This window comes from Balaenoptera physalus (assembly GCF_965194825.1).
Source record: "Balaenoptera physalus genome assembly, chromosome: 2".
Taxonomy (NCBI): domain Eukaryota; kingdom Metazoa; phylum Chordata; class Mammalia; order Artiodactyla; family Balaenopteridae; genus Balaenoptera; species Balaenoptera physalus.
In genome coordinates, this window is record NC_138883.1 from 178,301,744 (window position 1) to 178,373,832 (window position 72,089).

A 72,089-nucleotide genomic window follows, 5' to 3' on the forward strand; every position below is an offset into this window, starting at 1 on the left:
TGTGTGTGAGTATTTAGTATATATATATACAGTATATTTGTTTGGGACAGTTGTCCTGGCCAATATTCTCAGTCCCAACAGTAGAGATTTCAGGGAGAGTCCTGGCACACCAGCCTCCACTATCCTATTGAATTCCCTTTTAACTGGGTGAAAGAGGCTGCCAGTAAACATAATCCCAAGCTCTACCTCTTTGCCCATCCTAAGTGAAGATGGAGTTTGTATCTGAAAAGATACTTGAGGAGTCTGCAGGAACAATCTGGAATCCTACCTCCTTTGTCTGCCAGCCCTTTCCCCCAGAGATCCTGCCTTCACATTTATCCAAATTCGAATCACTTTCTGTGGACTTATGGGGGTGGGGGGATGCACACCTTTCTTTTAACCCTCTTCTAAGTTAAATCCACTCTGACTTCTTCCCTTTAGTATCTGTTTATTCAGGAGCACTTGCCATGTTCCAACTGTGTCCCAGGCATGAGTCAGACACTGGGGAAGCCCAAATGCTGAGGATGTGGCCTCTGGCCCCAGCACCCTCGCCCAGTGCAGTGTAAACACCATGCAGTTGGTTGGTTAGGACAGAGCCCCTCACCGGGAGATCCAGAGGAGGGATTCCCCTCCCTTATCTTCTTTTGTTGGTTTTCCTTTGTTTCACTCCCCATCTTCCCACATCCCTGGGTTTCAACTTTCTCTGTTTGATTTCACCCTTAGGAAGGGGAGGCGTGCAATTTACCAACAGGCTGCGGTCATGTGCTCCCTTCCTTCTGCAGTAAAGGAAGCAGGCGCCAGAGCGTCCCTCCCTCCCTGGGCTGTCAGAGGAGCAGACCAGATAAGCTGCAGGGGGCCACTTTCTGGAGCGTGTGTAGACCCGTCGTGTTCAAAGTCAATCCCAGGTTTCCACCGTGAAACTCCATCTTGGCGAGTGTGTCACCTCCTGGCAGGAGGCTTCGGGAAATCCCACCAAAGACGCAGGCATCTGCCTTTTGGGAATGTGGGCGTTGGGCCTGGGGAGGCCAAGGGCCTTGGGGAGATGCCCTCTCAGATTCATTTCCTTATTTTGTTTTGGAAAGTTCTAAGTTTCAGAGACTCCCCACAGTGGCCCGAGGTGGTAACTCTGGCACCTCGGTGTGTGGCTACTTTCTGTAACATCCGTATGGGTCACCAGTGAACCCCTCTCGTTCAGCTCCGTGACCCACTGTGTCGTCCTTGCCACCAGATTCCCAATCTGTGGTGCCCTGCTCTCAGTATTGCCTCTAAGATGTGAGCTGGCACCGGCTGACACCACAGAGTCAGAGGGTGTCCGAGTCAGCCCGGCCAGGCCAAACGGACTTCCCAAATGGGGACCCCATGGCTCAGATTAATTAAATGTTCACCCCAGTTGAATTTTGCCTGAATCTGTTTTCTCCAAAAATGATTACGACGTGTAATGGCTCCTATACTACCTTTCCAAGGCTTAGAGCTAATCTCTTTTTGATCAGATGCTAAGCATTTAAAGCATTCGTGTAGTTTTCACATAAACTAGCCTCAGTGGTGTTAAACTTTCCAGGCACTTCGTTTTGCCCAAGTAGGCTCTCCCCACACTGGGAACGGTTGCTATGCAGCGGGTCACTAGAATTCCTCACGCAGCGGTAGTTTAGGGTTTAGCATTTCTCTTTCTCAGAAGGAGTTCAAACCCTGACTCTCAGATCCTGGGATCTTCCGAAGATTGAAGTTAATCCGCAGCTTCACGTAACAGGAGGTCATTTCAGTCTTTTACAGCCACACTCGGAAGCGCTGTGCTACTTGCATTATTAATTCCCAGGAACATTTTTGTACCTGACAGATTAAAGTCTATTTCCCAGTACTGAGAGCAAATCTTGTCCCCCAGTGATTAATGGCCTCTGCTTGGTGGGCATACAAGTCTCTTAATAATCAAATTAAGCTATTTTCACACTCTTCAGGTGAGAAGGAACATGAAATAAATCAGTTGTGCCCGTAGCTTGAGGTCTGCATTTCTGGAACTTGGAAGTATCCTCCTGCCTGACTTTTTTTTTTTAACCAATTAAGTGATATGTTTCTGCTTGGGCACCGGGCTTGGGCACCCTGGACTCGGTGGGGTGTTAGGTCCTGGTTCAGCTATAAAAGTTGCTCAAGAGAACAGTGGATTTTTCTCATGATGACTTTTGACCAGAGATGCCAACTATTTTAAGCATGTGGACCCTTTTAAAAGTAAAAATAAAAATGCGCACACATGCCATATTATAACGTTGTATTCTTAATAGCCTTTGATGGGAAAATTCACGTGTAAATTTATGACCTTGGTCATAAATCTCTTGCTCTCCGGGGATCTCGGTGTTTGCTTAGGAAATCTGGTCTGGGAGAGAAGGAAAGCAAGTTCCTGCTGGTTGAACTCACTCGGGGGGGTCACTAGGAAGGATTTGAAAGGAGGTCTGATCTGACCCCTCCACGGCCTGAAGGATACACACCCTCCAATGAGCGGGTGAACTTGGACGTAATTGGGCTCCTTTCCCTGCCTGCAACTTCCCTCGAAAGCCCCTGGGTCCCACAGCCTGTGGGTGGCATTGTTGGAAGATGAAAGTGATACACAGGCCGGTGATTCATGTCCGTGTGGGTGGCCCCTGAAGGCCGCTTGCAGAGGACGTGCGATTGTTTTAAAGCTTCATAAATGAGCAGCACAGGGCCCTCTGGGGGCCTAGCAGGAGTTTCCTCGTTCAGAACGCTGCAAGCCAAGTCCGGTTACCCAAGGTGAAGGCAAGGTTAGGCTGCTCTGGCCGCTTCTCCGCGACGGGGAAATGATGGGGTTCTCAAATGCAGACCTCCCGGTGGCCTTTTGGAAGGTTCTTTGTAGTCGTTGGAGCCACAGTTACAAAGGGAAGCACTGGTCTCTTCCAGGGTGGGTGACCGCAGAGGTGAGGGAAGGTGGCCTGTACCATTCTCCCTCTTCTCATCCTGATTGTTCACATCTGGGCCCTTTGGATGCTCCCTTCTTCCTTTGGTGGTTTCAGAGGTCACTGAGGCTTCCCTCTGTGGTTGGGCCCACCTACACAGGGCCCGGAGACAAACTGACCCTAGAGGGCCAGCGGAGAGTGGATAAGTGGGGAGAGTATCTGGAAACTTCCCCACGACTCTGTCAATTCTCAGAGCTACAAGTAGATCCTGTGCCAGACACTGGGGCCGGCGCTTCTCCAGGGAAAGGAACTTGGACATCCAGGTCCGGGGTGGCGGTGGGGGGTGGTTTGTCCAAGCTGAACAAAGCCCCCAGGGTGGGAAGGAGCAGACCCCGAAGGGCCCTGCTTTCCAAACTCCAGCCTGGAACAGGCAGGCCCGCGATGGCTGCCCCAGGCATCCCTCATTATGTAAAACCAGCCCTCTGCCATCACTCACCCCAGCTTCCTGTTTTGAAGCGGCAACATAATGGACCCTCTGTAGTTCGTTTGTTTGACTAAGGAATATAATTCTGCTGTGTGGCTGGCTCCCAGAGCGGAAAGATAAAATTCAAACTGTCAGGTTTTTTTCAGGCCACAGGAAGTGGGAATGAAAAAACACACCTCTTTCAAGTTAGGTTTGAGCATAATTGTAAGTACATGATCAGAAAGGCTTTACAAGCGGATGTGGGCCTGGGAAGGAAGGACCCCCTTCCTGCCCTGTCAGGTAAGGGGCATCCTCCCAGGAAAACGTGTCCTGGCTCACCTGCCCTTCAGGGCGGATTTCTCAGAGGCGTCAACTTCTGCAAGGCAGCGCGGAGCCAGCTTTTGCTAAGTGGGAAATGGAGCGTTTGGAGAGAAAAAAATAAATTAGCCTTGGCACTACACCTTGACTTTTTCTACCCGGGCTCTAGAAAAAGTCCCAGCGAATGGGCCAAAGATTACAGAGGAGAATGGAATTGAGGAAAATTAAAGCCTTGGAAATACAAAGATGACAGTTTGGCCTGAGACACTCAACAACTACACAGTCACAACATCCCTATCAATATAGTAACAGAATCATTACCCCATTTATCCTGCGTGCTGGATCTTAATATTATTTGGGGTACGAATTGGCTGGAAAGGAGACTTGGGAAAGTTTAGTGACATCTGCGGTTGGTATTAGAAGCTGGGATACTTCAGGACAGGGCAATTCTAGCCTGAAGACAGAGGGAGGAGAGAGGTGACCACCCGAATCTTTATCACGCTTCAATTCTTGTATGTTCAGAGTCATGGAGCATTCTGGGCTGGCATCGTGAGAGATGCCAAGAATCTTTACAGTCCCAGGTCTCTGGGAAATGGCATGAGCTGAGTCAAGAGGCACTGAAGAAGGTCTCACCAATTTGCTATGTTCTCAGCAGGTCTTCGAGGAGAAGACCTGTCTTTGGGGCACGTGTGGGTGAAATGGCAGCCAGTGAAGGAAAACTCTTGTACCTGGACCACTTCTGTTCCTCTCCTTCCCTTTACTCTCCTACCTTTTGTTATCAGGGCTTAGAGTCTAAGACCACAGAGAAGTTAGATCCGGTCTTCCTTCTCTTTCCTATTCCCCCAATTCCTATATAGATGCTTAGGGTTTCCTCAAAGAATGACGCCACCCTACTTCAAGGGTTAACTCTCATCCCAGGGTCTCCAGCACTTTCTGATGACCAATACTTCATCAATAGTTCATCAGCCTCCATATTTTTCCAAGATCTCAGTGATGCCTTATACACCTCTTCTGGAGTTGAGAAGCAGCAAGGAACCCAGTTGGTCCTCATTTTCCTACCCTAGACACTATAAACCTCAAGAAAAGCTGTGTAGATGTGTCAGCGACGTAAGCCCTAAGAGCCCTCCCCTTACTCAGCTATGTCGGCACATTGAGAAGCCTGTAGACCCGCCTCCTGCCCCTGCAGCCCCCCTCTGCTGTGGTGGGCAGCAGGATACTGTGGGAAATGACCTTGTCTGGAGTCCCAAGCTCAGGTCCAGAACCTGGCCTTGACATTTACTACTTGTGTGATTTGGGGCAAGCCACTTAACACTTACAAACTTTCCGTGTCTTGGTCTCCTCATCTGTAGCAGGGTAATTCTACCTCACTGAGTTTACCGAGGATGGGATGCTTTATAAATATCTGTACGGATGTAAGTTGTTATCCGTGCTCATAAGTTGAATGGTGAAGATCCTTAATGCCTTGACCTTCTAGTATATACCGTCGTCTTCATCAACATTCACAGAATGCCCACAACACACTGGTCTCTGTACTGGGTTATAAGAAAAATTAATTTAATATGTCTCACACCGACCCTTATCACCCTTCCCATCCTCCCATTCTCAAACCTCCTCCCCCTCTTCTGGACCTTGATTAATTGCGTCGCCTGTTAGTTCAATCAGAAACCTTAATGGCATGTGACTCCTTTCCTTCACTTGCCACGTCCAATTGGTTCCGAAGCTGTCCAAGCAATTTTCCCAAAACACAGATTCCTATATGGAAACCTAGATGGCTTCTTGCTCTGACAAACTGATGTTTGGTCCATCGCCGTGTGATTCTAACATAAATTTACTGCTTCCCCTCCCGAACTACACTCAGCTCTTCTTTGCTAATAACATGTGACCCGTCCGAGAAGGACGGGCTCTTTCCAGCCTCCACATCCTTCCAGCTGCAGCCTCCACCCGGGAGTCTCGCACGCCAGCCTCCCTTCTTTGCCACTCTTCATTTATCCTTCAATGCCACAGATTACAAATCATGCCCTCTGAGAAGCCTCTCCTTCCCTTAGAGCTCGTTGCTCTCTCCTCTGTTCTCCCGCATCGTGTGTTGTGTATTACAGCAGGGGTAGAAGTGGGACGGCATTATGGCAACAGTGTCTGCACCAGCCCCTCCTAGCTCGGAAGCTCTTGAGGGCCAAGGACCCAGAGGCCCTCAGCTCCAAGTCTAGCAATTGAATTCCATTGAAGTCCTTGCACTCAAAAAGCTTACAGACTATCTGGGAGTCAGGCATTAACCACAGAAACATAAATGACAATACAATGTGAATAAGCTCCACCAGCTTCCAGAATGAGCGCAGTCCTGCCTGGACCTTGGTGTCTGAGAGCAGGGGTGAAAACCCAGGACTCCCTAGACCCACATGTGTAACAAACTCTGCCGTGCAGTGTGGCTTTCTTATCCTTAGAGTGTAGACCTATCAAGGCCAGCTTCTAGACGCCAGTGCTAGCTTTATACTCAGCCTTTCACTTGTTCATGGGACTTGGCTGAGAGTCTGCTACATTCTAAGGCTCTAGAGACTGAAACAAACCCGGTCCCTAACTTCAAGGAGCTTCCAGTCTCCAAGTAAGGTTGGTGATGACATCACCAAGGCAACCAGTGATTGGAAAGGTCTGAGGATGACGCTGAAACTGACCATTCAGAGCAGACAGGCCCGGATTGAGGGGGTACTTTCTGCTTCTGCCTTGATGATCAAAACCCTCAGGGAACAACCAAGAGACAGAAAGAGGCGGAATAACATTAAGCAACACAGTGGAAACATCGCTTTTGTTGAGATTGTCAACATTGCCTGACAGATGCAGGACTGATCTTTATCTAGAGAACTCCCTGGAACCATTGAAGAGATCCTGGGACAGCCCAGCCCTTGGGCTGCAGTGTTGATGGTGGCATTGCAGTGGTGCCGTGGGTGCAAAGCTAGGAACAACGGAGGAAAATACTTCAATACAAGACCATTTGACAACCAAAAAAAAAATGTTTTTTAATGTTAAAAATCTCAGAGGACAACAAAGGAAAATTTCAAAAAATCTTTTTTTTTCCTGAGTAGAGAGTGACTTTGCTTTTTGATTTTCTCATAAGGACCTGAGGGTCATCTTAATTTAGAGGATTTGGTACAAATAAAATATTTTTTATTAAAAGAAAGCACAAAATTGTAAAACCATAGAGATGATTTAATCAAATTCAGTAGTTTTATAGAAATTTGGGTCCCGAGAAGATTTGTCTTGTCCAGAGTCACACGACTAGTTAGCGGTAAAACCAGGGCTAGAATACAGGCCTCTACACTCTTAGTCCAGTGAGCATACTTTTTCTTAGAAGATATGATTACTTCGTAATTTTAATTGGCAGTATATATAAAGAAAATATTCTAATAACAGTAAAACTTCAATTTCAATTTTGGAAGTCCAGATATGATTGTGCTTCTGGTGTCCATACTCTGTTGCTGTAACTCCTCTTTTAATTCCTGCTATCTTTATTAAGGTGAGTTAGGGAGAACATGTGTGCGTGTGTGTGTGTGTGTGTGTGAGAGAGAGAGAGAGAGAGAGAGAGAGAGAGAGAAAGATGCTTCTATTAGAAACACTCTAGGAGGGCAAGAATCGCCCTGAACCTTTTCTTCATCATTCCCAAGCTTCAGTTATTAATCCCAGTGCAGTTTAAATACTTGCTCTGTGCAGGACCCCGGGCTGAGCATTGCAGGGGCTATAGTGGTAAGCACAATGCTGCTTTCAAGGAATTTACAACCTGCTGGAAATCTGACTCATTTGAAAATAACTTCTCCAAAGCAGACTGTGATTTGTGTCATCATAGAGGTAGAAACTAAATGCTATGAGAGGCTCAAAGAGACAAAAGGATCATATTTGTGAAGATGGGGCTGGAGATGGAATCAAAAGAGGCTTCACAAAGGAGTCTGCCTTTGACCTGACCTTGAAGGATGGGTAGGATTTCAGTAGTTGGCGATGAAGGGAAAGGGTTGCCGTGAAAGGGAACCTGGGCCGGATAACACCTGTCATTCCAGACTTCCAAGGCTTAGGTCTGTCTCAAACTCTCCACGTGCAGTAGGGAGTCAATAGCATGTGTCGATTGGTTGCTACTCTGTACCGGGGTCCCTGTCATTCATCTCTGCCTTTGGCAGGTGAGGTTCACAAGTGCTGGGAATGCCCTATAGATCAGGCCACCGAGCATGAGTGTTATGTTCACGAAGATCTTTGCTGCTGTGCTTGGCCTCTGCAATGTATCTAAATGCCTGACTCAGGTATTTGTCTTTTTCCTGCTCTCAGAACACAACTGACTTCCGGTCCACATCAGTTGTCGGTTTAAAGGATGGTGGCGTCCCAGTTGTCTGGGCAAAATCTAAACCCAAGTCCTAGAGGTTTTAGCTCCATCCTCTCCAAGGCTGGAGCTTCCTACTGCCAGGCTCCTGGATGTGGCCGCAGACCCCTCGGGTTTCATCGAAGCATTCATCGGAGCGGGCTGAGGTTTTGCCTGTTTCCTTTGCAGTAGAACAGCTGGGTCAGTTTTGTTAACCTGGATGTGCTGTGCCTGATGGATTTTCCTCTCCTGGCCTTTGCCCAGGAATCTGCCCCCCGGAACCGATGAATGAGGCCAGAGTCTCCGCAGTGGAGTGTCCAACGCTTTCTAGAACTGATATTCTTTTGTTAAAATGGCTGGGCATCCCAATCTCAGAAGCTGAGAGCAAAGCCATTGTCTAGACCAGAGGTTTACAGCACCACCAGTATGGAAATTCGTCGGTCAGTCCCGTCAGTTGGCACTGTGCTGCAAAAATAAATAAGTAAATAAAAATTTTAAAAAGAGCTGTAAGCAAAAGAGCCCTTTACCTCAAAAATCACTTAGTGAAAAAATGAGAAAGGACCAGTATTTTTCCCACAATGATGTCACACTCATCCCATGGCCTGGGGTGGACGAGAGTGGACTTACAGGACAGCAGGCTGGGGTAACCACACCACCTCCGCCCTGGCCCACCTGGGCCTGATGGGTCAAGTGCAGGTTTGGGGGCCATCTGTGTGGCAAGTCAGTGACTCAGCTGGTGACCTTCCAGAGAAAACTATCCAAACATGGTCAGCTGCATTCTGGCATGCCAGGTTTAGACAGGGTGGCCTCACTCACTTACTCAACCATTATTCTTTAAACCCTGTGCTACGTGCCAGGAATATGGCAGGGAAAGAGATTCAGTTCCTGCCTTTTGGAACTCATAGTGGAATAAGGTCCCCTGTGCTAGCATCAGGGGTCAAAGATTGGGCTGTGTGGGCATACAGGGTGTGGGAGGTGGCATTTCAAGTCACAGATGACTTAAAACCCGCTTGGAGACAATAAGGGTAGATCCTTGAAAATTTTGCTCACTGGGATTTTGTAGCTGATTATGTCTTTCCCACAGTAACTCTATGGCCTTAAATGCTTTCAGGTTCTCTCCCTCTACAATAGGCTGCATTCCACCTTCTAGGGTGGGATGGGGAGACCCGCCCTGGTCACTGACTTACCAGCCCAACAGAGATCACATCTATTTGTCTCACTTTCTGTATCTGTAAGGGCAGATCATGACATTTTGTCCCTTGCCTCAGCTTTGAGTCTCTGTGCTAAGTGAGTCAATATATGGTTTCTTGTGAAGGCAAGTAAGTGTATTAGTTTCCTGGAGCTGCTGTAACAAATGACCATGAACTTGGCAGCTGAAAACAACAGAAATTCATTCTTTCACAGTCCTGGGAGGAAACAGTGTGAAGTCAAGATGTTGGCAAGATTGGTTTCCCCTGGAGTTTCTGAGAGATAATCCATTCCAGGCTTCTCCCTAGTCTCTCGTGGCTGCTGGCCGCCTTTGGTGCCCCCTTGGCTTGAGGCTGTAGCTCTGGTCTCTGCCTCTGTTTTCACATGACCTTCCTCTCTATGTCTCTGTGCCTCCTCCTTTTCTGTCTTTTATAAAGACAGTTGTCATTAGATTTGGAGTTCACCCTAATCCAGCATGATCTCATCTCCAGATCCTTACCTTAATTACATCTGCAAAGACCCTTATTCAAAATAAGGTCAAATTCTGCAGTTCTGGGTAGACATATCTTTGGGGGCCAGAATTCAACTCAACACAGTAATTTATAGTTCTTGGGTGATCTTCAAGCATTTACATGGCAGTAGTCCCATCTGGAACACTAATAGTGAGTATTTTGAAATTGCAAAAATAGTTGCTATGATCTGAGGTCAAATCTTAGGTTTAAAGGAGTCAGGACCCACATCCCCTTCGCTATTTTGTTAGCACCTGAGGACTTGGCCAAAAGTAATGCTCTTTTTTCCTTTCCTCCCTCTTCAAGTCTCCTGCCCAGTGACCAAGAAGAGGAATACATTTGGTTCACATCCATCTTGGCACTCGACTTTCTCTCCCTGCAGAAGAGATTGGTGGCTCTTAGCCAGCAACTTTAGATTTCTTCTTGACTCTCCCTGCTCATATATATATGTATATATAATGACAACATTTCTAAGGCACACTGGCATACAGGAAGGGGGTGGCTCACTGCCAGAGCCGCCGAGGTCAGGAGCAGCCTCTCAGCACACGTGGGGTTCACTTGCTGTGGCCCCTGGTGGATGCTCTGTCATGGGCAGCCATGGACCAGAATGATTGTGGATTTGCCATCAGCTTAGCTGGACCAGATTTGCCGTGTTTTACCTAGTGGTGTGACCTCAAAAAACAGAAATTGCCCCCCTATTTACTAATAAAACTGCATCCCCACCATGTAGGTCCTTTCAAGATTTTTTTAGTTCTCAAATGATGGAGAGGGTGTGGAGAAAAGAGAACCCTCCTGCACTCTTGGTGGGAATGTAAATTGGTGCAGCCACTATGGAGAACAGTACGGAGGTTCCTCAAAAAACTAAATGATCCGGTAATCCCACTCTTGGGCATATATTCGGACAAAACTATAATTGGAAAAAATGCATGAACCCTGATGTTCGTGACAGCACTATTCACAATAGCCAAGACATGGAAACAACCTAAATGTCCATTGACAGATGAATGGATAAAGATGTGGTATACACACACACACACACACACACACACACACACACACACACACACAATGGAATATTACTTAGCCATAAAAAAGAATGGAATAATGCCATTTGCAGCTACGTGGTTAGACCTAGAGATTATCATACTAAGTGAAGTAAGTCAGAAAAAGGACAAATGCCATATGATAACACCTATATGTGGAATCTAAAATATGACACAAATGAACTTATCTATGAAACAGAAACAGACTCACAGACATAGAGAACAGACTTGTGGTTGCCAAGGTAGAGGGGGTGGGGGAGGGTTGCACTGGGAGTGTGGGATTAGCAGATACAAACTATTATATATAGGATAGATAAACAACAAGGTCCTACTGTACAGCACAGGGAATTATATTCAATAGCCTGTGATAAGCCATAATGGAAAAGAATATGAAAAAGAATGTGTATATATATATGTATAACTGAATCATTTTGCTCTAGAGCAGAAACTAACACAGCATTTTAAATCAACTATACTTCAATAAAAAAAGATTTTTCTAGTTCTTCATCATCTTAAATAATAGGTCAGAAGTCAGTCAAGTAGGCTGGACGAGTCCAGATGAGCACAAATCATTCAATTGGTAGGGTAGAAGGAGCCGACACTAGCTGAGGGGTAGGGAGAGTCAGATTTTGAGTTCAGGTCAGCTATGAACTTTGTTCAGGTAACTTACACTTCCTGAGACTCAGTTTCTCTGTTTATCAGATCTGAGCCTTAATATCTAACCTGACTATCCAACATGGTTTCTTTCTTGAGACTTAAAAAATGTGAAAGTTCATTACATAAAAGTTAGAATTATATTGGTACTAGCACACAAAGTTTAAGGAGATATTCTCAGGCCCATGCAGGTTGAGCCCTGGGTGCCTCTCTTGCTTCACCCTGGTTACTAGCAGTTATTTCACACACTCAGTGATTAACAGTTGAGGATGACACGCTCTTGAAGCTCCATCAATGTTCTGGGCGTCGTAGGGAGTTGATGATTCTGCTTAGTGTGGAGATAGCAGATGTGCGGTCAAACACATGGTTCTAGAACTATGAAGTCTTCTTTCCAGTGTTCTATGCAAGTTTTGCATTTCTTCCTTTATCTGAATTCTAGGGTTTACTGATGGGCAGGCTGAGGTTTGGGGATGTTATCTTTTCTGCCAAAGTCAGGAAATATACCTTGAGTACTTACTGTCAGGTACTATGTGCCAGATAGTTTACATACATTTGTTCATTTAATCCTAAGAATAACACCATAAGTCAGGTCTTATTATCTTCCTTTACAGATGAGTCAACTCTAGAGATTAAATACCTTTCCAACACACAACCACTAAATGAATGAATCCAGGACTTGAATCTAAGTCTCTGATGCTAAAGTTCAGTGTTCATTCTGTTAACATGTGTAGTAATGAGGAGGAAGTGGAAGACTCCCTCCATGTGTAGTTGGATGATTTTATAAAAATATGCAGGCACCTAACATTGGAGTGACTGTCACCCGACAAAACCTGGATGGTATATTAATAAGTCAGAAAGGAAGAGCGAGAACAAGAAAGAAGAATAAGGTGGAAAAATACTGAGAAACATAGGTACGTGTGTATAGTCCATGTTCCTTTGACCTCAGCCAGCCAGTGGAAGGACTGGGTAGAAATGGGTCTCTTAAAAGACACTGACTTTAGAAAGGTTATCAGCAAATTCTCCCAACAACAGTGTGCTGAAATTGTGTCTGGAGGCAAAAAATGCGAGTGTAAATTGTGTCTGAAAGTTATGATGGCAAAAAAAGAAAGAAAGAGAGAGAGAGAAAGGAAGGAAGGAAGGGAGGGAGGGGGGGAGAGAGAGAGAGAGAGAAAGAAAGAAAGAAAGGAAGAAAGAAAGAAAGAAAGAAAGAAAGAAAGAAAGAAAGAAAGAAAGAAAGAAAGAAAGAGAGAGAGAGAGAAAGAGAGAAAAAGAGAGAGAGAAAGAAAGGAAGGAAGGAAGGAAGCGAAAGAAAGAGAAAGAAAGGAAGAAAGAAAGAGAGATAGGAAGGAAGAAAGGGAGAAAGAAAGGGAAAGAAAGAGGGAAAGAAAGAGGGAAAGAAAGAAAAAGAAAGAAAGAAAGAAAGAAAGAAAGAAAGAAAGAAAGAAAGAAAGGAAAAAAGAGAAAGAGAGAAAAAAAGAAAGAAAGAAAGGAAGGGAGGAAGGAAGGAAGGAAGAAAGAAAGGGAAAGAAAGAGAAAGAAAGAAAAAAGAAAGAGAAAGAAAGAAAGAAAGAAACAAAGAAAGAGAAAAGAAGGAAGGAAGGAAAGAAGGAAGAAAAACGGAATCTGGAACACACAGTACCATTCTTTTCTAACCAGAAAGGGTTCTCCATTGCAACTGTATTTTCCCTTGGTCATGAAGAGTAGCGAACACTGATTAAAGAAATGATTGAATTCTTTGTGCTACTCCTCTTGCTGCCTGCCATCAGTGCTGAATCCTTTTTCTTTTTCACGCACACACACACACGCACACACACACACATCGACTCACGAATCAATAAACCACATTAAGCACTTACTCAATGCCAAGCACTGTGAAAGGCACAGCACGAGGGACTCAGTCCATATTACTGAGGATCTCATATGTGTTTATCGACTCGAGCTAAAAGGAGACACCATGCCTTTTAGGGTAGGAATTGTGTAAATGCTCTGTTCTCAGGGACTCTCCAAGGGTTCTCTTTGATTTGGGGAGAGTTTACAAAGCAGAGAGCCCTTAACATCTATTTCAATTAGATGTGAATGCATTGAGTATAAAATTAAATCCCTCTCCAGTGGTACTTATTCAGCTAGGAAAGATTGGTTCAGAATAAGTGTGAGCCAAGGGACTTGACAAACCAGAGAGGTGGGGAGACCAAAATGTGGGTCACGTTTGCTCTAGTGGGTAGAAGGTGCAGGAGAGCTTCCGCAGGGCCAATCTGGGGATAATCAGCAGATCATCCACATGGCAGCAAACTCAGGAATGTTGAAGCCCTTCCCTGGCATTTCCTCTGCTCCTGGCATCACTCTTCACATTTGGAAAGCATATCAAGTGGAATGGTAGTTTCCGAAGTTTTAGGTCCTGACTGCTTTCCTGAGAAACATTATGATAATCTTTGTTCCAAACCATCCTTCCATCCTGGTGCTAAAAATCCAAGAAACCAACCATCTCACCAACTTTGTTACATAAGTTCCACACCTGCTGAGCAACTTTTAAGAAAATTTTCAGTGATGGTCCTTCTTGACATCACATCAGATCTATGAGATAAAAGAATAAGAAAAGGAAGACTGTGAGAGGGAAGATGAAGATAGAAGATGGGCATCTTATCCCAAACCTGCCAGGGGTGGAAGAGCCTTGTCTGAAGAGGCAGCAAAGCACACAGGGATGGACTCAGGCTTCAAAGTCCAATGGGTGCACGTGCTCAAGTTCTGGTTCTGCCCCGCCTCTTTGTGAGACCTTCTCAGGCCCCCCAGTTTCTGCGGTGTGAGCGTTCCTCATTCCTCATTTAATAAAAGATAGCTATTATTATTATTTTAATAAATTTTCCAAATAATGATTTGTTGGTTGCTGCAGAAATCTCTCACTGCCCTACGACTCTCAGAAGTTCATGCAGCTGAGACATTCCAACCTCCAATGACAGAAATGGTGCCATGAAACGTGCCAATGGATAGATACCTTGATTTCCCCAGTTGCCTTTCTGGAAGGAGAGGTCTGAGTATATTTATGGCCAATAAACTACATAATGTATTACTAACCCAAAGAAGAAAACTATTTATGTGGCAGTATTGGGCTTGAGGTTACAAAACTGAAATTTGAGAGAGTGAAAGGAAATTTCCAATGTCCTCAGATTTAGCCTGGAGTGTCTCAGCCACTGTTCCATGGATGGCCCTGCCAGCATCGCAGGGGAGAAAATGAAGCCGGCTTCATCTGCAAGGCATCTCAGGGGTGACGGGGCTAAATCAACAGTCAGAGAAATATTGATGTGTAAATCAGAGAGAAACCGTTTATCTGCGAGCCTCGTGTTTGGTTTAGGATGCTTTGGAGTTTGAAATGAGAAAGCTGACACTGTCTGGGGCACTCCCTGTAAGCGTGGGAAACCACAGCCTTCGGAGAACCCAGGACCTGCAACTGTTCGGGTTTATTTTTTCCACACACTGATAAGTTCTAGCTTTAATTCCTTCGCGTACTTACTCCACTGCCTTTGTATTACTGTCTCTGCTCTGTGTGCCCGTTAAACATAATACACAGACTCACCCAACGTCAGCAGTAACAGCACAAACAATTGCTTGTACAGTTAATGGAAACCAAATGTCCCAGTAGCTTGCAACTCTGCATATCATATGTTTCCCTTTTTCCCACTGATTTAGGAATCTCTCTCCCTAAGCTAATTTTCTTCCCTGTTCATTCCATCCCAGGTCCCATACGTCTAGAGTCTAAAGGTCTTCTGTCAGCCTCACTTAGAGACGTACATCTCCTCCAGGGTGAACTTGTCTGCCTTGTTTCATTGCTCACATGGCATTCCTCACAGATGGGGACCTTGACCTTCTGAAATTCCTGCTGGAGATGAAATACCGAACCCAACAGACAGCTTCATTGCACACAGCCAGACCTCTCAGAGGGGTCAAATTATGAACTCACGGGAAAACGTGGTGCGGATGGCTAAATGCAGGATGTAACGCACATTCTCATTGGCTTTGGGCACTGGCTGGGAGGGTGGGTCACGAATCCTAGGTAGGGGGTAGCCCTTGGTGAGCAGGAGTTCGAAACTTCGAGCTTTTTTCTGCAAAGCACACGAATGCTATTGATTCCTTCTTAATGGAACTTCTTAGATGCTCTGTTCGCACTTTAACGAGCCTTGCACCTGGCCCTCGTTTTGGTGGTCTTGACAGTGACTGAGTCACTACCGCCATCTTTTCTTTCCTCCTGTTCTCTTTTGCCCAGTTTCGGGCTTTTCCAGTAGTTAAAAATATTACATGGCTGATCTGTAAGACAAAAGTTAGTAAGAAGCCTCCTGGGACATGAGGGATACGTCCCATTGTTACCAAAAGCGGGGTCCAGCTGCCCACCGCTCAAAAGCTAATACAGAGGCAAGGTTGGTGGAGAGGAAAGTTTTGCTTTATTTTAGATGCTGGCAACTGGAGGAGAGGGTGGACCCCTGTCCAAAGGCCGACTCCTCCCCCCAGTCCCCCGGACAACCAGTGGGCAAGAGCTTTTTTAGACGGAGGGATGGGGCTAAATGTAGAAACGGCACAGTCAGCTCGGACAGTCATCTTGAAATTGGTCGCATGGTGGTCTGACCAGCATCGTCTTGATTGTTTCAAGTACAGTTAATCTTCAGTTCCAGGGTTGGTTTGTTCCCATTTCCTTGAGGGCAGTTCTCAGAATCGTGGCAGCTTCTGTCATGGCTACAGTTTGGTCATCATGTGGTTAACTTCTTCCACCTGGTGGGGTTTCAGTATCTACAAGACAGCTCACAGGATATGGCTCAGATTAGTATCTATAGCCCCTGAGAAGGAACTAAAGGTCCTTGACTTTGCTTTATGACTAAACTATTATTATTTAGTTTTTTTGGACCACTTTCCTTTGTTTCTGCATTTTCTCCCTTCTCTGATTAAACTTATTCTTTGACTAAAGTTTTTCTACAGACAAAAGGCAGGCTGAGGACATGGGGGGAAGGACCACAGGGTCCTGCTCTGCTTGGGTCTTGAAGTTACCAAGTCAAGTTGCTGGTGAGGGAGCCAGGAATACAGTTGAGAAATTTATGTCCTTCATTCAGTGAGAAAATTTGCTCACCTATTTATTGTTTTGTAATTGAATGGAGATTTTAAAGTTTCTAAGCGTTTTGAAAAATCTGTGAATTTCATTGACGGTGTTTGTCCAGTGGGCTCTTGATCGATTCAGATTTCTTCCTTGGTCCCTTCTTTCTGTTGCCTGGCCTTTGGTTGTCTTTGTTACTTACTCTCTGATACAAAGGAGGGAAGGGTCCCAGAGAGAAGGAGAGAGAAAAATATGACTCTATATTCTTTCTGTTTTGGAATCTGTTAACATTTTCTTGAGGATAGGAGACTGAATTTCTGGGTAAAATGTGTTTGGGGTGTGTGTTCACGTAGTATAGTGTAATGGTTAGGAGCAGTCTAGAAAAACCTAGTCTTGAATTATTTTAATTAACTAACATTGTATGACCTTGGGCAAATTCACTAGGCTCAGTTTTACCTTTCTCATTTGTAAAATGGGAATAATATTAATTTCATACGATTATTAAGGGAATTTAGGTAGCTAATGTATGAAAAATCTTTAGCTATGTTCCCAACATATAGGAACATTTATTGAGTATTATTATTATTAATATTATTATTGTTATTATTGTCATAGGGAAGAACAAATCTGACTCCCTATTGGGTCTGTTTCTTTCACTTTAATCTTGGTATTCTATTGCTTTTGCTACAAGTTAAGAATGTTTCCTCTAGCCTGAAATATACAGGATAGCTCATTCTCAAGGCTCTGACCTTTAAAGGTATAACATTTTCCACTTGTATAGAGATAAAAAGTTGCAGAACAGAGAATAACATGTGTCTTGTTGGAGGTTTATAGGAAGATCGTGACCTGACCTACCTGGACAGTTGCCAGAACAAAGGATTCCGGCACCAGGAAGTTTGCAACAAGCTGCCACACCCCGTCCCCTTTTAGTATAAGAGAAGCCTGAATTCTAACTCCAGTAAGATGGTTCTTTCGGACACCAGTCCCCCATCTTCTCAGTCTGCTGGCTTTCCGAACAAAGTTGCTATTCATTCCCCCAGCAGCTTGTCTCTCGATTTATTGGCCTGTCGCTTGGATTCGGTAACATTGTTATTATTATTATTCTCAGCAATACCCCATGAATCTACTACATATGAAACACTGATGGTTCAGCTAGCAAACCATGACCCCATGCACCAAACACTTTACGTTCAGTGTGGCAGGACATTTTGAGAATTTAGTTGATGGTTTTCTCCCTTCCTCTTTCCTTTTCTTTGTTCACACATGTAGCAGGTTACTCCTTGGATGCCTGAGTTAGTGGGTACAAACAATATGCTATGCCGCTGGCTACAGCAAAACTTCTCTAACTGGATGAAAACAATGTCAGATCAAATGGACAGGTGCCTTTGTAAATAATCCTGGTGCTACATGCCCTGGATTATTCTATTCACCCATGTCCAGAAAGTTAGGGAACTCAGTAGCTTTTTCAGGGTACATCTGGCAGCTCTCATAGTAAAAAACGCAAAAGAGAAAGTTTGGAAAATTTCCACAGTTTCTGAGCTAGGCTGCCTAAGCATTTCAGATCTCTCTAAACTCTTCTAAGACCTACTGTAGGAGCGTTTAAAATATCCATGGAAAATCAGCTATGCTTCAATAAATCAATAAATAAATATCCAGAATGAGGTAGTGCTTGCCTGATTTTTCTTCCCCTAATTTGACCACTTCGGTCCAATCACTGTGGTTGCTTTGTCTGCAGGCTTCGCCCAGGCCCCAAGAGCTTGGTGTTCACTCAGCCTCACGTGAGAAAGTAACTATAAACCATTAGAAGACTGCTTGGTCAACCTGACTGTGGTCACCACTGGACTAGGATGGGGCTGTTCTAGAACCCTCTACATTTTAGACTCAAAAGACCCTTCTGGAAGTACTGAGGAGTGAGAATAAGAAACCCCACATTCTGCTCCCAGGAACTCTGGAATCGACCCAACTTGTGTCTTGGCCTCAGCCTAATTAAAGCCAGCAGGTCAGTGACAGTAACACCCGCTGATGGCGCTTTGCAGTTCCCTTAAGACTGTGCACACATTTCTGCATCCATCCTCACAATGGTTCTGGGAGGTCTGCTGGCTAACTCGTAATAATAATAGTGAAAACTCACTGGGCACTTGCTGCGTGCTAGAATTCCTGTGAGGCACTTCAGTGCCCATCACAGCCCATGGGTAACACTGTTATAGGATTGAAGCTCAGACAGGGGCTAGGAGGGCCTAAGTTACTCATTACGCTGCAGAGATGGGTCTGGGGCTGAGGTCTGCCCAGCCCGGTAGGCTGTGCCCGTCACCTCCACGCAGCAGGTGGGCTCCAGGGAGCGGGAGTTTGGCGTAAGCAGGACCTAACCCCAGACCTCTGCCTCCCCAGCTGGTCTTCTTCCTGTTACGCAGTGCTAAAGGCACTCTGTATTTTGGATTATTAAGCTTTAAGCAGCTTATAAACCCACTCAGTTTCGCTTACGCTGCAGCTGGGAGTGATGAGCTTAGTAGGTGCCCCCAGCGGGCACATGGAGCGCAGTGGAACCGGCTTTGCTCTCTCCCCTTCTGTCCCCTCCTGCAGTGGCCCAGCCTGGCTGCCCGTCAGAGGTACAGGTTTATCAGTAAATGCCGATGCCCTTTGCAGATGAAGTAAATAAGTGTTCCGGGGCGGGGGGACGGGGGGCGGCAGGCACGAGCACTTTCTAAAAGCTCCGGGTGAGTCCCATGGCAGTCAGGGCTGGGAACCACGGACTTCGGCATCCAGGTGTGAGTCCAGAAGGCAGCTGGACGGGAATTCAGAAGGAGACGGGGGGGCTGGCACATCATCTCAGCCCTATATGTATCTCAGCCAGCCTTGCAGAGGGAGAGATGGGTCCACATCAGTTGTTTCATGTGGCACTTAGCACAGGGCTGTGCACAAAGAATACCTCTGTTTTGGATGCTATTTACAATAGATGAGGAGTTTTCTTTTTAATTGGAGTATAGTTGATTGACAATGTTGTGTTAGTTTCAGGTGTACAGCCCGGTGATTCAGTTACACATATATATCTATTCTTTTTCAGAGTCTTTTCCATTATAGGTTATTACAAGATATTGAACACAGTTCCCTGTGCTATACAGTAGGTCCTTGTTGTTTATCTATTTTATATATAGTAGTGTGTATCTGTTAGTCCCAAGCTTCTAATTTATCCCTCCCCCCCCTTCCCCTTCGGTAACCATAAGTTATGCATGATTTCTATCCCTTTTCCCCCTGTGTTTTTTTTTTTTTTTAATTATTTTTTAAAAGAGGTAAACTCGGTTTATAACGTCATATAACTCTCACGGGTACAGCACTGTGTTTCTACTTCTGTGTACACTACAGCGCGCTCATAACCAAAAATTCAGTTTCCGTCTCCCCAGTCTGCTTGGACGACGGGGTTCAGCTCAGATCCAGAGGCTGCCTCTACGCCTTCTGACGGGAAGGCCTCCTGAGGACCCAAGATGCAGCCGGGAAGGCGGGGGGCACGTGGTGCTCTTCTCCCAGGGAAGAGACTCGGGTGCAAGAGCCCAAGGAAGGCGTGCCGCCAGCAGCGTCCCTTTACGTCTCTCCCTGGGGGTTCATGGCCTTGACTTCACATCAGAATTAACGGGGAATTAAAAAAACACCCACCTTCAGGGAGCCTGATTTAACACAAGTGAGTCGGGCCTGGGCATCAGCATTTTTTAAAAAAACCCTCCCAGGGACGCCCCGCTTCAGCGAGCTTTGAGGACCAGGCCGCAAGCCGCCCACAGGGCCACGCACTGTCCTTCCCCCTTGGGGCCCCTCCTCCTCCTCCTCCTCAAGTGGGTCATTTGAGCTGGATCCAAAGGGCCTCCCCCCGGGCTGCTTTTTCTGCAAAGCATCCTGTGTTAGCCCTCCTGGTAGGGCCAGATGGAGTTCCAAAGTCCACGGAAAAGTCCCAGCTCCTGAAAGATTCTCATCTTATCAGCCATCTCCCTATTGCCTGCACAGAGCATTATTGTGTGAGGTTTTTCTTTCTTTCTTCTTCTTCTTCTTTTTTTTTTAATTCCAAGTTTCTGGCAGACGCCGGCCTTGATAGACTGTCAGCGGAGTTGAAAATTGCAATTTTTAACAATTTTCAAAGAAGACCTCCCTTTCCTGGTCTTTCGCTTTGAACGCCTTGCTGACTTAAACGGTGTGCTCCGCGGGCCTCTGCCCCAGCCTCCCTCCCTCCTCCGGCCCCTAGGAGTTAAGGCCGCGCTGCTGAGCCCGCGGGATTCTCCCAGGGCGCCTCTCTCCGCCCTCTCTGCCATCACAGCCTGGCAACTGCAGGACTCTCCCCATCCTGTTTCCGTCCCCCGCCCCCGAGCCCTTTGGCCTGACTCCACTGCCAGGGTCAAAAGTGCATCCGCAGCGCCCAAGGCGGGAGCCCGCAGCGCCCAAAGGCTGCAGCAGCGTGGCCTCGTTCTCCGCTCTCCACTTGGCCACCTCCTTCCCCCCAAGGCAGCCCTTGCTCCGCAGAGATAAGGCGCTCTTCTCAGTTCTTGCATCCCTTTCCCCCGATTCGCATTTCCTTTTCTTCCCGACGAAGGCGGCCCTTTGTGAAGGGGTGTGTGGCGTTTTGCACAAATATTTAATCTTTTGCAGTCTGCCCTCTGCACCGCCTGTCAGTTCCCGGGGCTGAAAGGGCTCTGTTTGCTCTAGCTGGTAACAGGATACTGTTTTGAAAACTGATGCAGAAGTCCGATTACTTATGAATCCTGCCTGTATTTTGCATGAATGCTTTTCAAGGCAACTCTAGATTTATTTTTTCTTCCTCGCCCCAAGAATTACGTTGCCAGTGGGAGCGTGGTAGCAGGCGGGTGGAGAAGCCTAGAGATGACCTTAACTTTTTATCCTGTGGCTTGGAAATCTCAACAGCGCCGCGCGGACCTAGTGAAACAAACTCGGCCTCGGTTTCACCGGCGGTGAAAATCAGATCAGGCAAGATCTCCCCCTTTCCCTCCAGGAAATGCCATTATTTCACACCAAATGTAGCTCGACCTGCTGTAGGCAGTCCCCGTTAGAAATCGCCTGTTCAACATACTGGAGGAAGAATAATGTAGAAATAGAATAATAGTAACCGATTTTTATTAAAAGGCTGGTTTGTGCCACTAGTGCTTCTGACATTGTTGCTAATCGTTGCCACAGCCGTGGGTGGCAAATATTATTCCCATTTTACAGGAGGTGAAACGGCATGGTAACCATGGGGGTTGGGTTTTTCACAACAGTACCCGCTTTAAGTCTCTTCTCGCAATGTCGGACCAAATGGCAGATCTTAATTGTCTGGAAAATGTGACCGATACCACATTTTTGTTTCTGTTGAAGTCATCCCCAAAGCAGCGAAGGAGTCTGTGGAAACACGGACCCCATAAAATTACGGATTGAGGGCTTTTGGTGAAGTTTGGAGGAGAATAAGCAATGGGAAAAGAAAGGCCCCTTTGCAAAAACTGGCCTAGAGTCCAGACCTAAAAACACTCCTGGTTAACCCAAATATGCAATAATAGGGGAAAGAGAAAGTGAATTATGGGACAGCACGGTAACTATGGTGCTGTTCTCATGGATCACATATATTTTAGAAAATATTAATTGGGGGAAATCTTGGAGTATATTAAGTGAAAAGAGCGGGCTACAAAATTAAAACTCCATAATTCCAACTTTATAAAAAATAGGAAAAAAAATGGAAGACCAAAAGTATTAGCAGCATTTATCAATGAACGGGGAGAATATTTTTATGGTTTTGAAGAATAGTTTCTACATGTTCCACAATGAATATGTATCGTTAAAATCAGAACCCACCCAATAAAAGGACCAAAACCAAGAAAAGGGGACCACCATGCATTTGTGCTGTCAAGTAAGCACAACCCATTGCTGTGCTTCAGGTTGCAGCCTAGTGTAAGAAAATATATTCTTCGTCGTTCTTCGCCTTTCCCCTCTCCAGTGAGATTGTTCATTACTACCTGATCTTCTGGTTCCCCCTCTTTCTGCTGTTAGAGAAGGACCAACTTAAACAGATGGGCTTGTGTCTCTGTGGTTTAGACAGTTTGCGTGTGCCTCTTCTTCCTATTCTTCTGAACTGTAGAACTAACCAGATATGAGACGGAAAGAAAATGAGGGAAAGAGAGGGTCACCTATCCAACTCACAGTGCCATGTAGGTGCCTTGAGGGCCCTGAAGGAAGCCCACTGTGGTCCAAATGCTCGGCTACAGTTGGGGTTCCCCCTGCATCCCCAGCTCTCCTAGGCATCGGCTCCTTTGGAAGCTGGTTGTGTGAATTTCCGTCCAGGACATCATAGCCTGTCAAGAACTGCTAGCTGCTGCCCTGGATGACAGTGACGTCTGTAGTGCCTTCTCAGGCCACTGCTGAGGAAACGCAAGGCCAGAAAACCCTGGCAGAGCAACCCAAAGACAGTGGGCTGTAGTGGCCACTTGGCTTATGCTGGAAGAAATGATTTTCATGTTTTAGATTTTTTTGATTAAAAAATGTAATTATTCTTCTAGTTGGAAAAAGTAATACATGTTTATTTCTTCACATTTTAGAAATCCAGAGCATTTTCCTTCCATTTTGGGAGGACACAGGAAATCTTTCTAAGCCTCCTAATGAAGTCTTTACTTTAAAAATTCACCTTGAAGACATTAAATTTGGTGGGAGAGCATTTCCTACTCTTTTCTCATAGATCTTTCAGGGGCTGGCTAGAGTTTGTGCTATATTTGGGGTTGTGAAAACAGAAACCTCATTTAAAATGGAGTTGGGAGGCCGGAAGGGGGCGCTCTAGTGCCCTCCCACTCCATGTCAATTACATCTCCAGCAGGAAAGTTACTACTTTATCACACAGCACAAGGAAGGAAGAATTTCTCTTTGCCCAGCAACAGCCCAGCCAATGAGAGACTGTCACAACTCAGCCAATGAAAAGCCACCACACTTCACACATTGGAGTTTCCTCCAGTGGACTCTTTGTTTATAACAACCTTTCCCAACTACCCCTTCTCCTCTATAAAAGAACGTTCCTCTCTTTTCTTCTCTGGACCTGCCTTTGGTTCACCATAGACTGCATGTTCTAAAGAGCAGTTCTTTGCTGTTCCCAAATAAACCCACTTTGTTGGTAAAATAACTATCTGTTTTATTGTTTTAGGTCAGCAGGGTATTCAAGGAAGTAGATGTATTGAACACAGATGAGAAGCTCAGGACGCCTTGTCCCTAAAGGGACTAGGGCACTGTTCTTGCACTGAGTTCTGTAGATTCTTCTAGGGTGGCATGGCCGCTGGCTTCCTCACTGTGGCACTGTGAGCCTCACTGTGGCACTGTGAGCCTTGGGAAAAGAGTCACCCTTCCCATATCTCAATGGCTTCTGCATAAAATGAAGATTGTTACACTCTATGTCCCAAGATGGTTGTGAGGAGCATTTGGAATAATGGATGGGAGCCTGATTTGAAAATTAAAATGTTGTAAAGGCAAGGTCTTATTCCTAGTTTTTCTATGATTTTACATGTGTCCAGCAGTACCAAAAATCAGTATCAAACATTTTCAAATCTCAAATATTATGTGCTTAGCGCTGCAAAAAGGATTGTGGAGGATATAGAAGTAAAACACATGATCCAGGCTGCAAGGAGCTCACGTACCAGGGGAGATCACCAATGCTTGATGACCTCATTGTATAGTTCACACTTCATTAAATAGTCCACACCGAGCCATTAGGGAAGACCATAGAGGAGACCGTTAGGAGGTTGGAGGAGCAGAGAGGCCTCATGCCGTCTGGGTGGGGCTTGAATAGGTGACAGGGAAATGGAACAATCTCCCTGGTTGTTTTGGGAAAGCCAGGACCAAAGACACCCAAGGGCAAATGATATATTGGGTTCAGGGTGCATCAAGAAAAAGTGATGGACCAGACAGACAGTGCTGAGTAATAACAGGGAACCAGCTGGGAAGCAAAGGGACAGATCCTAGTGGAGGGGAGTCCCAAGACCCAGGCAGAGCTGAGTCCCCAAGGAAAGAATGTACCCACATAAGCTGCTCTGCACCCCAATATCTACACCGCTGTGTGCTCAGTGCATCTGGTAAGGAGCTGATAATGTTGTTGTGAGGAGAAATTGAAAATCTCTTTCCAAATGTCTTGGAAACTGTATAAGCGAATGTAAATCTTAGTTTATTTTAATAAATAAAGATAACTCAGGAATAGGAGTAATATTTCCCTCTTGAATTTCAGAGGGCATTGATTGTGGAAAATTATCCAGGACAATGCATTTTTTAATCCTAAATTATTATTTATGGAAATACTAAATGAAACACTTGGGGAGAGAAATAGTAAGATTGCATGCTTAGAACATTTATGAGTTTTGCAAAAAGATCCATCAAACTGTAGAGCCAGCTAGCTTCCCTTCACCTTGGATTTCAAAGCGCTTTTTGGATTTGGATTTTTGTTTTGTTAAAAAATGTTCCCCTAGTCTTTGAATAGCTGGCACCGGGACCCATGCCCACCTAGGTCATTAACATGGTACCACTGGTTTTAACGATGCAGGTTTGGCTAAAAACGGAGACTGCAAGGTGGATGAATGACAAGACAATAATAATGAAAAATACATATTTATGGACCTCTGCAAACACTGATTGTTGATTTAGTACAGAGTAATGGACACTAAAATTCTCAGATTTTCTTCAGCCATCTTAAGTAATTATTTTTTGATTCTTACATCAGAAGTTTCAAAAGTTTTTATTTTTTTCCCATGCTTTGTAATGCCTGCTAAATTGTCACAGGATTACGTTTGTTTAGGCATATATAAAACGGTTATATTCTTTTGGAAAGTAGCGTTCGGCTTTTAAAGCCTATGTCTGCAAGTAAAGCCAGTGGATGTGAAATGAGCCAACAGTAAACCAAGGCAGCTGGCCACTAGAGAGCGTTTATGGGTTATTTAGGTGCTATGACGAAACCATCAGTCTGACTCGTGGGGACTTTCTTCTAAGTGGGCAACTTATTTGCAGGCATAACCGTTTTTCCAACAAACCTCAGTTTGGTGCATTCTCACAGTCAGATTGCGTTCAACCTGACCCTAAAGTTCCAACAAGACAGGCCCAACCACTTCTAACCCTAGCGGGACAGAGAATGGACAAGGCAAAACTCAGCAGAGTGGAGCTGCCCTGTAGAGAAGCCACCCCTGCAAGGAGCAGGGGGCATCCTGGGAATATCTTTGGGAATCTGAACCCCTCAGCCCACTGTTCCAGGTAACGAAATATCTTTAGATAGTCAGGCCAGTTTCCGAGCAAACTAATAAAATCTGTAGGTCTAACTCTGGAAACAATTTTGTCATGAGGATGTAAGTGTGGGTTTTGATAGGTTTAATTTAAATGGATGTTGGAATAACATGGGGAACCCTGAGGCTAAGAGCTGCAACTCCATCTATTTGGTCCCATTAGAATACCCATCATAACTGCCTGGGGGAATCAGGAACATTCTCTCTGGCAGAGGTGAGCTGAGGAAGGGCTATTCATCCGATGACCAGGAGAAGGACTTACTGCTCCAGGACAGAGGTCAGCCAACTACGGTCATTCCTCCAGCGTCCTCCTTGACCTGGGAATCGTATTTTTAAAATAAGCAGCCATTTCAGGGGCCACAGGAATCAGGACTTATTACAGTAAAGAAGAGAAGCCTGTTCCTTCCAGGGCTAGAACATTTTGTAGGTGACTTTTCAAGTCTTAACCATGTGCTATTACGACATCATTGAAATGTAGTCAGGGTAAAGTCAAGACATTTAAATGGAACTATTTATTTCCTTAAAAATATAGCTTAACTTTCCCTCTCCAGCTCTAGAAGGACGATTAGGAGGAAGGGAGACAAGATGACACGACTGTTCTTACAAATCCTCGGGGGCTGCTGTGAAGCATCCTTGGTATCAGTCCTGTTCACGAAACCTCACATCCCTTTTTCCACTCAGACAGGTCTTTGCCCTCACAATGCTTCTTCCAGCCTTGCCTAAGGAGGAGAGGGAAGCAGGAACAACAGAGCGAAGCATGACGATCCAAATATTCTGAGGTTCAAAAACCCTAGACAATTCACCCATGTAACCAGCGGTGCCCAGGGTTTACTGTCATTTGCTTCTGAGATCCAAGGCCTCCATCCTTTTGCCTTGTTAAGACTTTCCTCTCCCTGGTTTTTTCCTAATCCATATTAGCCTCGGCAACAAGTAAGCAACTTTTATGAGGATAGGGCATTTGGTTAAACATTCACATCTCTGGAAATTTGGGATCCCCAAGTGAGTGACCTGATTAGCAATGTTCACAAGAAACACAGCTGCAGAGATGACGGTGGGCGCCAGCTTAGCCATGTCTCATGCACCACCTGGGGAGGTTTCCTGTCTATTTCTCACGCAACTGACATGGTCATTTTCCTCTCCCTACCATAGACTTCCAAACTCTTATCCAAATCTAGAGCAAACTCGAGCTTTTTCCTCTGGTGCATTGTCTTCACGGATGCTCTCCAATTCACATGAGAAAGCACCTCTCTCTTCATTGTTTGGAACGCCTTGACGTTGGAAGCAATTGCAAATTATTCTGACTCCTTACCACTTCTCCTCCCCATACTAATCCCTTCTACCAGGTTCACTGCACATCCACACACTAATAGAGGAAGATATAGACTAGGTCACATGAGAATCGCTGGACCACTCTGCAGAGATGCACTTGTCTCCATCCCCTGCAGCGGTGATGGACGGACACACTGTAGCTTCCACCCAAGTCAGCTTGTCTCCCAAGGAAAGACTCTTACCAGTAGTTCATCCCATCTGTCTCCTTAACAATTTTCTTGGCACAGATAATTGCATCTGTGAGGTCGTCAGTGATCAAGGCTGTAAGAGAGAGTAGAGGGTTAGCCGAGATTTTATTGGTGGAGCTGGGGAGGCCCGAATCAGATTTTCTTCACTTTTCTCACTGCTCTTGGAGCAGGAGGGTTGGAAGAACTCTGAGCTGTGTCCTTATTTTTGTTACACTTCTTCACAAATCAAGGAACTGTTTTTGTTTCTAGACCAGCCACATCTTAAAGTTTCAGACTCCTTGATGTTTCAGAGGAATGGACCAGCCCTGAAAGGTTTTTGGAAATGTGTTTAGGGAAAACACAACAGGAAAATGTTTTTTATGTCCTAAAGAAACACACAAGTGAGAGAGGACAGTACAGTGTTTTCTTTACTTGTGTTAACTTGACATGGAACATTTCTTTATAGATAATTATTAAACTTTTGTCTATTGTAACTTTCTGGTTTGTGCAATAATTTTCTTTTTACCCAAGGTGTTTTTCACATGCAGAAATTTTTAAGTTTTATGTCAAATACATCAATCTTTGTTACTTTTTCTATGGCTTTCAGATGTAACAAATCTTTCAACTGAAAATGTGTTCATTGATATTGCTTCACCAGAAGTGGCCTCAAAATCCTTCTCAACACAAACATGACAGAAAAAGGCAAATAAACAAAAAAAACGTCCATCATCACTTCTGTTGCAGGTTGGTTTCTCCAGAAGCAGATGCTGAGATGGGTTTGGAGTGCAAGGTATTTATTAGGGATCCACGCCTGTAGAAGAAATGGGCAGAAGCAGCACCGGGCAGGCGGAGACCGTAGCTGTGATCTAGGCCCATCAAACCTCACCCCCTGGCCTTGAGCCGGTGGTGAATATTGCCCATCAGAGTTGCCCAGGTTGGACCCCTCTGAGGCCCAGCTTTTATACCCCTGCTGCACTCACTCCCCGGGTGTGGGCTGCCCACAGGGGCAGGACCTTAGGGGATGCAGCTCTTGACACCCGAGCAGGTGCCAGTAGACAGTGCGCAAATCACACAGATGCAGCTGGGACCAAATGTCCTTCCTTTGAGGGGAACCTGAGAAATCCACATCCACGCCCACCACAACCACCAAGCCAAGACAGAAAAACCCAAACCATTTGACAGCATTTCTATTTATCAACTGAGCAAAGATTTTGTAGGAATTGGGTAACGCTCGATATTGACAAGGGTGCAATGACATATGCACTCCTGAGTTCTTGCTGATGAAAGTGTAATGGATTCAACTTTTCTGGAAAGCAAATAAAGCTTTATTAGCTTATAAAAGTCTTTTGCCTTGTTTCTGGGAAGAGAATTATTTATAACAATAGCTATTGCTATTAGTTGACCTTTATGGAAAATGTACCCCATGTCCAGCACATATGAAGCCTCTTCATGCATTATCTCCCTCATACTACATGATTACCATGGTAACAGCCATTACCATCCCTGTAAACTGAGGCCACACACCCAGTAAGCGAGTCTGCCTTCAAACCTAAGGCTACTTCCTTCCAACAGAGCTACTGCAGCTAAGGTTTCCGCCTGTGCAACACCGCCTGCTAACTAAGTCGATAATAAAAGTATAAATACTTCATTCATTTTTCAAGTCATTATTAGGAGATTATCCAAACTTAAGGGCTTGGCATCTAACATATGTTCAGATTACTTAGAAACACTTTATTTCGTGTGCATACATTCTTGATGAGTGCTTGAGACACTGTGGTTTGTGATTGAACGTGGTTGGGGCCTGTTTCCTAGGAGAAGTGGGTTCTCTGGGGTCTCCAGGGATGGAAGGACACAGATTACACAGAGTGGGGAGGAAGCAGAGGGTACGCTGTTAGACCTGCCTCGGCGCAGCCCTGGGGCCAGTACACAGAGAACAAAGCTCGCGCTTGGGGTGAGGCAGGTTGCCCGTCTGGAGATGCTGTGTGCAGTTTGGTGGGGGGAGTAGATACTGCAGGCCCAGGTCGTACAGAGCGTGGAAGGTGTCTGTCAATGTCCCACTTTGTTGCACAGCAGAGGTGTTTTGCAAGTGCAAGTTGGACGTGACTTTGAATTTCCTTAGGATAATGTGTTAAGCTAGCTCGGGGCTGGGGAATAAAGAACCTGGCACGGGGCTGACATGTGAGAAACCCAGTGAAACTGCCACAGAGGGGCAGCAGAGGGGCAGAAATGAGCCCAGAGAGCAGGTATGTACCGGCACCCGAGCCAAGAATGGTTTCTGCTCGATTCACTTCAAATAGACAATTCTGTCCAGTCAAACACAGATAAGGAAAGGGTTACGTTGAACGTCAAAGCATCGTTCCATGGAATCATTTATTCTCCCCCATCCAACAAAAGAAAACAGCAACAATCTACACAAAAAGAACTCATTCTTTCCAGTTAAGATGAGTTCTACTGCGAAGTCTGTCTCTCCCCAGCATAGCCCTGGCCTCCAACGGAAATACCACTATCTTAACCCAGAATTTACATCTCCTTGTCCTCTCTGAAGTGACAATGGCCAACTCAGATACCAGACTGATACGAGAAATAGAGATTAATATAAGTGGGCTAGACTAGATACAGGGGACAATGATGGTTTTCTTAAACATCTCTTATTTTAATGAGGACTAAGTTATTGGAGGGAAATAAAGATTGCTATTATATTATTATATGTATGTGAGTTTGTGTATACATAGATATGTTTATATTTCTATATATGTATATATAACAGATATTATGTCCAAATAGTTTGGGAAGGTCGGCAGCAATTTGAGGAGTATGATTTGGTCTGGGACTAAGAAGAGTGCGTAGCTTCAGCAGATGGGCGTGAGGTGCATGTATTCTGTACACGTATGAGGTGTCACCCACATTGCACACACACTCTAATGCTAGCTTGTTTCTAGGTTCCCATGACGAATGTCCCTACTTCTGTAATCCATGGGACAGAATGACATTGTCCCTAAGTACAGCCTCTCTGGCCTGAGGCTGGGGGCGGCCGGTCATAGAGGGTGATTAGGGTATAAAACCAACATCCTGTTTTCTATTTTAAAGCTGTCCCTAAAAATCCCAGGCTTTTTATGATGAGAAAGCAGATGTGAGTGATCCTTCACCTCTAACCATGAACCATCTAACATTTTAATTTCTGAGAATCCACGGTTGTCTTGCAGATATACATTTACCCCAGACTTCCTTAACTGGCACAACATTGGACAATACTCAATCAGTAAACTGCATAAAGTCAAGCACGGCCGTGAGCAGCAGATTTTCTCTCCTACTGTAAACAACTAGACAACTAGACAAAACATGTGATCATGATTTTCAGGCATTAGACAACAGGGAATGCAGAATCCTTGAGAGATAGAAACCAGACGAGGCTCACCTTGTGACAGCTGTGACTGTCTGCCCAGTGCCACTTTCCAGACCTTGAAGGTAAAACCCAGACGGGAGATGGCAGTCTACGTGGAGGAGACAGAGTTGAGAGGCCGAGACAGCTGGCATTTGTTGAGAGGGTCCCTGAGAGGAAGGAGTCACCAAAAGGAGCACGCCTGAGCTCTGCCACTGAGTCTTTGGCTGAAGGCCCAACCGGGCATGTCAAGGGTAAAACTCCATGAGACTAGTCAGAGAACTGTTGCGAGGGACCTCAACAATTGCAGGGCTCAGCCAGGGCTGGGAGACATGATTTCTTACTGGCCAGAGGAGAGAGACTTTGCTGAACCTTAGGATATTCAAGAGAGGCTAAAAGGGAAATACCTTGAGAGTAAGGCTGAACTAGCCCTCCCATAATGACTGCTCTAGAACATCTCTGACCAGAACTAACTGCTTGCCAAGATGAACTTCAAAAATCCTTAAAGGAAGACAACACGATCCAGACACTCAACAATGTAATACACACGCTGTCTAGTATCCAATAAAAAGCGATCACATGTACAAAGACGTATGGAAATGTAACCCATAACCAGGAGAAAGATCAGTCAAAGGGAAGACCCAGAAGTGACAGAGTTGATTGAATTAGCAGACAAGAAATTTAAAACAGTGCTTAGGGCTTCCCTGGTGGCGCAGTGGTTGAGGGTCTGCCTGCTAATGCGGGGGACGCGGGTTCGGGCCCTGGTCTGGGAGGATCCCACGTGCCGCGGAGCAACTGGGCCCGTGAGCCACAACTACTGAGCCTGTGCGTCTGGAGCCTGTGCTCCGCAACAAGAGAGGCCGCGATAGTGAAGAGGCCCGCGCACCGCGATGATGAGTGGCCCCCACTTGCCGCAACTGGAGAAAGCCCTCGCACAGAAACGAAGACCCAACACAGCCAAAAATAAATATAAAAATAAATAAGTAAATAAGACCCGGTGCAACCAAATAAATAAATAAATATTTTTTAAAAAAACAGTGCTTATAAATATGTTTGTTGCTATCAAGGACTTACAGGAAAACATGAATCGAATGAGAGAAATGAAAGATATAAAATAATTACCTAGCACTGAAAAAATGCATTATCTTAAATGAAACATTCAATTGGTGAATTTAATAGATTAGGCACTTCAGAAGAAGGATCAGAGAACTTGAACATAGGGTGGTGGAAACAATTGAAAAAGAAAAAACACAGAAAGCGAAAAAGGCTGAAAAAAAAATGAAGAGCCTCAGTGGCCTATGGGAAAACATCAAATGATCTAACACATGTGTTATTAGACTCCTAGAAGGAGAAAGATTAAAAAATTATCCACTCAGGGATCCAAAATGTTAGTGAATATCAAGCAAGATAAACACACACAAAAAACAGACATTTGTGATCAAATTGCTGAAAATTGGTGACAAAGAGGAAATTGTAAAAAGGGGCTAGAGGAAAAAGGACACATTACCTACAGGGAGCCCAAAGAGAAAATCAAGGGTCAACTCTATTATATGTGAAGTGGTATAATGTTTTTTGAAAGTAGAATGTGATGCATATTGTAAACCCTAGAGGAACCACTAAAAATAAAACAGAAGTACAGCTAATAAGCCAGTGGTGGAAATAAGAGAGAATACTGAAAATATTCAATTAATCCAAAAGAAGGCAGGAAAAATAAACCAAGAATAGATGGAATAGATCCCACAAATAGATGGTAGATTTTAAAGTAATCATATCAGCAATTACATTAAATATAAATGATCGAAATCAAGGTTCAGCAAACTATGTAGGGCCCACAGGCCCACCCTCTGTTTTTGTAAATAAACTTTTATTAGAACACAATCATGCCCATTCATTTCCATATTGTCTGTGACTGCTTTTGTGCTACGTGAAGAGTTGAATAGTTACAAAAGAGACTATAAGGCTCACAACACCTAAACTGTTTATTATCTGTCCCTTTCAGAAAAAGTTCCCTGGTCTAAACATTACTGTTGAAAAGCAGAAATTGTTGGACTGACTATAAAAGCAACACCCAATTATATGCTGTCTATGAGAAATTCACTATAAATGTAAACATATCAAATATATTAATGATAGGTTTTTTTTTTTGAAGTTTTCATTTCCCAGCATAATCTCTGCTTTCAATAAGTTACTTTTATCTGGTTTTTGTTGTTGTTGTTGTTGGTGGTGGTGGTCTCATTCTTTCATGTCAGTGACACTCCTATGAAGTCTAATGCCCCTTAGTTATCTGCACTTATTTAGGAGAGGGACACTAAAAAGCTGATTAGGAGTTCTGTACACAGAGGTGGGGATTTTCAACTGTACATCTCACTGTAGGGAGATCTAGCTAGTTTGTTCACTGGGAGGCCCCACTTTAGTTATTTCCTTTCCATCTGGCTGGACTCCCCAGAACAGGGTCTTCTCTTCTGGAGAGCCTAGGCTGGCTGCCAACATTCCAGGATCGGAGTGGAAGAAGGTGACTGGGACTACAGAAACTTAACTCCATGTTTAGTACGGAGCTCTCACACTCAAATGTTGGCGAGGTCCCTCAATTGAGAGACGTTCTACTTATCCTGTCCAGGAGAGAGAGCCCCAGTATCCTGCCAGGGTTGCGGAGGAGCAGTCAATACATGAATGGAATCAGGAGGGGAATCAGCTGCTCCTTAACTGGATTTCCAACTGGTCTTCCTGTTTTCAACCTGCCTTCACCCCAGTTTCCAGAAGTAGCTGATGCTGCTGATTTCTGAGCCCTTTTGGGATCCTGTGGTTGCTTCTTGGCTTTCCCACGGTCAGTTTAAGATTCAGGATTTAGCAATTCTCTAATTGCTAAATTAGTCACCATTTGTCCTCTTGCTTTCCAGCTTTTAACAATATACACATCCAACCACCATGTTTAACTAGAAGACTCTATTGGTACGCTCATAGGGGGTTCTAATGAGAGTGACCAAGAAGGGGAGGAGTTTAAAAGTCAAACCTGTAGCAAAGTGAAGGTACTGAATGCTTGAGCCTCAGAGATAAGAATTGAAGATGAGAAATACCTACTAATTATTTTCAAACATTTAATAAATTGCTGTGTATAAAATAGAGAAAATCTGTTTTGAATAAATCCAGAAGGAAAAACTAGCATTAATGGAATAAAGCTATAAGGACATGGATTTTGGCTCAACAAAAGAATGCTCTAAATTAAGGGCTGACCAACAGTTGGTCAAGAGGTAGCGAGCATTCCATAGTAATGTAGGAGTAGGGACAACTTATTAGGTAAATTAACATAGTGTTCTATCATTCATACATTCACACTTATGTACTGATTATCTTGTATGTGTCCAAGAGAAATAAAAGTTTATTTCTTGCTCCTAAGGAATTTTATCACTCTTTGTCTTCACCCTTGTTCTTTCCCCTCCATTCATTTAGTTAATGAATATTTCTTGAGCTCCAGCAATGGCCAGGGACCATTCTAGGCAGTGAGGATACACCAGTGATCAAAACAGATAAAACGCCTGCCCTCACGGAGCTTACCTTCTAGAGGGGGTGCAAACAAGACAATCACTTACTTCACTCCATCCTTCTACTCTTGAGTGTCCCTTGCATATTCTTCTCCACACCACCAGCCATGACCATCATTCAGGTCTTTTTATCTCTCACTTAAATCATCTCTTCTTTAATCTCTCTCACACCCAGCTTGCATATTAATTTTTCTGAAGCAATGTTGAATCAGCTGACCTATTCTGATTTCCTAGTGCAGGCAGAAATCAGTGTAAGCTCCTTAGCCTGGGTCCCAAGGTCCTCTGTGGTCAGGTAGTCATCAACGTTTACAACCACATGTCTTGTTATTTTTCATGCACCTTTTTGCTTTTTTGTTCTCCTTACCTGGAATGACACTTCTCTAGCTTTGAATATCCAAATCTTACTTATCTTCCAAATCTTAGGTAAAATATCATTATGTCTACAAAGCTTCCCATGACTTTATTAATAATATCTCTTTCCTTGGAAGCCCACACCTGTTTACAGTCATTTATCGAACTTCGTATAAGCACATATTCTCTTCCCTCACACCAGAATTCGTGTCTGATGTGTCCTGCTATGCTCAGTTCTGTGCACACATATATTTCTCAAGTGATTGAAGTAAAAGACTTGGAAGTGAATTCTAGAGTCATTTCTACTGTTTAAGAAGTGCTATGTGAAGTGAATTTGTTTGTCTCATTCTGTACAAAGAAGCATAAACTGCATGTATTGAGTGAATTGCTTATGGAAAGCAGTGGTGAACAGCTTTTTCCTTCTTAATGAATATATTTAACTTTTCTATGCATGAAAAGGTAGTAAGGTCATTTATCCAGGCCCCTGTTTTTGTGGTGGGCTTCATAAAAACCACCCTAGAAGGGAAAAGTCATCTTTGGACAAGTAGGCCACAGAATCATGAGTGTCACCTTGGGGAACTGTTGAATAATTTATTAGCCTGGTGCAGACCTACTTGCACATCTGGATTCCAAATTTTGGTTAAAGCAGAAGGTGGGTGGATATTCCATGATCAGCTTTCCTGCCTATCCCTAAGGATAATATTTGTAGAGTCAAAAGCATACCTGAGCAGGCCACATGACAGTGGTTTTTCTCTTGCAGCTTCGCACGTCTGCACCACGTGTAACTGTTTATCTGAAAAATGCCATAGTCGGTGCTTCCGTCCTCCAGGTCGGTCTGAGCAGTGGTGTTGTAGTGGCTCTCGTAGTAGGCCATGCAGATCCCTAGAGGGAGAAAAAGCCAGAAATGTGAGGGGGAAAAAAATGCATTTTTTTCTCCAACCCTGCTTTTAGGGGGACAGTTCCCTTATACATGTTAAGGGAACATGCTCTGCTCCCGACGAACCTTGGGGAGGGTCAGGGCTGGTAGTGCGCCCGAGGGGTACAGGATGGGCAGAGTGGCACACATAGTCAGTGGCTGAGTTTGGACTGGACTAAACATCAGGTCTGCCCCCTACACTGTCAGCAAGAATGGTGGTGTTTTCCCCTCCCCTTGCTGGTGTCATTCGTACAGGACTCCAGGAGTGAGGAGAAGAGGGGCAGGGAGGAGGAGAGAAGCCCCCGAGAGCAGCAGTTCAGGGCAAGTGAACAGCCAGCAGCCGTCCCTGGTGGGGCAGAGCATGGACGGGCTGGGAGCAAACAGAAGTGAGTGTGGATGCGGCCTTTGACATCTCAAGGGAGAGTCCAAGGGAAGAAAGAGAACAGGAAGGGAGAAATCTCACAGTTTCCAAGGCTAAAGCCCCGGTAATTGTCCAGGCCAGCCCTCGAAAATATTTTTGCCAGTTTACAGCGAGTGTAGAGTTTGGGTTCAACGGCTGCGATCAGGCAGCCCATCAGGGCCAAGGTACCAGCAGCCTTCATCCCCAGGCCTGTTGAAGGCGGAACCTGTCAAAAATGAGAGACTGCATCAGTCAGCCCTGCTTTGTCCTGATTCCTGACACTAAGTCTATCGCCAATGAGAACTTCGAAATCTGCCAGCCTAGATGTTTCCTGTCACTTGTGAACATTCAGAACCAGCATCAGGGAAAAACCAAGGGCAGTGAGTACACAGTACAGGGAAAGGGTGAGTGCAGGCTCTCTAACCCTTTCTACATGGTTACTTTCAAGTAAATGCTATGTTCCCGGGACCAGGCATGCAAGGAAATTAACCCTCTATTGAAGTCCAGATGGAAACCACAGAGTGTGAAGCATTTCTAGGATTCTCATTTTAACTCTATGAAACGAAACAAAGCAAAACAAAAAATAAAATACAAAGAGGTGACCATTCCCTATGCACATGGAAACAGACACCTCAGTTTCAGCCAGAGATGAAATATACATGGGTCTACATGGACAACTTTAAGATTTATTGTTGGGGGTTTATTAAAGGGAGAAGATTTAGCACCTTATCCTTCTTCCTTTCTCTTTTCTTGATACTTTTCCAAACGTGGGAATGTTGCTTCAAAAATATCAGTGTTACATTGCAAATGCAATGTTTTTGGGGTTTCTTCCGTCACTGTTTCATGGGCCTTCCTAAAAGTCTGGTGTCAGCTGAGGAGCAAGAAGGGGTGGATATAACTATGGGTCAAAAGAGGAGGAAAGTGTTGGTGGTGGGAGTGGAGAGGACATAAAGGGACCCCACTGAATTATTTAAAATGGGAGTAGGATCAAGAGGTCCATGCCTTACTGGCTACTGGTTTTCCAGAAGTGATTCCTCTCTTGAAGGAATCTGTCTTCCCCAGATAGAACAACCTTGCTGGGATGAGGGTGGAGTGAAATTTCTGATAACTGCTCCTCATACTGAACCTGATATTCATACATATTTTCATCCAGTATCATTTTCTTCATCTGTCTAGAAGTTTTTAGAGTTGTTAGTTTCTCCTCGTGGAGCTAAGTTTTCCAATTGAGACGTGAGGCTAAAAACAGGGCTGAGTATTCAGCAAGGCCAGAGGGAGAAGCTTTATGGGGGCTTTAAAGTGATTAAGCAATAAGGTGACTACATCTCAGATGGGGTATCTAGAATACATACTGGTGAGTAGCAAGGGTCATTAACTAGGTCTGCTTTTGTAAGTAAAGTTTTATTGGAACATAGCCACGCCCATTCGGTAATATATTGTATATGGCTGCCTTTCCCAGTTGAGTGTTGTGTTAGAGACTGTATTGACCACAAAGTCTAAAATATTTATTATCTGGCCCTTTTTAGCAAAAGTCCCTGGGGTATAGCAGTGAGCTATATCTTAGCATTGTGCCAGACACTGAGAAGGAGACCAACGAGGTTTATGACACAGAGCTTACAAATTCAGATGGTTTCCACCCCTTGTCTTAGAATCTCACTGGTCTCAAACAAATCAAAATAAAACAAAACCCCACAGCAGCGCTGGCCCCAAGTACAAAGTTCTACATCCTTCAAGCCGGGGGTTGCCATTGCTGATTCTTTGGGACAGTGGCTTCATTAGAGTAATTTAGGTCTTACTAAAAAGGTACCTGCCTCACAGACACCCCTCAGGTGATTCTGGCGGAGAAACACTTCTACTTACTCAATCAGTGATCGGCAGCTCACACGAGCTTCCTGTATCCCATGAAGCCATTCCTGATTCTTATAAGGCACAAGTGATCTTGGCCTCAACCAAGGACCTTTCTTTAGAGCTTTAGAGAAAGAAGAATTCTTAGCTCTTTTGTCTCCAACTGTCTAGAGATTCTAGAATTCTATTCCTTGGGACTTAGGTGGTAACTACATTTTGGAAATTTCTACTTCTCCTTTCTTCTTCTTCCTCACTACTCGACTCCACTGGGGCCTCCCATTCCAGTGAGAGCTTGTTTCTAAAGCAGCAGTCTCTAAACTTTATCACAAATCCCATTGGTAAAGAAAATAAGTGTGTATTCCCAGTAGGTATATATTGAATTATAAATCACACTCATGTTCTTCTGTATTAATATGTTATGTAAATTATAAACATAACAAAACTAAAATTTGAAAAAGTGTGAGACAGAGGTTAAATTAACATTCAAAACTTGTATTAACAGCACAAAATGTCTTTCTCTAATTGAATTGTTATTATTAATAAAATATTTTTAGTGAGATGAGAAAGATTGAATGGGATTCATTAGATTTGAAAACTTTGGTTTAATGCTTTGTGGATCAATAATTAAAGGGCTAGTTTCAAGATCCATTTATTTCCATGCTCAGATTTAATGGATATTTGAAATTAATTCTCATTGCGGTATGCAGATCTAAGGAAAAAAAAATCTTGTTGGCTGCACATAATAATCATTATATTCTTTTCTTAAATTCTATATGCCAATGAATCAATTAATTAATCAATTAATCATTTGTTTATTGTATCCGAGGTTTGCACTAATTTGTAAGCATGTGTTTGAAGTTCCACCTAACGTGTATCTCCGTTCTCGATGCTGTCAGACTCTAATGGTGAGAACTGAATCGTCTGGTCATCTTTCCGACGTATAATTTAGATTCAGGAAAAATCCCAATAACGAATCTGGATTCTTGAAGTTTACAACGAAAGACAAACTATTTATCAACAAATAATAAAACCAATCAAAATGAGATTTTTTTTTTCAACCAGAAAGACACTCTAGAAATGTCATAGTCTAGTACTGTCTTTGGTTAGAAAGATGAGGCTTGAAGCGTTACCTTGCTGCATTTTAACGTGTAGCACAGTTTCTCTCCAAGTGAGCATTCGGTAAGTGTATGTTGAATGAGTCTTTGTGATTAAGTGACTTGCCATAAGAAAAAGTTTCCTGGTGCCTGGCACTACCTAGTCAGAGCTTAATAAATATTGAGTTAATAGGACATATCTATGGAAACTCAATGTAAAAGCCAATCATAATAAACAACCATTTAACCCAGAGATGCAGCTTTCCACAAACCAGCTAGTATCACCAACAACAATTGAAGTCATCACTCTCCCTTCTGAAAATAGCAATCATCTAGCAGGATTCTAAGCAAGAATTATTTACATAATCATTGCTGTTGCCCAATATCCTTTATACAGTTAATTGGGGAGTATACTTCTGTTCACAGTGGCTGACCTTGATTAAGGGCATTCTGCACCCTTTAGAAATTGTCATTTCTTTTACCATCTCCTAGAACCCTTTGCCCGCCCCTCCACCCCAAGCCCTGAGTGCTCGGAAGGCTGGACCCCATCTCTCCTCACCTCCGTTCATTAAGCAGTGGGTCATCAGCCTGATTCCATAAGGTACTGCCACCTGGCCAACTCCTCACTTTAGAGCTACTCCCGTGTACCCACGGCCCAGGATTTTACACTTTGCCTTCCGCAACTTAATGTTTTTTGATGAAACGATAACACTGCTTGCGAATCTGGACGGGTTTTTTCACGGCAGAGTTTGCACCACTAATGAGTTGGCTTAAGAAAAGTCGAGGATCCAAGACTTCATGGCAATTCCATTTGCTGACCCAGATGTGGTAATAATATGTGATATGACATTCCACGGATGTTAAAAATCATGGGCATTTCCAGGCGGTTATTATTTCTAATTTCATTTGGGGATTTGGGGAAACTCTTGATCCTTTATATTTTTCCTTTGACTGGTAACCTGGTTTGTGGAGTATCTGAACCTCCTGCCTTGGGTTTCTGCACACTAATCCCTGCACTTTCCTGGTGATTAACATCTCCACTAGCTACTGGGAAAAGGTAGGCACAGGCCCATTTTGTTCTGAAGGCAGCTCTTGCAAAAGATTTCAAAGGAGGAGATGCTAAAATGATTGGTAAAAATGAGGTTGGGGTTTCTGTGGATTTAAACTAGTTATGCCTTTCCTGTGTCCTGCTAGAAAGAATAATCGTATTTAATTTGGTTTTCGGAGCTGAGAGAGCAGCAACTGGCTTCGGGATGATTATGGGTTCTTTGGGGAGATTAATTAAAGATACTTACTTGGGCCAAGGGAGAATCTGGTCCTGGGTTAGATGTTAAAGACACTCCTGTAACTAATTGCACATAAAAGATGAGTATGCACTTTTATCTATTAAAAATAATCACAACTGAAATTTTTTCCCTTTTCAAAAAAGACTGTAACTGCTTTGCAAAACAATACTTCTCACTTTTGATGGGTTTTCATGATGCAGGTTTCTTTTCTCCCCCCGCAAAGAATTGCTTGGAGATAATACAATTTCTGTGATTACGCATATCCACTTTCAGTATAAAGCAGAGGCTGGAGATACTTGGATGTCAAGAATTTTGCAGCATTTGGAAAGCCTGCATCTTTTAAAATGTAAGAATGTTTGGAAATGCAGAGTCTACTTGGCTTAGAAAATCCAAGGACTAAATTTGTACATCACCCCCTCCGCTTTCCGCAGCTGGGCACATCAGACACGTGATTCTGCCAGAGAGCAGAGCTGGCACCAGGCTCGGTTTCCATAACCTCAGGGCAAGGTGAGGAAGCACGGCCTCTGAATCTGCCCCAAAATGTGAAATGGAAAATCTAATCACCCTTGCCCCTGAAGAAAATATGCAGAGCACAGAGAATCATTGCCCGGAGGGAATAGTCCTCGCCTTGGAGACAAAGTCCAAGAGTGACTTTATTTTTGTGTCTAAAATAAGCTCACAAAATCATAGGCAAGGAAGATGATGTGAATGTAGATCTTCTGTTCATCTTTGCACGCATCGTAGGCCCAAGCATGGAACTTTGTACATTGTTGGTGTGCAATATGACTTTCGTTGACTTACATTATTAAAGATCTGGAACATTGTAAAATGTCTTATTTTTCAGATGCTACTAATAATCACAAAGAGATATGAGTTTGAAGTGATTGTCTAGCATTCAAATTTCTATTTGAGGGGGAATGTATACAATATTAATGTGGCTTGGTTTCATTTGAGGTCCGAGCAGCATTATATATATATATAAAATATATATTGTATAACTTATATGTTATACAGATGGCAGTATTGGATATATTCCTTAATCCCCTCCTTGGAGACAGATGGCTTGGTGCCAGGAACTCTCCTGAGAAACAATGCAGATATTTTTTGCTTTAGTTTATGCCAGCCCTTGTCTTTGTAGGGAAAAAAAATTCTGTGAATTTTCCTTTATGACCGCCGGCAGGGTTTCTTGGAGAGAAGGCGATCTTGAGAGTTTTTAAGGGCTGAGGAGCCAAGAGTCTAAGAGAGTCGCGAGCTTTGTCAGACCTCGCTGCCGCCTTCGCCTCATAGAACAGCTATCTACGTCCATCTCTGTTTATTTTTCTTATGCTTTTTAATTTGCTTAATGGACTTCAGCTGAAGACTTTCCTCAATGTCTGAGGAAAGTCAAGTCTAATAAAGCCCTGAAGACTTAGCCGGCTGAGTTCAGCACTTTTGGAGGATTTTGTCTGACTTGCATCTTTGCTGCTGCAGAAACGATGGCCGTAGAGCTCCCTGGGAGGAACCCAGAGGGTCTGGAACCTGCGAGACAGCAACCCGGACGAGTCAGCCTTCACTGCTGCGCTGCTTGCTCCTCCTAACCCCGCTGGCTGGCTCGCCTTGGCAGTCTCTGCCTCTTGCACCCCTCCTCCCGGCTCCCTCCTCCCCCTCCCCTCCCCCTCCTTCCTCTCCCCCTTCTCCGGCCTCTTCTCCCCTCCTTCCCTCCCCTCCCCCTCCCCCTTCCTCTCTCTCTTTCCTTCTTCTTCTCTTTCTCCTTCTTCTTGCGCTGTTTACCTCCACTCTCATCCCATTTACTCTCCCCGCAGTCTCTCTGACTTATTCATAAGCCAGAAAACGAGACAGCCCAGCCTTTCAGTCGACCACACCAAGGGCTGTAAGGGTTCAGTACGATCGATCACGTGTCTCCCATGTCCCCAGGAAGCTCCCACTCTGGTGGGTCTGAGCACTGGCCACGTGGGAGATGGTAAAAGGAAAAATATTCTCGTTGGAGGTCCGGGAAGGCCAAGTTGAGAGAAGCAAGATGATCTGATGATGGAAGGTTTTGATGGCAAAGCCGAAGGCTGAAGACGCTGACGTTCTAGGGTTTGAGCCCCAGATCACCTTCATCAGAAACAGCTGGCTGACTGGTTAAACATCCGGATTGCTGGGTTTACAAACCAGGCCCACGGAACCCACACTTCTGGGTCAGGGCCCAGAAATCTGCATTTTCAGCAAATACCTCAGGTGATTCATTAGAAGTTGGAGAACCACTGACGAAAGCAATAGAGAGCCTTGAAATTCAGAAATTTTAAAAATGCTTTTATTTTTAAGCTGTCTTCAGATGTTGTAAATCTGTCTTTTAAAAGCAGCATATTTTAATAAGTGAGTGTAATCATTTCACATTTATTGTGTTTATGGACCCATTTGGGTTTCTTTCTACCTCCGTTCTAGGACCATGCTTTTTCTTTGGCCATTTTTTCCTACTTTCTTGGCATCTGTTGATATGATGAAGCTTTGTTGTTGCTGTGAGTTGTTGGATCTGCTTTTTTTCCCCCTCATGCTGGTTTGAATATTATAGCTTTTAATTCTTCACTTTTTAGTAACGTTTGGTTTTTTTTATTTGCTTTTTTTTTAAATTGGAGTATAGTTGCTTTACAATATTGTGTTAGTTTATACTGTACAGCAAAGTGAATCAGCTATATGTATACATATATCCCTTCTTTTCTGGATGTCCTTCTCATTTAGGTCACCAGAGAGCATTGAATAGCGTTCCCTGTGCTATACAGTACTTTCTCATTAGTTATCTATTTTGTACCTATGTGCTGTGGAATATATATACAATGGAATTGTCCATCTATACAATGGAATATTACTCAGCCATAAAAAGGAACATTTGGTTTTAATATGTATATTTTATTTTACCTTTTCCTAATGACATGCAAAGTCGTACTTCTTCCATCACACAAAGGTACTGTTAATAGGCCAACATGCTTTCATACTTTCCATTTTACCTCCCCATCTTCCTGTTATTTCTATCTAAAATTTCAGTTCTATCTCTTTCAACACAAAATACAATCAGCTATTATTTTGTTTTACTATGCGTAGTTAGCTATATCCACATAGTTTACCGGTATCTTTCTTGCTAAAGACTATATTCCTTAAAAATTCAAGAAAGGTCTGAGGGTAGTCAACTTTCTAAGTTTTTCTGTGTTTGACAATGACTTTATTTGGCCCTCCTGATTGAATGATCTTTCGTCCTGGTCCAGACTGACGGTTCCTTTCTGCATCACTTTGAGGATATCACCCCGCTGTCCTCTGGTATCTATTATTGGTGAGATGTTTGGCCGACAAGCTTTCAGGTGGTTGTCATAACCTTGCCTCCTGGTGTTCATGCTCTCATATCACCTCCTCTTTTGAGTATGGGTGACTTGCTTCTAACCAATAAACATGGCCATGGAGATGGGGTATCATTGCTGGGATTACATTATGCTGTACAGGCAGACCTCAGAGATATTGTGGGTTTGGCTTCAGACCACTCCAATAAAGCGAGTATGGCACTAAAGCAAGTCACAAAAATTTTCTGGCTTCCCAGTGCATGTAAAAGTTATGTTTACACTATACTGTATTCTCTTAAGTGTGCAATAATATTATGCCTAAAAAACTATGTACATATCTTCATTTAAAATTTTTATATTGCTAAAAAATGTTAACCATCACCTGAGCCTTTAGTGGGTCATAATCATTTTTACTGGTGGAGGGACTGAAATATTGCGGTAATTACCAAAATGTAAAATTTTGTAAGAATATCTTTCCAACTTGTAAAAAATACATTATCGGTGAAGTGCGACAAAGTGAAGCACGACAAAACGAGGTCTGCCTGTATAAGACTGCCTTGCTAGCGGACCGGCTCTAAGTTGTGTGATCTTGGAAGGGGATCCTTCCCCAGCTGAGCCTCCAGATGAGAGCCCAGCCCTGGCTGCCACCTTGACTGTGGCCTCACAGAGAACCCAGCTAAGCCGTGTCCAAACTCCTGACCCAGAGAAACTGTGAAACAAAAAAATGTGTGTTCTTTTAAGCTGTCAGCGTTGCGCTAATTTTTTACATAGCGTAGAAAACAAATACATGACCCCGCTGTTACTCATTTGAAAGTGATCTGTCATTTCTCCCTTGTAACTTCTAAAGATTGTCTCTTTTTCCTTGATGCGCAACAGTTTCACTGCCAAGTGTCTAGGTGGAGTTTTATTTTTCTTTATCCTTTCTACATGTGCACAATATATGTAAATATACACATGTACTCTTTTTTTTCCCTTCAATTCAGGAAAATCCTCAGCCGTTATATTTTCAAACATTGCCACTCCACCCTTCTGTACATCCCCCACTTCTGGAGCTCCTAGTAGACCCACATTCACAACATGCATGTTTTCTTTTTGTAGTAGTAGCATCGAAGACCACTGATCACAGATCACCATAACAAATGAATAATAATGAAAAAGTCTGAAACATTGTGAGAATTACCAAATGTGGCACAGAGACAGGAAGTGAGCAAATGCTTTTGGAAAAATGGCACCAATAGACTTGCTCACAAGGGTTGCCACAAACCTTCAGTTTGTAAAAAAAACACAGTATCTCTGAAGTGCAATAAAGTGAGGTGTGCCTGAACGTTTGGAATCCAGGCAGGAGATTAGCATGTGCCGTCAGAACACTCTCTCTGTTGGAGAGTCCAGGAATCAGTATTGTTAAATATTCTTATGGTCATATTTGGTTAGGATAGAATATTTGCATTTTTGACCAAACCCTCTTTTGCCACTGTTTTTAGAGGGAGTATATGAAAAGCACTTGAGCATCTACCCTGTTAGGTTATAATTCATATTATCAAATTATCATTTATCATCTACTGTAATAGGCAGATGTGATATTGAATTACATTGGCTTAAAAATTATGTATGATATTTACACACACCTTCAAGGGGAGTCAATTTCAAAGTAGAACATGTAGGCACTGACTATGTTTCTGCAAAAGTTACAGAAGCATGTTGCACTGGGGAAGCCTTATAGGACGGGAGTAAATGCAGGGGATGGGATGAGAGGCAGCTGGGAGCACAGCTCTGGGACCAAGATCAAGACTGGCTGGGTGGGAATCCCAGCTCCTCCCCTTCCTTCTTGTGCAGTCTTGGACTCTGTGCCTGGGTTTTGTCATCTGTAAGATGGAGAGAATAATAGAATCCCCTTTACAGAGTGGTGGTGTGGTCCAGAGACTCAATCTCGATCCGGTGTGTGCCTGGACATTTTCTGGCATCAATATGTACTCAGGGAAGACCAGTCATTGTCATCCCAACTGTAACGTCTGCTGCACCAGCCGCTTTGGAGAGGGTAGGAGGCTTCAGATGTGTAGGATCTGGTGTGTTTGTTCAAAAGAATCAGGCTCGTCATGATGGTTAACTTTCTGTGTCAACATGACTGGGCCCTGGGCTGCCCAGACACTTAGTCAAACATTCTAGGTGTGTCTGTGAGGGTGTTTGCAGATGTGATCAACATTTGAATCAGTAACTGAGCAAAGCAGGTTGCCCTCCCCAGTGTGGGTGGGCCTCGTCCAATCAGTTGTAGACTTGAGTAGAACAAAAGACCGAGTAAGAGACAACTCCTCCTGCCTGACTGCCTTGAATTGAAGCATCAGTTCTTGGGTCTCAAGGATGGCAGCCTTTGGACGAGAACGTACACCATGGGCTCTGACAAGTTTGTGCACTTGTCGGGCTCCGTAACTGCACAGGCCAGTTCCTCATAACAGATCTGTATGCATGTCCTACTGGGTCTGTTCCTCTGGAGAACACTGATCGACACACTCTTTCTCTTCTAGCTGGTTGGTGTGTGGTCAGGATGTGGTCTGCATTATCTTCAGTCTTGGGCTTTGACCACGCTGAGGTTAAAGGATGTTCACCTCAATATCTGTAGGCCAGACAAATCCTCTTGCAGACATGGAGTTCAACCCGATGACAAAGCGCTTGCTGGGTTTATGATCTGTTCTCTTCAGTCACCTAATTTCAGGCCTGAAGTGCAAGGCAGAGCTGGTCTGGATCCTTCGGGAGCCTGTTCTTCAGACGCCAGCCCTGCTTCTCACACACTCTTCACCTTTCCCTGAATTCTTTCATCTTGGTTTCTGGAAACTGTGCGTCTGGGCCTTTTATCCTGTCCTACACTTGTAAAATCCTAAAAGTAACATTTTGGGAACAGGAAGACTGTTCACTTTTGTTTCTGTCTCTTTCACTTTTATTCTACTTTGCACCAATGATTCTTAACCTTCTTGGACATAGCTCCTCAGAATCGGATGAAAACCGTGGCCCAAAACAATGTATATGCACATGTACACAGGCAAACACACATGGAGAGTTCACACCAAGTTTGACATAGACCTGCCCCAAGAATCCCCACATTAGCTGGGTGTCAAAACACTTTCCCTGACAAATCCTCGTTCATTTGTGTATTTCCAAGGGAGCTGAAATCATTCTACTGCCATGTACTCCCCTGTCCCAATGGGTCATAAATAAGATGCTGAGATGTCTATTTTAATCTGCAGAAAATATTTCATCACCAACTAAATGCCAACTGAAGGAAGCCAGAAGGAGATTTTACGAAACTGAAAGTATATTTGTTCTCTCGCTTCTCAAGGAACTGTCTCACCGGCTGAGAGATCAATATGCTGAACTTAACATATCTCCATCACTGGATTCTCTCATTTTAAAGAGAAACTCAGACTCACTACAGCGCACCCACCAGAAACACGTGAAAGGCTTACTTCTGTGTCATTTCCTTATTTTCCTTCAGAAGGCAAATTTTAAAAAATATTTGATGTTCTTATGTCAATATTTTCTTCCAAATGGGTAGATTTTGACCCATTGCCAGGAATATCATTTTTCCTAGAAGCATAAAGTCATTTTATCTCAGATGCTTTCATCCAAATGTTTTATAGCAATACACATTTCTGGAGGAGCTCATTATTTTGAAATACAGCTTGATCAAGGAGTTGATGGATGGTACATCCTTAATTTCATTTCTGTTGCTCTTTCATGCTATCTGGAGAGGCGACTCAGAAAACTGACACCGTACTTGTGATAAATGCTGGTGTAAAAAGTGGTGGGATACTATTCGTCCTCTTGAATCAGATGTCCCGGGTCTGGAGATAGATAATCGTAATTTATAAGAATCTCCGGACAATGTCCTTATCTGGACCATACTGACATGGTCCCAGGTAGAATTATCTAGCAGGCAGCTTTCTTGCCGCCTCACAACACACATCTTTCTCCAGAGGAATTCTTCTTCCATCCCCCGAACCCAGAAATATCCAGCATCCTAATAACCTAAGCATGAGACTACGTCTGCTATAGCATCCGGTCCAGGCCCACAAGCCTTAGCAGAGCCGCATCCTTTAAATCTTTGCCTTTGTCTACTCAGTATTGACATTGTCTACTCTGTCCTTTCCTGAAGGCCTGTTCTCTGTTCTTCGTGCTCAGGGTTAATCATAGTTCACTGGTCTTGGTTTGTCTCAAATAAAGTATCTGCATTTTAAAGCGAGACTTCCATGGCTGAACCTGGAAGGGAAGACCAGTATGGAGAATCATGGGCCGCCAGCAGGAGCATCTTGGAAGAGGCTTTGTATACAAAAGAACCCACGTTACTCCACAGACAGAAAGAAGGAGACTCATAGGGCTCTTGGTGACATTTCTTCTTAAAGACCCGCCTTGCTGACCAAAGTTTTCTTACTCATAATTGGAAAGCAGCCAAAATAGTCTTTTTAGCTGAAAAGTGAGCTGGGTGTGTGAAACATTTGGAAACAGTGATTAAAGCACATAACAGGGTCCAGCGTATAAGGATGAAGGTTCTCTTGGACGTGAAGGACCTGTCCTGGAGTGAGGTACAATTGGCATCAACCCCCAGTGCCATAGTGGAGCATCTCACGTTTCCAGAATAAAAGTAGAATTGTTGTGTTCAATTTTGTCTAAGCTGAAAATGTTCCAACCAGAGATTCCTGGGGAGTGGGGAGAAAGATGGTCAGTGCTGGGAAGTTTCCATCTGTTCCTAATGCATTCCTCTCCTGATGTAACTCTTGTAACAGCTTTTTATGAAGACTATTTAAGAAGGAAGCTCTGTTAAAAATGGTCCCCGTGACGTTTTGTGGATGAAAGGACACAACCGTGGAATCATTAGTTTCTGTGTAACGAAAGGTACCACGACACTGTGTATCTTATAGAGAGTTCTAGAAAAGTCTGTAGCGTCCTGTTACAATTCAAGAGGCTTTATATGGCATTAAAAAAAGTAGAGACCCTTAAGCCCTGCTTCTCCTATTCTTTCAGGTGAATCTCAAGAGTCTTCTATTTCACCCTGCAAAAAAAACCCCCCAAAACAAAAAACTTTATTTTCTGGGAACCTGCTAATAAAGATCGTTGCATCCGACAGGACAGCCACTTTGGTGGGAAATCTGTGAGTTTTCTGTTTCCTCAGTGTTTGTGAGGAAGGACTTTGTGGTGTTCCCAGGCAGAAAGTCACAATTTGCATTTTGGAAATAGAAACAAAACAAGGACAGGATTGGAGATGGGTCCAGGACTAGAGAACAAAACAAGACACACACACACACACACACAAAATGAGGGTAAGTCAGGCCAAATACTGGGCTTGGCTCATGCAGCGATTTATGATTATTGTTTGTTGCTTTGAAAATTGATGGCTAGGAGCCGAGGATGCCCCCACCGCCATCTCACGAATCCACTGGCACAGGCTTCACACTGCTGGTTGTTCTAAAGAGAGTGGAACAAGTAAGTGGTCTCCTCCTTGCCGCTTTGGAGACACTTTGCACATGTTTTTCCAATAAAACTTCACTATGTAACTTGCTGGGTCGATAGCAGAGCAGAAAAAACATTTCACTTGGCAAACCAAATGGCCAAGGCTCCAGATTGCCTCAGAGGCGAAGTGAAGTGAGGGTTCGTTCTAATTAGACTACTTGTACTCTGTAAACACTTTACCTGTTTTCCTTAATTTGCTGAAGTTCTCCCCCTCGTCCCCTTGTGTTTCTCTGTATTCTTCCATTCACGATTGGAATGTATTTCCCATGAAAATAAATTGCATGTTTGCAGGTGTGAAGATAAGGAGAGAAGCTTCAGCGTGGTACCTTGGAGGATATCCATTCCTGACTCAGGTGGAAAAGTTACAGATGCTTTTCATAAACAGGGTGCACAACACGTGCCCACACACTTCCTGGTATTTCCGCCTATGGTATGGTCACAGCAGCGCCCTCTCTCTCTGAGGCTGTACAAGGAAATCAAGGTGACCCCTGGCCTAGGGGGCTTGTCCTGGCTGCGCAGAGCCCTAGGCGTCCCCTTGAGAGAGGACATTGCTCAGTGCACACTGTTGAGCTCTCTGTCTTCACCTGTGTTGTAGATACAGATAGACACACACATTAAATCTTTTACACTTCCATACATGCATTTAAATGTAAAATGCATGTATATATGGGGTTCAATCCTTCACACGCTTGTGCAAGCTGTGTGACTACGTGGCTGAGTGCCGATGGGGCCCGTGTACACACACGTGTCCACTCAGAGTAGACACGACGCTCTTCACTGCTCTACGCTTCACGTACGAGCGTGGGATAAAACTGCAGACTTTCAGAACACTCTAAGACCCCATAGAACTTTTTTAGAAAACAGCACTCTCAACCTCACTTCCTTTGCTTTCTGGAGCAGCAAAGAAACAAAAAGTCACTCTGACTCGACTCGATCAGCCCCAGCAAGAACTTGGCCTTCACAGCTGTGCAGATGAGCAAGGGGCACGATGCCACGTGGGGCGGGGCGGTGCAGGAACAAAGGTGCGGGTCCGGGTGCAGCAAGAGATGGAGGTGTTCACGTGGGTTTCCAGGTGGGTATTTTTTCAAATATGTAGGAGGAGATTAAGAACAGGGTTAGGACTTCTTGGTGGCACTTCCCACGCCTTCCACCGTATTACTAATGCTGGGTCATCACGAGGAGGGCGCCTGGGGACCGAGAGTGAAGGAGCAGCTTTGTGTGGCTCTGTGTCTTGGTGCCTCCCTCCATGAGAAAGGCCAGGGTCACCAGGGAGTGTGACAAGGTGACCCGGCGCCCTCCAGCCCACCGGTTTCCTGGGGGCCAGCATTGTGCCTTATCCATCTTTGTGCCCCGACGTCATGTCCCTGAACCTTGGATGCGCACGGGAATGACCACTGAGGACCGACGTGTGCCTCTGCTTCTCAGAGGGCCCCCCACCTTACATGAGATGGGAGGTCAGCACAGGGGGGCCCTGTCTGCACACGGTCTGTAGAGCAGTGCGGTACTGTAGGTCTCAGGGCTCCCTCAGAGAGGCAAGTGAGATTGCTCTCCACCGGTACATCCCAAAGAGTCTTCTTAGAAGGGGCCATGGTGGAAACAGGGCAAGGGGTGCGAGTCTGTCACGACCTGCTGCATTCCTCCCCCTTCCACGATGATCGCCTTTGACCTTCGGGAACTGCCCTGGCCCCCTTTCATCCTTGAGACCAATCCAGGGTCTTAGAACCTGAAACCCGACTAGAGCCATCACAGGAAAACTTCACCCTCAGATTTTTGCCATTTTGGCTCAATTTGGGATACACCAGGACTGTTTCCTGTTGAAAATATTACCTCAGGAGGGAAGATAAGAGAACCTGTTCACGATAGCTTGTCTCACTTTGTCCAGCACAAAATAGATCGAGGGAGCATAGGTGATGGGATGCGGGGCAAATCCATCGGGGTTCTTGGTGGAAGGGAGGGAAGAGAGAGACGAGGCTGGAGAAGAGGAAGGTTGGGACTCTGGGGCTTGGATGGGAAGCCGGCGGCAGTGGGAGCTGCAGGCGGACCCTGGGGAGGGCAGGGCTGGGTGGGCAAAGGAGGCTGTGAACTTGGCCCCTCCAGTGTGGCCCGGAGGGGCTGGCACAGGCCAAGTCCAGCTCAGTCCCACGCCCTTGAAGACCACACACCGAGTATGGTCCACAGGAAAAAAGGTGTGCAGGCCCGCTGTCAGTACAAGGAGGAGAGTACTCCTGCGGAACAGGAGGGTTTATTTCATTAGCTACCTTTTAACTTTTTCCTAATTCTAGAAGTCCTAATTTAATGTAAAATAAATGAAAAGTGGACAAAAGAAAAGGGATATGTACCTGTTCAAAGAAAAAAGAAAAAAACCCCGCCAGTGACAGTTGGCTACAGTTCTTTCACACATTACGTCATTTAACAAAATTTTCACAGAGCGCTAATATGTGGAAGGCTCTGTACTAGGACCTGGGGATGCAATAATAAACACCCCTGTGGTCTCAGCCTTCAGTAACAAAAGTGATCACGTGCTGGGCATTCTGCCTTGGTAGTGCGTTTTACATTTAGTTATATAGCATCAATTTTCTTACATCAGTACCTTTTCTTCTAGAACGTGTTTGATAACGGCCCTATTATTAGTTCATTTAATAGACTTAAAATTATTCATTAACCAGACTTATAGCTAGACAGCTAGGGTTTTTTATTCTTCTTTTTTTTACTTCTCCCTTTTTATTTTGACAATATAATGTTAAAATAAACATTCTTGAATGTACATTTTATGTTTCTATTATTTTTGTTGTTGTTGGTTTGATACTAGAATTGGTCATTCTTTTTTTTTTAGTTGACGTATACTTGACTTACAATATTATATTAACTTCAGGTGTAAAACATAGCAATTTTTAATAGATTATGCGCTATACAAAGTTATTACACAAAATTGGTCATTTTAAGGGCTTTTTAGATGTGTAATACAAGATTATTTATCCAAACTGTTCAGACATGACTGCTTGTGAATTAGTGATATTTCTAGAATTTAAGCATCTTATTCCAAATAGCACACTTACTGAAAAATAAAATAAAAATGTTATTCTGACAAACATCTTCTGAATGCCTACTCTTTCTTTCCCTTTTACTTATGTATTAAGGGACTGGATGTATATTATATGTTGTGTCAAGCTTTCTAACAGCTGTTATCCTCTTAAGGCATTCAGTTAGGAATGCATTTCCTATCAAGTAGTAGAGAACCAGGTTTATGTTACCTTAGACATATGAGGCTTAGTTTTTCTTATACAACCAGGAGACTGGGGCTGCTGAGGGCTCTCTGTCCAGGCTAAAGTCACTGTAATCTTCTTTACCTTCTCTCACAGTCACAAAATGGCTGCCTAGCTCCAGGCTTCACATCCTCACTCCAGATGGAAGAAGCAAAGAAGTTGGCAACCTCTTTTTCTTTTTTTTTTAACATCCTATACCTAAACTTTATGTATGTTTAAACAGGTTTATTAAAGTATAATGGAAATACAAAGAATTGAATGTATTTAATGTGTGCAGTTTGCTGGGTTTGGACATATGGAAATACCCATGATACCATCACCACAGTCAAGGTAATAGACATCTCCAACACCTCCCAGAGTTTCCTTGGGTCCTTTTGTTTTTGTTTTGTTTTGTGCTAAGAGCACTTAACGTGAGATCTACTATCTTAACAAATTTTTTGAAGCACACAATATGGTATTGTTAACTGCAGAAACCATGTTGTGCCACAGATGTCTGAACTCATTCATCCAGCACACCCGCAAAGAGTAAACCTCCAGTAACTGACCCTAAAGAAATGGAAATCTTTGAACTACCTGACAAAGACTGATATGCAAACCTCTTCTTACAGCTCCTTGTACAGATTTCACATCACATGGGCACCCGTATCCATAGGGGATGAAAGTGAGTATTGAGCTTTTTCAGTTTTAGGGCTAAAATGAATAAGAGAGAAGAGGGTCACAAAGAGGGGGTGGGGCAGGCAGCCCACAGCACCCACTGTACACACACCCTGGCTGCTGTGTGTATGTCTTCTTTTATGGACTTCTTACTCATTTCCTTTACCCTTTATTCTCTCTCTCTCTCTCTCTCTGTGCGTGTGTGTGATGTATGGAAATTTTGTTTTATATCCATTGGTCTTTTCTCCTTATGGTTTCTACTTCTTTTTTTTTTTTTTAATTGAAGTATAGTTGATTTACAAGGTCGTGTTAATTACTGCTGTACGGCAAAGTGATTCAGTTATACACACACATATATATAGATATATATACATTCTTTTTCATATTCTTTTCCACTATGGTTTATCACAGGATATTGAATATAGTTTCCTGTGCTGTACAGTAGGACCTTGTTGTCTATCCATTCTCTATATAATAGTTTGCATCTGCTAATCCCAAACTCCCAGTCCTTCTCTCCCCAACCCCGCCTTGGCAACCACAAGTCTGCTCTATGTCTGTGAGCCTGTTTCTGCTTTGTAGATAAGTTCATTTGTGTCATATTTTAGATTCCACATATAAGTGATATCATATGGTATTTGTCTTTCTTTTTCTGACTTACTTCATTTAGTATGATCATCTCTAGTGGCATACATGTTGTTGCAAATGGCAGTATTTCGTTCTTTTTTATGGCTGAGTAGTATTCCATTGTATATATGTACCACATCTTCTTTATCCATTCATCTGTCGATGGACATTTAGGTTGTTTCCAGGACCTGGCTATTGTAAACAGTGCTGCTGTGAACATCGGGGTTCATGTATTTTTTTTGAATTATAATTTTGTCTGGATATATTCCCAGTAGTGGGATTGCTGGATCATATGGTAGTTCCATTTGTAGTTTTCTGAGTAACCTCCATACTGTTCTCCATAGTGGCTGCACCAACTTACATTCCCACCAACAGTGCAGGAGGGTTCCCTTTTCTCCACTCCCCCTTCAGCATTTGTTATTTGTAGACTTTTTAGATTTCTACTTCTTGTGGTCATGCTTAGGAAATCCTTCCCTTCTCAAACAACAACTATATAAACAGTCAGTTACATTTTCTTCTTTTATAATTTTATGTTAAATACTTTTCTTTTTAATCCACTTGGAATTTCTTTTGGTATGAGCCTTGAGGTCAATCTCTTAACTTGTATAATTATCCTTGTACAACCTAGTAATAATCTATGTGTCCCTTACTAAATGGACATATTACTCTTATCATATACTATTGAATTTGGGGGTCTGTTTCTAGACATTCTCTTCTCGGTCCACTGATTTCTTTATCCACCCTGGCGCTGAGGCACGTATGTTTAATTACTATAGCTTTATAATCTATTATATTGCCTGGCACTACAAGGAGGCTCATTTGTCTTCTGAAATTCTTTATTGGATTTTCTCATCTGTTTAGTGTTTCTCAGGTTTGAATTATGGTCAGTTTAGTTAAGTCCCCCCTGAGGAGCCTGGGAACCTTGGAAAGTGGTCTGCTCCCATGGCTTTGGACGCTGTAGGCTAAGGAACCATTCTTGGATGCTTCTCTAACTGAGCGTTTTTACAAAGTTGACCTTTGAGATGAAATCGGTGGACTGTTTCCACAGAAGGTTGACCTGGAGACTCATGAAAGCATCTAGAAGGTGTCGATGGGTAGTTTCAGTCATCAACACGTACTGAAGTTTCTCCAGAAGAGGATTCACTCATTCATTCATTCGTTCATTTTTCTCCTAAACGTTCTAAGATGCCTGACTTCACAGGCTCGCAGAGAGCACGACCAGCACACCGCAGATGCTGGGGGACATGGACTGAGGTCAGCAGTGGTCGGTACTTTCCCCCGTGGATTCTTTGGTTTTAAGTGAGTCTATTTTTAGTACAGGGCGAAGGGTATTTATAGCCCTGGTTTTTCAAAGATCAGACACCCCGTGCCAGATGTTCTGTTCAGACAGTATGGAAGCCACCAGATGAGGTGCCGTACACGCCCCCCGAGGCCGGGCGATTTTCCTCCAACGACATATGCCTGGTGGCTTCTCTGCTCATTCCATCATCGTGAGCCATGTGTCAAACTCCCGGGCTTGACCCATGTACAGAGATAATTCACATGATCCCCAGCTTGTTTTTGACTCCTTTTTTAAATTTTTTTTTAATGCAATAAAACTTTACAGTACAACCAGCATGACTCAATGTTGTTTTTGGATTTCAAAATATTGAGGTTAGACGTGCTAATGATTTGCTCCGGAGCTACTTTTACAAGGCGAGCCAGGGCTCTGTGCTGCCAGCACATCTGAGAAAGGCCTGCAACGCGCTCCCAGAGATGCCCTTTCCACCCCGTGCAGCCGTGCCTGCAGCTCCAGAACCAGAGCCCACGGCTGATAGACTTAGGAGTCACCCATGATGCAGTGGTCACCACCTCCAGATTATAAATACAAATAAAGCACGATTCCGCGTCATCTTGTTCTGTCATTGCCATCCTGTGGGAAGCAATGGAGAATGCATCTTTTTAGTAAAAGCAGCTGGATGAGACACAGTTCTCCACAAATCTTTAAATATCTTTCTCATTCTCTTCACACACGAGCTATCTCATTCAATCTCCAGCTCCTTCTTTTATTATCTCATTTACCCTAATGGCAGGCAAGGTCAAAGAGACTGACCTTGGTTGCTAGAAAATAATCTCCTTGTTTTGACAAGAAAAGTCCTGGCTTTTCTGCGAGTTTTATTTTCTACAAACGTTGTAGCATTTATCTTCCAGAGAAAGACGATTACAGATGCCCAGAGTTCACTTTATCTCTTAAGTAAAACGTTTTACTTATGGAGAAAGTCCTGTGGCATGTCTGGACCCTGCCACTGAATTCTCCTTTCTTCCTTTCTTTTTTTGAAACGTAAAGAGGGAGGACTTTGTTTCATACCCATAAGAGTATTAACTCAACTTGCTAACCAGTTGGCCTAAGGCAGGCTAGGTCACATCAACACTAATGAAAGGTACTTGTCTGAAACTCTCAGCAAAAACAAAAAAAAAACACAAAAATCCTTCACCAACGTGAGGCTTCTGTCTGCCTTTTCATTTGAAAACTCTAATTTATACAGCCATCCCTCCGTATCCATGCGGGGTTGGTTCTAGAACCCCTGCAGATACCAAAATCCACGGATGCTCAAGTCCCTTGTATAAAATGGTGTATTATTTGCATATAAACTAAGCACATCTTCCCATACACTTTAAACCATCTCTAGATTACTTATAATACCTAATACAACGCAAATGCTATTTAAATAGTTGTAAATACAATGTAAATGCTATGAAATAGTTGCCAGCAAGAGGCAAGTTCAGGTTTTGCTTTTTGGAACTTTCTGGATTATTTTGATTGACCATGGATACTAAACCATGATGAGGAGGGCTGACTGTCTTTGCTCAGATTTGACCCTGTTTGGAGCTCAGCCTTGGGGAGATGGGAGGGTAGGTAAGGGTGGTGGTCTTAGAATCATGCCGTTTGAATGAATGCCTCCCAGTGACTAATGTGGAATGTCTGGCATTTAAAAAAAACAGAGTTGAGTTACAAGTATCCCTGAAATCGTTTCTTTAATTAAAAGTTTAAAAATCCCAGGACTCACACAACCCCTCCTAGTCTGGTTCAGAATATCCACAAGGTCCCAGCTAGCCTCAGCTTCAGGTAGCAAGCTCTGAGCCCTTGACCAGGGAATCGAACACTTTAAACAGGGCTCTGCATCCTGTCCCACCCCCCCGCTGTCTGAGTTTTCTCCTTCTGACTCCCCTCCATCTCCCTGGAAGAGAGAGCTGGTAAAGGACATAAGGTCTGTGATATGCCAGAACCTGACTCTAAGCCCATTACAGTCAGCGTCTGAGGAAGGAAATGAGGGTCTTTGACAGGGTCGCTAATGGAATGTGTATTAAATGGGGTGTCTCGGAACAAGACTTCCCCGAGTGACAGGGGTGGGCATCTTGTCTTTATGGTTTCCAAATCCTCACCTTGAAAGCGCAGTCACTTTTGTCTCTCTGGGATACTTAAAGATATTTGTGAACAAATTAAGACCCGCCTCTTTAAAACTGTTGCTGGATCTTAGTGTGCTGATATTAGTCTATTTCTTTAGGAGAGAAGCAAATATTTGCTTGTTGAAATGTCTGATCTGGAGAGCTTTGGATTTCAGTTTATTACCCAATGACTTTTTTCTTGGCTATATATACTTTTCCAGATAAAACAATATTACTCTTGGTTACCGCACCAGATGTTGGGTTCAGAAATTATGGCCAGTATGTAACACATACATATGGCCAATATGTATGTCCTCCTCTGTGTGTGTGTGTGTGTGTGTGTGTTGTGTACACACTATTTAGGTCACAGATGGTTCTGTCCAATATCCAGAAATCCAATCGTACTGTCAATGCAATGATAGAACAGAACTCATCTGTTCCCCCAGAGCATAAGTCTGCATAGTGACCGTTATTAACAAAAGATGTTGACCCCTCCTGAGTGTTTCCATTTACGCCAGCATTTTAGATGGCCTGGGAATGCCTATTCCTATTCTGGTACTAAAGTCCCTGTGTCTGAGAGCCTGCCCAGCGGATCTGAGCCTGAGTTAGAGCCTGAGTTTTCAGTCTATGAAAAAGAAGTGAGACATGCAGGCTCTTGGGCTGGCAACCTTACAGACCAGGCTGGAGACAGCATCGCCTCACCGCCCTTCCCGTCCTGCCTCTGCAGGCCGCTCCCTGGAGCCGCGATGCTATCGGCGTTCTCGGTGGCGTCTGAGTGATGGATGATTTATGAGCTGTAAATACAACGATCGCTGACAAAAAACAGTGGGCCGCAGAAGTCGGGGGTTGAGGGAAGGGAGGGTAAAGGGGGCTCATTTTATCTCTAAAAATATCCCTCCATAAAAATGTCAAAAGAGGTTCCTTTCTAAATGTCCATATGAGTGCTTTTCCGGGACAATGCATTTTTTACTCTAAGCAAGTTTTGCAGAGAATTTCGAGGCAGGAAGGGGAATTTAGGTCTTTTTGTTGTTGTTGCTCGAGGTTTCCAAAGCAGAATCAGCTTTCTCTGGTAGCTCAGGAGCTGGTGTGTAAAAGAGCGTACACGTACAATTCCGACGGTGGGGTCAGAGAGTGTGTTAAGAGGAGGGAAAGAAAGTTTGCTTTGCAGAGGTTCATTGTCGGGCTCCGCTGTTGCTGGCCTGGGCAGCGTGGGGTCTGTTCCAGCAGAGCGCTGCTCACTCTAATAGTACCGAAGCCCGCTTCGCTGCCACTGGTGTCCCGCTGAAACCCAACCCAGTGATACGTCACTGCAGACTCGAGAGATTACATTAGTCTTTCAGTATGCACTTTAGTTCACAAAACCACTGCTGTACAAGTCCTTGCATTAGGAACAGGTTGTAAATAATCTGCTGCTGAGCATTGACGCTCCTGTAATTTCTCCCCAAGCCACAGCCTCTCTGCTTAGCAAGGCGAGACATGAGGTCACCCAAGGTTTGGTTTCAGATGACCACTCCAGGTGACTTCATATACACCAGCCCAAATTCCACGCCTTCTCCAGACTCGTGGACACGGTCAGCTCTTTGTGATGTGAGCAAGCCAGTTTTTCCCCCCTTTCCTTCTGGAGCAGCCCTAAACCTTTACACCCATTCCAGCAATCGCATCCCTCATCCCATAACCAGAGAGGCCAGGGCAGAGCCCGTGCGCGTGATGGACCACGGGACAGCTCCTTTCCGATGCAGACACGGTCGAGAACAAGATGCTGACGTGCCCACGTCCAGGCGGACTGTGTCACTCCCCGAGGAGTACTGCCGAGAACGGAACGGAGCCCGGAGACGGGATGCTCGCATGACTTTTGACTGAAAGGAGGGGCCATCTGCTTCCTCTGCAGCAGCAGACGGGCTAATGACCCCCCAAGGAAATTTCAGATTCCCTTTCAGGATGGAAAAACCAAAGCATCACTTGAGCTCATCTATGTTGTCTTTTAATCATCTGCCAGATCAATAAACTACTTCTTGAGACTGGATTTTTCAAGACAGTGTCTGGTATAGATTCTCCACCTGGTATGAAGTATGTTGGCTGAAACAGGTCCAGACTTAGAGCAGGCTTTCCAGGCCAGCTGGCGGAGGTGCTGGGCCAGGCTTTCAACTCGCTTCTGCCCCGGAGGCGGAGGCTGTGGGTGAGAGGCCTCGAGGGCGTGGCCCCGAGTGTGCCCACACACAACGGGAAGCAGCCAAGGGCAGCAAGGATGCTTAGGGAGCGAGGTGGGCCTCCGGGAAGGGCGCTCCCCTCGGGAAGGTAGGGGTGGAGTCAGGCTCAGTCACCTTCTTGCACACGGCGACTACACTCCTCACACTTACGTCGCCCTTCTCCTGAGAAACACACGGGCTAGAGGCCGTGCACCAGAACCCCTCAGGCGGAATGTTCTAATCCACAAAATGGGGCTGTTGACACCTGTCTCGTAGGATGGGTGCGTGAATCGAGTGACACTAGGAGAGCACAAGCCTTCATTTTGGGATGTGGAAGATGGCACAGCAAACAGGAAACTCTCAGCCTCGCAAGCCTTTCTGAAAAAGCCACCTGAAGGGCTGGTGCTCAGCCAGGCTGCGTGGAGGGAAATCTCACCCCATCCACTCAGCTTAGAACACCCTTCCCAATTTCTAAACCCCCAGGCTCCTTCGCTGCCCCTGAGCACCGACTGGAATTCCATTTTCTTAATCAACACCTTAATTAATTCTCCGTTCTCTATGATGGTGACAGCCAGGATGGTCCTTTAGTGGCGACAAATCCTGCAAAAGTTACAGTGTTGCCTGAAAATCCAACACATGAACATGACTAAACCATAAAATAAGCATCGCTAAGACCAGTCGGGCTCTTATTTTCTCAAGGGAAAGATTTTGATATTAGCTTTGTAATTTTTCACACCCATTCTTTTGGAGACTCTTACAGTGTCCCCACGGCGTTGATCCCCAGAGGACGCTCTTAGTCTGTTTCTACTGACAACCCAGCTCTGATTTTCTCAGTCACCACAACTTGGCTCTCTCAGCTCACCTGCCAATGAGCTGTTAATTCCTAGAGACAGAAACGTGAGGGCCAATGAGCTGTTAATTCCTAGAGACAGAAACGTGAGGGGAGACGCCTTTAAAAGGCGAGGACAGAACAGTGCACGAAAGCCATCCTGGTGAATGCTGCTTTGGTTGCAAAAACCAGAAATCAGAAATTTCAGGACAGAGAGGTCCTACGTGCTCAGCACGTACAGGTGACAAAAGTGAGATCTGTCGGTGTGTCAGGATGTGGTGGGCAGACCACTGGGCTTGGGTCCAAAGACACAGGTGGTCTTATTTTTTTTGAGGTGCACACCAGGCACTTTGGGATGAAATGATGGGATGTCTGTGAAATTACTTCAGCGAAACAAAAATAGACAAAGCACACCAGGAAAATACTAACAATGATTAAAGCTAGGGGATGGACACAGAGAGTATGATCTATTCTCTCTGCTCTTCTTATGTTTGAAAATGTTAATCATTAACAAAAAACCCCAGTGCTTGGATTCCCACTTTGATGTTGACATCCGTTGGCTAAGTCACGCGAGCCAGTCATTCGACCTCTGGGCTTCCTTAGTTGTAAGATCAGGAATTAACTCTCATCACTGCTTTGAGGAATAAAGGAGTAACGCATACAAATCCTCTGTCACGCTAAGGCGCTGCACGATCGTCAGTTGTCACTGATTAAAGTAGACAGAGGCCGGATGACGCTGCCGAGAAGAGGCTGCACTTCCCCTAAGCCACCTCCACCCACTAATGCTCCTAACAACTCCTCCCAGATGCTTTTCTAACTGGAACACGGAGCAGGCCTCCAGAGGCAGGTTTGGACCTTTCCTGGGGGTGTGGTGACCTGGAGTTTATTCCTGGATCCATTCAGTGGCGTAACTGGGGCGGGAGAAAGGGCTGGGGGGAGAGCTTGCTTGCAGCTGGCTGGCAGCACGACGGAGGTGCTCTCTTATTTCACCGTTGATTTCAGGGCATCTGTTGCTCGCCGCTTGCTCCCTTCATTTCTGCACGGACCACAAAACTCGAGAAGCGGAGTGGCGTCAGAAGTTCCTTGTCGCCTCCTCTCTGGGTGACTGAAGCTGATGCAGAGTGATGCCTCGGGTGCACTCGGCCTGACTGCGCTGGGAAGTGAGAGAGGACGTGAGGTCTCACTCACTGCCTGTTCACCTTGGGCAGGTGAGGCTGGAAACCCTACTCCATGAAGTGAACTATTAGTACCTGTCGCCTAGGATGTCTGCGTGAATCAAGTGAGGTCATGACAGTACATCACGTTGTTTATGATGCGGTGGGTGTCAGAGCACATGGACAAGTCTCAGCCTTGGACATCTTTCTGAAAGCTGATGCTTCCACCAAGTCGTGAGGAGGGGAAACGTCCCCCACCTGCTCTCCCAACAGCACCCCGTCCCAGTCAAACCCAGCTGTTCACCTGACTTTATCCCTTTCTCGCCATTCCGACCCCCCTCCCCTCTGCCCTCCCTCCTATCAAAAGCTGCTCTTTACCAGCTGCCTGATTGAAATAAGTCTACAGGCTTCATTTTCCCTTTTCCTGGGGACACTTTGGTTTTACTGGGACCACAAATTAAGCCCCCAAAGGGGTGACGTTTCAAACCTGTGGGACATGCTGGGGGGAGGAGGATTGGCATGCCTCCCAGGGCAGGGCACACGGCGTGAGTTGGGACACGTTCGCCGAAGACCTGATGCTGGACACACAGGCGGCCCCAGACACAGGCTGGGTTCACTCTGGACGCACTTTGCGTCTTACTTGCCTGTCCGGCTCCTTGCTCAGCCCCGAAGTGATGTCCATTCTGGGTTAATCACTTCATCTTTAAAGGCCCAAGGTAGAAGGGATTTTTATTGATGAACCGTCACTACAGCTACAGATAGACCCTCACAGAGGCTGCCACTAAGTGACTTTTCTAGTTAATTAGAAAATAATCAGAAATAAGTCGACTCAATACTTGGGTTCCTGTGACTTTCTCTCATGGGAGTCTTCCCAGGCTGGCATTTGAGAGACAGATGCCCTTTGTGACAGGCCCCCTTTGCTGACCTATTTGGGGCTGTATATTTGGAATCCAGGGTTCCCACCTACGTCAGTGGAAACCTTGTGGGCAGGTGGAGGGCGGGTGCGCTGCACACCTACACCGGGCAGAAGTCTCCAAACAACAGCGCGGAGCCAAGAGCTTTGCTCCGAGAGAGGGATTTTATTGTCCGAGACCTTGGAATTCTACTCTTCAGTTTAGCGAGAGTGGCTAGATCTTTCTTACTCTATTTTTATACGGACAGTAACTTTGTTTAAAAATATAAAAACTTGAAACGTAAATACTTATATCTCAAAGACATTTATGTCACAATTCCTAGGCCTCTGGAAGGGCAGGCAAATGCTGGCGGAAGGGTCCCCCCTGCCCGATGCATCACGGGGCCTGGAGGATTGATCCGCAAGGGTGTGAAGAAGGAGGAGGCGGTAACCCCTTTGCCCTGCACCTGAGACTCACCTGCGTTTTGAGTAGAGAGTCTCTGAGACTTACACGTGCATGTCAATATAGAAAACACACTTCTGAGGAGGCGACCTGTCACCACTGACCAGGTTTTCGCTGTTGCTTCCTTTGCGTTTTTCCCACCTCAGGTCTGGTCTCCATCGTGGGCTGGAACGGGACGGGTGGGTGGCTTTCCAGGGAGCCCTGATGTCTGAGATAAGAGGAGAGCACTTCAGCTGGACTTTTCGTAGCTTCCGGTACAGTGTCCTTATTTGCTTTTATTTTTAACCCATGTATCCTTTATTTAGAACATTTTTTATTAAATGCATGCAATTTCTTTGTGCCTCCGTTTCCCCTGACTTGGGTGAAGTGAAATGTCCCTCGTCTTCAGCCTCCCAGCTTCAGGTAAATGGGCTTTTTGCTGGACACGTAGGGCAAAATAAAGTGGAAAATACTTATTTCTGGGCAAATACGTTGGAGGAGACGCTCCATCGAATGTACCCTGTAATTTGGAAGCACGTGTCCTCTTCGTCTTCTTTAACGGGGGGCTCACTGCCTCCCGTTGTGTTTTCAGGGGCTCCTGACAAATGTCAGATTTAAATCCCACGTTATTAAAGGCACTAGAGATGGGGTATCTGCGAGAGGGTTTTGTGCTCCAGTGCGATGATTTGTTTGGGAAAGATGACCTGAGATCTCCTCCCGTGAACATCCGTGGGATTCTACCTGAACCTCTTGTTGCACTGAGCATGCTCTACCCCGTGATGGTGTAACTGACTGTGGATGTCTTCCCTCCTCCTAGATTATAAGCTTCTGAAAGTAAGAGTCACATCAGGCTAACCTTTGCTTTTTCCTCCAGCACATTTCTCAGTTCTTGTCTTACAGTTTAGTCTAAAGAAGTGCTTTTTGCCAGAAAGAGCAGACAATTGTTGTGGGTTTTTAAGGTCAAATTGTTTTATATCTATATTAAAAAAAAAAACACACACACACAACTCTGCAGATATCGTTGTGGGATTCTTTGGCTACCTATGATACTCTTTTGTCTTCAGAAGCTAAATAATACAATATATAGAGAGATACAGAAATGGAAAAAATTAGAAATTGCTGCAGTCAGGATTGGAATATATTCACTGAAAGGACAGATGAGAAAAGCAGAAGAGAAAAATGGTTTTGGAACAGTTGGTCTACCAGTAACGAGGGAAGCAGACTTCATACGCTATGCTACAAAATATAATAAGACATGTACAAGAAGGTTCATAGCAGATTTATTTATAATAGCCCCAAACTGGAAATAACTCAAATATCCATCACCAGTAAAATGGATAAATAAATTGTGGTGTACTCACACAACAGAATACTGTTCAACAAATTAGAACAACCTACTGATACACAAAACAACACGGAGATAAAAACCCTGAGTGAGAGAAACCAAACATGAAAAGGGTATACACTGTAGGATGAAACTTCCAGAAGGTTCAAGAACAGTCAAAACGTGTGTTTGGTGACAGACATCAGGAAGGTGGGGCAGTATTATGGGACCGGGGCATGATGGCTCCTTCTAGGATGCTAGAAATGTTTCATATTCTGATCTGGGTGATGTTTATATATGGAGAAAGTCACCAAATTCTACACTTAAGATTTATGCAAAAATATATCTACTTATGCACTCTATTATGTATATAATAATGCAATTTTTTGGAAGAAGTAAAGGGAAAAAGCACCGCTCTTTATTGAGTGCTTGCTATGTGGCAGGTAAAGTGCTAAGCACATGAGGCTTTAAAAACATTAAGCGATTCGCCACGAGTCACAACCTCTGTGAGACATTTTTTTCTTTTTAACATCTTTATTGGAGTATAATTGCTTTACAATGGTGTGTTAGTTTCTGCTTTATAACAAAGTGAATCAGTTATACATATACATATATCCCCATATCCCCTCCCTCTTGCGTCTCCCTCCCACCCTCCCTATCCCACCCCTCTAGGTGGTCACAAAGCACCGAGCTGATCCCCCTGTGCTATGCGGCTGCTTCCCACTAGCTATCTATTTTACGTTTGGTAGTGTATGACCCAAACCCAAATCTCCGCGCTCGGCGGTCCCCGCTCTCCGGCCTGAGAGCTAATCGTCGCTTTGCTGGGACGTGGCCTTCTCCCCTTTTCCGCTGGCGGGTCCTCCAAGCAGAGCAGGTAGGCCTGTGGAAGCGGCAGCATCTTTGCCCTAAGTTGTCTATTTATTAACAAGAAACCTCTGTTGCAGTATTAACGGAGTTGTTAAGACATTTCCCTTGCTGTTGGTTATGTCAAAGGCCTTGCCAAGCCTCAGGGACAGTGGCCTGATTGTTGAAGGGAGGAGCTTATCTGGAGGAACAGTGAGTGGAGTTTTCAACAAGGCAGGGAGGGAGGAACAGAAAACGCATTCTTTCTGGGATCTCTTCATATTTGAAGTTCATTCTGGCCGGATGCTCTTTTGGGGAAAGAAAACCTCAAATGAGCCTTCAGAACACATTTCCCCTCCATCTGCTGTTCTCTCCATTTGGCTCAATTCTTTCAGTTTCATTTGTTAGAGTTATGAAGTTAAACTTACAAACCTGAAGAGTTATTAACATTTAGTGAATGGGCATGACTATTCTAATATTTATTAATGGGGGTTCAACTATATGAACCACGACACTCATATATTCCCATGAGATGGAAGAAAAGAGAAACCCACCCCTGGCTCACGGTCTGTGTAACCCTGACCCCCATGTCTCTGCGTCATGTTGTACAAAGACCTTGTTTCCACGGCCCGCCATCTTGTGTGCTGGAGAACTTCTGGAATCCCGCTCTCAGGAAATTCTGAGAGGAGATTCCCACCTGGTCCTCCTCCAAACAGCACCACTGACAAGTCACTGAGGGCTCCATCTAGCTAAGCAGGTCCTGAAGAAGTTCCACTGCCTTCCTTTCAAGTTCTGAAATCTGACTCAATAGACGGGAGACCAGAGAGCACGGCTATAAGGCCTTCAATCACTTACTTAGAGTGTAACCTTGGGCAAGGCCCTCGGCTTCTATGAGCTCCCTGAGATTTTAGCTACAAAGTGGTACGATATCTAGGTGTACACCAGAGAGCTAATTCGCCTAGGAGAGTGCTTTGCACTTGGAGGAAACTCACTAAGTAATGACTCTAACGATGGGTGGTTTAATACAAGTAGCTGAGCGGCTGAGTCTTCGCCTGCCCCCAGCACAGGTAAAATGTGACTAAGGCGTCAGTGCCGCATACCTACTTAGTGACTTTATTTTCTTTACTCAGTGTAAATTGGGGCTGCAGAGGACTAGGATTCAAGCTCTGCCATTTTGCAAAGATCAGCTAAATGTAGGATTTGTAAATGAGTCCCCATTGGAAATGGACACCCTTAATAAAGGTGACCAAAATCCCAATTTTCCAAAGCCTGAACTGGTTTCTGTCGATCGTAGACTCAAATCGTCTTCTCAGGCACAAAGTCAGTGATGCAGGAGCACGTGGTACAGCCGGGCTGTCTTCCCAATACCCGGGTCCGGCTTGGCCACTGGGATCCTAACGGGATACTCCTTCCCTATCCAGGCTGGCCGCCGCCGTTTCTGCCACCCGCCTCCTTAATTATGCTGGGAAGTCCTCGGAAGTCTCCGCCCCCAGCCTCCAGGCAGCCCCAGCCAGCCCCAGCCAGCCCACCCGCTGGGCCCCAGAGAGGAGCACCAAGTTTTATCCCTGGGCTAGGTCACTGGTCAGGTCCTGTACCAAAGTTAAAAAAAAAAATTTCTTTTTTTTTACTGCTGATCTAGGATAATTTAAAAAATCAAAGTCGAGCAAGCCATGTCAAGTGTGGGCTTAAGGAAAACATCTCAGCACAGAAATCACTTTGAAGTCTGACTGGTTCTGGCCCCTTTTCCCTTCATCCAGTAGGTGGCACTCCTGAGTGAGGCTTCTTGGCTGAGGTGGCGGACTCCGTCCAAACCCGGCTCCCATGTCTGCAGCCGGCGGACGATTGGGAGTCTCTGCACACACGTGGGAGGGGGCCACTGCCTGTCCCCATCGGCAGAGGGGGGTGAAGGCAGGCAGACGCCCAGCGACACTGGGCATTCTGAGAAAGGAGCTAGGGGTGGTGGACGTCCCACCGGAGGACCAGGACTCCAGCTATTCCAAAGTCTACCCGCTTCAAGCTCCTGGTAGATCTTCAAATAAACATCGAGTTGATCTAGAACTTTCCATTCTCCCACTGCTAACTAATCTCTTCTATCTACACCTTGCCTTCCTGGATCACCATCTTGTCTACCCTTCGTGTGAGGGGCTACTCAGTCTGCACCTGGGGCCTCCTCCAACTTCCAGTGAGGTGAAGGGGCTGTGCAAATGGCCTTAGACTCACCTACTTGCTGGACAGGCTCATGTGGTCTGGCCAGCGCAGCAAGGCAGCTCCTGATTTCCTTACTTCCACCATCTCTAGCTTCTTCTTTTTATGGGGAAATGGTTTCCAAGAATAGTTATCACCTCCTGGCATCTTCAAGCCTGAGCTGTTTCAGCTTGTAAAGCCGAGGATGCTTTTACCCGGTGGGTTTCACCTGGGGGTGCTGGCCATCCAACAGAGGGTTCACCTTCAGTATGTGGAAATCAGACGCGGAGACAGATTCACCAGGGAGCTACAGCTCCAAGAGCCCCTGGCACCATATGAAATACTGCTTCTGATGGCCATGAAAAGCCTACATCGTTCATTTGTTCTGCCCCAGCGTAGACCAGGGTTTCTCAGCCTCAGCCCTGTGGCTGTCTTGGGCTGATATCTCTCTGTCATGGGCTGTCCTGTGCCTTGCAGGGTACTGGGCGGCATTCCTGGCTTCCGCCCACCAGATACCAGTAGCCCCCCTCCACCCCAGCTGTCACCCCAAATGTCTCCAGATATTGTCAAATATCCCCCGGACCCGCTGGCGAATCTTAAGTCCGGATTAATGTCTTTAGTGAGAGGTCCTTTGGCTCATCTTTTTTTTCTTTTTAAAATATTTATTTATTGATTTGTTTTGCTGCACCAGGTCTTAGCTGCGGCACGCGGGAACTTCGTTGCCTGGTCTGAGTTGCGGCAGGGATGCGGGATCTAGTTCCCTGACCAGAGGTTGAACCCGGGCCCCCTGCATTGGGAGTGCGGGAGTCTTAGCCACTGGACCACCAGAGAAGTCCCCCTTGGCTCACGTTTATGCTTTTAATCAGTACGGTCAGGCCATGCTCCTCTGCCTAGAGCACTCAAGCACGTCTCTTTTTCAAAAATTCTAATTTAAAAAAAATGACAATAAATTGGCGCTGGGAAAGTTTTGACGTTGCCCAACCTGAATGAGATGATTGCCCCGTTTTACTACTGCTTACATTTTGTGAACGGAAGTCTTTCCCACGTGGGTCCACCCTACTGTTGTTGTTGTTATTATTATTATTATTATTGCCGTTTCTGCACTGTCTTGATCGCTGGCTTTTTGGTTCTGCATTCTCCCTCTCCTTTCTCCCTTTTTGTCTTATATTCACTGTCCCCCCCCCCCCCACCCCATTCTCTCTGTAAGCAATTACTTCCATTTCTAAGCATACCGGAGCTCGTCACCCAGATCAGTCCCATGTGCCAGGGGGCACCTCATCGGGAGGGACCAGCTTTTGTCGTGGCGTCTCGGGCACCACTTCGCTGTCATTGCCGGGGAGTGCCTGTCACTAGGCTGTGTTTACACAAACCAACTGGCTTAGGAGGGAAATGTTTAATTTAGTCGAACTCCAGGCTATCGTATAAACGACTTCAGTCAAACAGCAAGTTGTTTTCAAACTGCATAAGTGAGAAGGGACCTCAGAGAAAGCCAGGTCCGAGGGGCTCGTTTTGCAGAGAAAGCACCAGCGAACTCAACACAACACGGCAGCAGCCCACGTTTAGCAATAACTACTCTGCGACAGGCACGTGGTCGAGGGGCTGGTGTCGAAACGTCAGCCAGGCGGGGGAACCTAAGTCCGGTTCTCTGCGTGCTCTTTCCCAGGTAACAGTTTAAGAGTCAGGGAGAAGCCTGTCCAAACCGTCCATCCCGGCGGAGGGGACTCCACGGCTGTGACGCTCCTGGCCCTGCCCCCCCTTGCTAACCCGGCCCCGGGACGGTGGGGTGTCTTCTCTGACTGGGAAGGGTGGCTGGGTGGGCTCACCTCTGCCCTTGCTCCCGGGGGGCGTGCAGCCAGCACTCTGCTGGGAGCAAGAGTTCTCCACCTCGCCCCCCAGTGGCTCTGCCCCGGCCCCTTCCAGCACGCACGTCTGCGGACCCTCTAGGTCTGGGCTTCAGAAGCCCATCCCTGGCGGATGCACAAGCAGGCTGGCTTCTTCCCACAGTGACGCATCCTCTGAGCGTGTGTCTGGAACAGTCAATTGCCAGGCATCTCGAGGGTCACGAGATAGAGTTAGCAGAGGATCTACAGTTTCAGTGGTCTCTCCCTCCTCTGAATTACTATTCTTTGAAAAATAAGTTTTTAAACATACGCCCTCAATTCTATGCCAAGCCGCAGAGTTCTATTTAGCATTCTGGGGTAGTTATTTTAATTTATTTTTACCTCGTACTCTCGAGCATGCAATCAGGAGCATAGCACCGAAAATTGTGCATTACTCTCTCATGACAGATGTGACTAAAAGGACATGAAATATTTCTTTAAATCTTCCTTTTATAGACTCAATGACTGTTTTTCTTTACAATAATCGTATTTGTTTCAAGATGACGCCATCCCTCAAAATATATTTTAAAACACCTCTTGGAATTTCCAGGAGCCTGTTTATAAGCTGACACAAGAAAAAGAGGATCACTATTTTATTATCCCATTTTTTTCAGTAGATGAAACTTTCATATCTTTTTTGATTACCTCTTTCCCAGATCAAGTACAACCTCAAATTTTTTTAAAGATTTTTTAAAACTCATTCTTCAGTCTCTAAAAGTAATTTTCAAGGGATCCACACGTATGTTCTGAGGAAACCTTTATTGTATATGTAGGTTTAGGGATTTTGATGTTAAAATACAAGTCCCATGGCCTTGGAGATGAATTTCATAAACTTCACAGACTCTCTTCCAATCGTCATGCCAGAAGCAATTTCATTTGTCATGAATTTCTGGTTCTGACTACTTTACTTAAAGAAAGATTAGGGAAGCAAGCCACAGAGCAGGTCACTTGGAAGTTAAGGGAATGAATCTTAAATACGTTGAGAAGAAGCCCAGGATATTTAAGTCAATGCTATGGGACACTTTTGACACTTAGTACATTGCTCTGTACTCAACAGGAATGAGATGGGAGGATCGAAGGCGGTGATCAGTAAATTGGGGACCACTGGACCTTCTTTATGCCAGGCCCTGTGTACCGTTGTGCAGGTTGTGCACTGCACAACATCACAGTGGATGGGACCTCCCAGAGCTGTACGGGCAACAGCTATAGCAGCAGCCCTGGGTTGTCTGCACAACAACCTCCAAGTAAACTCAAACTGAGAGAGATGTGTGATGACAATGGAAACTCTAGAAGCAGCAGGGCCTAGTTAGAAAATTCCGTCATCAAAAAAGTCAGAAAAATTCTTTGAGTTTGACAGTTTAAATGAAAGTGTAACAGGGGACCTGGCTGTGTGATTGCTATAGCTCAGGGGTTCAGAGCCTGGGCTTGGGGATCCCACAGGCTCGATTTTGATTTTTGACTCTGCCACTTGGTAGCCGTGTGACCTTGGGTGAGTTACATACATTCTCATCAGTAAAAATAAATATTGAAGAGCAGTGGAAAATACCCAGCAGGGCTGCTGTGAAGATCAAAAAAGACAATGTCTGCAGAGCACTTGAAAGTGCGCCTGACACAACACAACTGTTTAATAAATATAACCTGGTTTTATTATCACAAGTTGGAGAATCCACTAACTTCCCGGTGCAAAGCCCCTCGGCTCAGAGCCCGGGATCCCACCAGCACGAGCTGTCTCCAGGCTGCTGGTGGCCCCTCCTGAGATTCCATTTTTCATGAGGCACTTTTAGGAGTACATTAAAAAATCATCTCCTTGGTGGCGGTAGGACCAGAAAATGATTGGGTGGGCCAAAAAGTGCCTTCGGTTTTTTTAAGTAAAAATAAAAGACACATTTTTCATTTTTACCAAGAACTTTATTGAACAGTGTATTCACCCTTTTGTTCCACTACCTTCTGCCATTTTTCAGGAAATTTCATAATTCCATCTTCCCAAAACTTTTTATCTTTTTGAGCAAAGAACTGTTCCAGGTGCCTTTTACAGCCTTTCAGGGAATTGAAATTTTTTCCATTAAGAGAACTTTTTAAAGACCGAAATAAATGGAAATCCGAAGGTGCAATGTCTGGTGAATACAGCAGATGAATCAGAACTTCCCAGCCAAGCTGTAACAGTTTTTGCCTGGTCATCAAAGAAACATGCGGTTTTGTGTTCTCCTGTTGGAAGATTATGCGTTTTCTGTTGACTGACTCTGGACGCTTTTCGTCGAGTGCTGCTTTCAGTTGGTCTAATTGGGAGCAGTACTTGGAATTAATCGTTTCGTTTTCCGGAAGGAGCTCATAATAGAGGACTCCCTTCCAATCCCACCATATATGCAACATCACCTTCTCTGGATGAAGACCAGCCTTTGTTGTGGTTGGTGGTGGTTCATTGCGCTTGCCCCGCCATCTCTTCCGTTCCACATTATTGTACAGTATCCACTTTTCATCGCCCATCACAGTTTGTTTTAAAAACGGAACATTTTCATTACGTTCCAGTAGAGAATCTAATGTGGAAATATGGTCAAGAAGGTTTTCTTCGCTTAACTTATGTGGAAGCCAAACACCAAAGCGACTGACATAACCAAGCTGGTGCAAATGATTTTCAACGCTTGATTTGGATATTTTGAGTATGTTGGCTGTCTCCCGCGTGGTATAACGTTGATTGTCCGCAATTATTGTTTCGATTGATCGCTATCAACTTCAACTGGTCTACCCTGGAGCACCGTCCAGCGAGAAATCTCCAGCACGAAACTTCGCAAACCATTTTTGACACGTTTGATCAGTCACAGCACCTTCTCCGTACACTGCACAAATCTTTTCATGCGTTTCAGTTGCAATTTTACCTTTCTTGAAATAATAAAGCATAATATGTTGAAAATGTTGCTTTCTTCTTCCATCTTCAATATTAAAATGGCTACACAAAAATTCACCAACTTTGATGTCTTTTTTTAAAATGCACTCTGATACGGCAGCTGTCACATACAATCTAACAAAATTGTTTCCAATGAAGTTAAAGACAACTAAGTGCTACTAGAGCCATCTTACAGAAAAAAATGAACGAATCTTTTGGCCCACCCAATATATAGCTTGTGGTAACACAAATGTCAACACAGAATAGAACGAAATATCCAACCCACCCAGTGGTCAGCATGGCGAGCAGGGGACATGAAACTCATCTCAGTCCCGCCTGGAATCTGAAGGCTTCCTGCATGACTCAGATTATGGCCTTTGCTTTCTGATTATTCAAATATCACCAGGGGCCCCTCAGAAAACTAGAAAAACGAGGTCACCAGGGTTGAGGGATTGGGGACTGGAGAGAAGAGACATAAAAGTATCTTATCAACATGTCTTGCCTCGGCAGCCAGAAGATTTGTTTGAGCAGTGAGATAATATTTATTCTGCATGCCACTGACCAAGTTCAGCCTTTGATCTATTTCTCCACTGTAGATTTCTTTTTTTCAAATTTAATTCCTTCTGCCTAGAGGGTAACAAACATGTAATGCACTTGGTGGTAGATTCAGAAAGAA

At 44.7% G+C, this 72,089-nt stretch overlaps 1 protein-coding gene across 1 annotated transcript; it reads right to left on the minus strand.

Annotated features, from left to right (window-relative positions):
- Positions 1 to 23,770: 23,770 nt before the first annotated feature.
- LOC309655115 (lysozyme-like protein 1) lies at positions 23,771 to 36,017 on the minus strand. The gene is made up of 4 exons (XM_082449976.1): positions 35,866 to 36,017; positions 35,210 to 35,368; positions 27,233 to 27,311; positions 23,771 to 26,440 (listed from the first exon to the last, which is right to left on the minus strand). The coding sequence occupies exons 1-4, from the start codon at positions 36,002 to 36,004 to the stop codon at positions 26,371 to 26,373; spliced, it is 447 nt and encodes a 148-aa protein (XP_082306102.1). The 5' UTR covers positions 36,005 to 36,017; the 3' UTR covers positions 23,771 to 26,370.
- Between the last annotated feature and the right edge of the window lie 36,072 nt (positions 36,018 to 72,089).

Coding starts and splice junctions, on each gene's coding strand:
- LOC309655115 (XM_082449976.1), bottom strand. CDS start 36,004: ATGAAGGCTGCTGGTACCTTGGCCCTGATGGGCTGCCTGATCGCAGCC. Junction 27,312..35,209: donor CTGTCATGTGGCCTGCTCAG/GTATGCTTTTGA, acceptor TCTCTCTTACAG/CCTTGATCACTGACGACCTC. Junction 26,441..27,232: donor ACAGATGGGATGAACTACTG/GTAAGAGTCTTT, acceptor TCTCCTCCTTAG/GCAAGGCTGGAAGAAGCATT.